Raw genomic sequence first — 69871 nt, forward strand, 5'->3', positions numbered from 1 at the left:
TAAATTTCCCTAAATAACACGTCACCATGACTATAGCAATTAAGAACTCTTTGAGGCCTTATCCAGTGGTCCCAATGAATACAAGTGATGCTGTGGAATTGCAGCAGCGATGGCTGGCACCAGCCCTTGGCACAGCCCATGTCCTGCATTAACCGAGCACAGCAACAAGTCCCCGGCCACGGCACAGACAAGGGCCGGCCAGGGAAGGGACACGGAGGGGCAGCTCGTATCACCAGTGCCTATTCGTGACTCTTTGGTGCTTTATTTGTGCTGAAGAGCCTTAAAGTAATTATGGGGAGTGAAAGCATTCACCTGGATGCCAGCCTGTCTCTTGGCATGGGCACGTCACTTGGGCAGTTAACTTCCACGCTGGAATGAGTTACAAAAGGAAATTCTCAATGTCATTGCCCGGTAACATCTGCCCATCCCAGGCTCCTGTCGCCCCCCCGAGTGACCAGCCACGGGAAGGGGCACCCCTGGGCCGGCTCCAGCCTCCCCAGGTAGCAAGGAGCACTCCCGCACCAAGGGCGAGGCCGGCAGCGGGGCACCCCGCGCCGCTGAAGGAGATGGCGAGTTCCCATGGGCTGCGAGGGATGGGCAGCGGCATCCACGCTGCCCGGCCAAGCTCAGTTGTCGCCGGCGGGCAGAAACCTCCCAACCGCTCCTCTCCCCTTTAGGCGCCGGGGCCCCGCGTCGCCTCAGCGGGGCTTCCCGCCGCCACGTCTCGCGTGGTTCACCGGGAACTCGCCTCGCCCCTTTCCTTCTTTCTTTCTTTCCTTCCTTTCTTTCTATTTTTTTTTAACCGTTTTCCCCTCTTCCGGGCCGGGCGGCGCTGACTGCCGGGCCCGCAGCCCAGTGAGCGCGGCGGGGCGGGGCGAGCCCCGGCCAGGCACCCCGCCTTCCCGCAGCCGCCTCAGTCTCAGCGCCAGCCGCAGCCCGCATACATACACACACACACACACAGCCACCCGTCCGGGCTCCGCATCCTGCCGCCGCAGCCGCTTCGTCTCCCAGCATGGTCATCAAGGTTTATATTGCCTCCTCCTCCGGCTCCACGGCGGTAAGGGGCACCCCGGGAAAGTTGCACCGGGCGGGGGACCGGGTGTGGGCTCCCCTCGGTCCCCGCAGGGCAGCTTGAGGAGGGGCTGGGGCAGGCGGGCTTCGCCCCGCTCGGCTGGCGCTCTGTGTGTGTGCCTCTGTGTGCCTGTGTCTGTGTGTGTGTGCCTGTGTGCTTCTGTGTGTGCCTCTGTGTGTGCCTGTGTGTGTGTGTGCAGCCGTCGGGAAGAGAATGCCATTTCCTTCGTGGATCCAAGGCTTCTGAGGGGCTCCCACACGGCGGCCGGGCCCCAGGGGTTGCATTCGTACCCCTCGCCAGGAATCAACGCCAACCATGTTTGGGGTTCCTGGTGGGGTTTATTTTTATTGTTGTTTTCTGTCTCCTTCTTGAAGCTTATTTCTGAATGGTGTCACCCGTCGTGTCACTATTTGGTTTTGATGCCTTTATTCCCTTTACATGGACTCATGCATGGTGGCAGGCATGTGTGGCTGCTGTCTGAGTAGCTGTAGGTTCTTGCCGTGTGGGAATACCGGGTTTCACTTCTTACGGCGCCGGTAGGCAGCGGTTGGTCAGGAGACCGCATTTTTCACAAGGAAAATAAACTAGCAAACAAAAATAGTGGGGGTTCGTGCCTAAGTTCAGCTGTAGCGTGGAGCGGTAATGCACAAGGTTGTCTCATGTCTGCTTGAGCTGTGTCAGAGATGCTCCGAGTCCAAAATCCAGAGGATTTTGTTGCACTCAGTATGAATGGGTACAGAGCTACCAAATGCCAGCTGTTGCAGTTAATGGTCAATGACTTTTACTGTGAGCAGATAAAAAGACGGAGCTGTTGCTCTGTGATGACTTTTCATGCCAGTGCTATGCTGTGTACGTCAGGTGTAGGTTCCCAGACTTTCAGGTGATGGTGATGTACGGAAATTCTCCTTTTCTGGTTCAGTTCAGTTCAGTCCAGTCTTCAGCAGATAAAATGCTATGTTGGTAAGCTTTGCTGTTGATGGTTGTGATGCTGGAGCCCGTTGTTTAGCTGTGATGGCAGAGGCTGAGCCCCACAGTGACAGAGTGCAGATGGCACAGGAGTGTGTGCCTCGGGTGTCCCTGCTGTTGCTCTCTTCCCGAGTCATTTTTATTAATCGTGTCATCGACGTGCTGATGGTGAAAAGCAGGTGATTATCTGATGCTCATCTGGGGAGTGTCTTGAAATCACGAATAGCTCATTCATGGGGAGGGGGGTCCAAGGGATTTCTGCTGGGTTTATACCAAACGATCATCTGGAGGGAAAGAAACAGTCATTAGCAAATTGAAAAAGTAATTCTTTCTGTCTAATACAGCTGTTAATAGGTTTCAAGTTGGCTGATTCAGTTGCTATAGATTTTTATCAGTGACCTCTTAATGGCAGTTATTGATTCCTGTCTGTGTGGTGATGCTAAGCTCTGGGGGGTGCAACCACTGGTTTCAATCCTGACTATGTTCCCCTGTTTTTAAATTAGGCTTTTAATTATTAGCTTGGTGGTTTCTGTGATGTTGTCTGGACCTTGTGTGGATTGTGTATGTTGCAAAGCTCTATTCTGACTGACTGCTGCCTTTTAGGCTCCTTTGTGAATCTTTGATGGTGGAATTTGAATATAGCGTTGGCGTAGCCTGTTTTTGTGGAATTTGAGTGTAACATGCACATAATTGCTAGTTTTATGACGTCTGTGTGTACATATATAGAGATATGTCTAAAGCTGGTGCAGCTCCAGAAATCTTGCGGTACCGATCAGGACTTGCATGTTCTCAGTTTGCTGAGTACACCGAGGGTGTTTCTGTTGGCAGGGCTCAGCGGAGTACCTCACAGGGTGGCTGTTTTCTTTCTCTTATAAGAATTTTAATGAATATTTAAACCAAAAGTCAGGCAAGAGAGGCAGCTATCCATGCTCTATAGAAGTGGGTCATTTTCATGGGTCTTAAGCCATTGGTGAGACAGGCTTTGCTTGGAGGACTAGAGGAGCCTTTCTGGATGCTCAATTTGAAATAACCCACTCCAGGAATGGAAAATCCACATCAGAGGAGGTTGCTACAGAGAGATGGAACAGAGTCAAAGCTGTTCCCAGCGAAGTAACTGAACTGGCTAACGTCAGCTCTGTAAGGGCCCTCACTCCTGCTAAGTTGCCTTTATACCGCCAGTGACACTTGGCACTGTGTTATTTTGGTTTTTAAAAGATTAATTTGCTTGAGTAGAAGCAAATCAGAAAGAAGTATAAGGTAACACAACCGCCCCATTTCTGTAAGTTGGTGAAGCTTTTGTGAGACGCCAGAAACATTGCCTCCTACTGAAGGGAAAAGGGGTTACGATTGCTTCACACTTCACAGCCAGGGGCTGTTAAGTCTTGGAGGGTGCCCAAATTTTGTGGTCTTTTATTGGCCAAGTCATACTTTATTATGTAGTGTAATTTGCCACATCATAGTGTATAAAATGTTTCCCCAAGGCACTGTTCTCCATAAAGTTTATATTCAGTGGTGTGTATCTGGGAGGAAAAAGTAGCTTAAGAAGCTCATATCTAAGCAGAGGCATCTTGCAAGTGTATTTAAAGGGATTTCTGGTGAAGTTCACTTAATTCCCATGTAAATGCATCATTCAGAGCCTGGGCATGGCTTTTACAGTGACAAGTGTGACTGCTGAGCTGCCTCTTGACGGGCTCAGTGTTATCTTTGGTGTGTTTCACTGACTGCAAAGTCCTGTGTTTGTACTCGGTCATGCAGTTTGCTTTATGCTCTGTATGGTAGAGGTAAAGGTGACTTTGTGTTTGGGTGGTTCATTCCCACAGGTCTAGAAGCAGAGATAGCTGAATATCCTGGAAGTTTATAATTAAGGAATTATATTGCAGCCTTGGTCTGGCCTCCTGTTTGAATTTCACCCCAGAAATCATCATGTGATAGTTACAGCACCAGTTTCGTGCTGTATTTGAAAGTTTTGTATGGAAAGTTGCCCTCTTTAATCTTTCTCAGCATGAATGTTGTACTGGCAAGTCATGGGCCGAGGCAGGGATTCATGGTGTGCATTGTAATTATGAACATGAGCTGTAGACACCAAACCTGAAAATATGCATTTGTAGCTTCTGTCCAGAAGAGTCTCTGCATGATGTACAGTTGTAGTGAACAGTGTTAGTATGCGACAGTGTTGGAGCCTAGGAACGTGAAATGGCAGACCAAATGTCGCGTTCAGAAGCACCCAAGCATTGACTGGAGCAGGGACTGCACAGGCTGTGCGAGTGATTTGGCTGTAGGCTTCTACGCAAATCCTTCAAGAGACGAAAGGAGGAGAGGCCAAATAGTAATTAGACTCTCGCTCCTGGAAGAAAAAAGGGTACAAGGAAGGAATAAGCTGAGTTGCACAAGTCCAGTCTGTGATTTTCTCCATTAGCGTTTAGGTATTTGTTGCTCTTTGGGTAAGAGGTCGCTCCAGCTTCCCTGCAGCATCAGAAGCTCTTGTTTGTGTCTTCCTGAAGGCATCTGGGTTCCCAGTTTTATTGATCTGTGGAAAGAAGCCAGCTGTTAAAATTCTTCTCGCTTTTACGAGTGTGCATTTGTTGCCAGCAACTGCACTGGTCTCGACTATGGACTTGGAGTGAATTATGTTAGTTCGTCCAGCGTCCCTTTGCAAGCTCTGGGAGTAAGGATGAAACCTGGATGCTATGGCTAAGGAAGTGAAGTGCCAGCACCAGAGATGGTGGACCAAGCTCTCCTGTGTGCCCCCACCAGTGCTGTGGGCTGTGGAAACTCCTGCATCCAACCCTGGTGTCCAGATGATCCTCGGAGCCAGGCACTTCACCTCTGTGGCCTACAGCCCGTGCTTCCGTCTCTCCTCCTCACTTGTTTGGAAGGCCCCGTGGGTGGTTTTCCTTCCTCACCTCCTACAGCAACTGCAGACATGGGAAAAATAAGAGATGAGTTCCAGAATCAGTGTCAGAGTCCCCATGTTACACATCAGGCTCACTGCTGTTTAGGGGTGGTGTTAGAGAGGAAAGGAAATTTTAGTTTATTTTCTCATTCAGAGTTGGGGTTGTGAAGTGTTTCATGTTTTTCTTGTATTGTTTCTTTGCTTGAGAAAGGATCTGGGTCTTCTCCTCCCCACCCACCAGGAAATAAAGAGGAAAGTAGCTTGTGGTCTGGAGAATGAACATTTGCTCATAATTACTCATTTCTTTTCCCCCACATAAACCTGTGAGGCACAGGAGCGCGTTCTGGTGCTGCTGGGGATATATAGCCAGTGGCAAATGCTTTCTAGAACTTTACAGGTTGCACCTGAGGGAGAACAGTTTTGGGGAAGAGCAGCTGGAAACAAGCAGAATTGTGCATAAACACCAGCTCTTGTCTTTGTTCAGCAGCTCAGGGCTTTGGGAGGGCTTGTGAAGCCACTTCATCCTTCCAAAGCAATCACAGTGATGGTTGGACATGGAAAGGCGGATATCGTACAAATAAAAATAAGTTATATTTTTATATAACAGCCTGCTGTCTGTTTTGGTGGTTTTTGAGTTTTTTGGAGTTTCACTGTGTGACCCCCCCCGGTGATGGGGGCTCTGTGCTGAGCCTTGCTGAGGGCACAGGCTGGGTGGTCCTTCGCATCTGGTGGCTTATGGGTGTGTTTAATGAGTGTGTCTTGTGCTGCAGTCGTGTCCAAGGCTGCACATGTGTTGTCAAAGCCCGGATGCGTGTGGTCACATTTGTCATCCCGGAAGCCTCGAGCAGTGGAGCTGCTAAAGAGCTTCCTCTGGTCCAAACGGCGATGAGTATCGGTGCAGTTCATAGGAGAAGAAAACACTGACGCAGATCTTTTATAGATAGCATTGTCATATGATGCAAGTTTAGGTAAAACCAGGTATTTTGAGGAAAATAAGTTGCATATGTAGTTTTAAAAGCAATCTCACAATTGTTTATATATTTTTGTGATACTTAGCTCTTGCAGTTTATATACTGTGGGTGAAACCTGCCTTGTTTTCAAGGCGCGGTATTGATTTTTAAATCCATCTCTTGTGTAAACATAATATGCATCAAGTACTTTTTTGGCTACCCAGTTAAGGAAACTTAATGTCCCTCCATGAAGTGGTATGAATTGTTCTGAATTAGAGCTCTTGTGGTTGGAGACAAAATACATAACGAACCGAGCGAGGCAGTTAGCTAGGATACGTTCCATCCGCCTTGTGGGTTGGGGTTTTTCCTTTAAGTCATTATTCCAAGCTCTAGGTAAGTTAAATATTTTTCTTAAAATATTGCATTTAAATTTTTGGTAGAGCCAGAGATGAAATTGACCACAGTTGTTGTAATAGTTTTAATATATAAAAATAGAAAGCATTCTGCTGTGCTTAAATAAAAAGTTTTCTGACAGCATGAGAAATCATACTCCACAGTTAAGACTAGGAAAAGTTTTTTGCTGAGAATTTCTGTAGATTGTATATGCCGGTATGACAGTGTTTACTTTGAGATGGTCCATCAGGATTATGTCTTTCTCTTGCGCTGCTTGAGGAGAAAAGGCTGACATGGAGAAGAAGCTGTCAGCTTGCACTGGCTTTGCTTGAACCCTGAACTGCAGCACTTCCTGAGATATGATCCATCCAGTGTTATGTCAGAGCACTTGTGGTTTCTTAATAAATATTTGTAAAGTTGAGCAGGGAACTTTTCTTGTCCTGAGGCATTAAAGTTACCTTGGAAAAATTCCTGTGGAAGTCAGTGAATTGGTATGTGTGTAACAAGCAAAGGATGCAAACCCCAAGAGTCACTGCAAGGTTATTCTTATTTGAGGAACTGGAGAGAAAAGAGAAAAACGGACACATTGATAAATTTCAGCTGTTCAGGCTTGAAACAGAACTAGAATATTCTCCTGTATGATAAAAAGACGAGCTAAGGAGGTGTCATTGTCACAGCTGGAGATAGATGAGCTCTGCTTTCATGCTCCCCAGCCCTGAATTGTTGCTCTGGAAACACTGATCTTATTCCCTGGGACTAGCTAGTGATCTGGAAACCTGAACCAAATCCACAACTTGTATCAGTATTATGCTATTCAAACATGAAAATACAGTGTTAACAGCATTTGTTTAATCCCAGCCATATTCAGAGGAGTTCAATATAAAGTACTTTTGTTGGTCAGGTATTTGATCAAGCCTGGAAGAGTTTTAATTGATTAAAATTAAAATTAAACATTAGCTTTTCTACTACTATTTGTCCCAGAACAAAGCGTCCATCCAGGAGCGTGTCCTTTGAAGAACAGCATCTCCAACTGACTATTAAGGCCCTTTCTCTGAAATTTGGAAGACAGTAAAGTGAGACACAAGAAAATCCAGAGGGTTAACATCAGGCTGTAGACTGAGTGAATGCTGTCTGGGTACAGCTGAAGTAGTCTTTGCACCTTGGCTTACAGCTCCTTCCTGTTGGACTTGATTTCCCCTGTGAGAAGTGGATGTGGTGGTTTGATTTCTTTAATTAGCTACCAAAAGTTTAGTTTTATTGGGGCTCTCTTTCCATGCGTGCACTGTTACCTGTTGGGAGACCTAGTGTTTCAATTGCTGTGGTATTGTAGTGAAGAAAGGAGCCAAAGGCAGCAGTGGTTTAAAAAGGGATCTTGGGGAAATCTGGAAACTATGAATTTTCTTCCTGTGCTGTGCAAATTGATGTTATTCTTTGTTAGACTTCTTCCTAGTGGATTTGTGGACAGATACAGAGCAGTGGAAGAATCAATACACTGTGAAAAAAAAGCTGTGCCTCACAGCTGATTTACCTGGGGCAGCCACAGTGCACAGGAACAAAGGTGATCCCTTAATACTGAAACCCTGGACTCCTAGAAAGTTCTGGATAAGCTTTGGCCAAGTTAAACATCTATTTATTTATAAAGAAACTAAGCTACTGTGGATAAGATGAGGGGATTTTTTTCTTTCTTTTTGGCCTATACAATTGATTACACATCAGTTGTAAAACCAGATACGAATCGAGACTTTGGAATATATAGGCAGCTTTTGCAATATGCAGAAGTTACGAGGACATCCTACAGAGATCTGTACTGTGACAAGGCTGTTGGTGAAGTTGCACAGTGTGAGAGCAGCTCTAGCTGTCCCAGGTGGGAAACTAGGAAGAAACAATCATCCTCCTGTGCAGGAGTGAGCTGATACTGTTAAGCAGAGAGGTCTTGGAGCCATACTAGGTAATTCCACAGAAATATCTTATTGGTAGCCATAGAAGACAAACAAAATGTCAGGAATCTTTTAGGATGGGAGAGGGCAAGGGGAAAGAAAAAACCCTACTGCTGTATAAATTTGTGGTGCATCTATATCTTAATAAACTGGGATTGCTGAGTTTAAATGGTGAAGGCATATTAAATAGGGTGAGGTGATCACTGTAGGAGGAAAAACCAAACGAGGTAGAACTTTGCAACTAAGAAAGAAAGAGCTAAAAGGTATGAGAAGTGGTGAAATCCTGTCAGGCATAAGGGAAAACAGATAGGAAGTGATTATTCATCGCTTTTCCTAATGCAATGATGGGGGGGGAGCAAGTGAGGCTAGCAGGTGGCAGGTTCAGAATAAATGAAGTATTTCTTTGACAACCTGTAGTTTAATGGGGAAACTCACTACCAGAGAACATAATGTATGCCAAAAATTGCATGGTTTAGGAAGTAGTGAGACAAATTAAGGGGGAAAGTCTATTAAGGGCTATTAAACATAATTACACCTCTGACTCAGAGCTGCAGATTACTGGAGTCTGGGAATGTATAATGTGGTGTGGCCCTGCACGCTCAGTCTGTTGATGTTCTCTTCCCTGGGATCTGTGGCCAGTGGAGACAGACACTGGGGTAGGCAAGTGTTGGATCAGACCCAGTAAAGCTGTGCTTGTGTTCTTGGGTGAAACTGGCTCTGCTCCCAAAATGATCTTAAGAGTTTTCATTTAAAAATTTCAGAATGTGTTGTGCAGCAAAAATGTTCGATGGAGAATGTGTCTGTGTGTTTGGCATGTGCTGGTTTGTTTTTAATGTGTGGTTATTGCAAACTCCTGCAGTTGTAAGAAGGCTCTGGACTTTAGATGAAACGAGGATTTTCCTCTGAAGCGCAAAGATTTTGTAGCTGGGTTATATTCAGACATACCAATGTGACTGGAATCTTACCTCTCGCTGCAAACTGTGATGCTGGGAGAGACTGAAGATATGAGAGGAACTTTTAATTGTATTTGTCCCCTGTATCTTAGAAACGGGGGCGGGAGGAGCACAAGTTACAATAATAATTTTCCTCTTGGTTTCCTTCTGAACAACTGCAGTTCAGTTCAGGAGCCAAGGACAAGGCTGTAAGAGATGTTTGTATGAAGCTCTTTGTTATGCTTGTAGTCTCAAAACTTCCTGCTGAGAGATAAACGCTGAAATATCAAGGTTTGGACATTGAGTAAGACTTTGCATAGGGAAGATGTGCCATTAGATCTCCTGCTTTACATATAACGAAACATGCTGTGGAATGGAGGTGGTGATTGGGATGTTTGGATCTGGGGCAGTCAGCATGAAGCAAGCTCTGCCAGGTGACATGCAGCCTCTCCCTCTGAGGTTTGAGTTGAATGCTGTGCTTGGGTGTGACTGGGAAGGGTTTCCATTAACCAAGGATGCAGTGTGACTCTTTTCCTGGGCTCTTGGCTGGACAGGGAGACGTGAATGAGAGCTTGAAGGAATGAACATCGCTGTTCTTCACGTGCCTCATTGCCGGTCACGATCTGAGCATCTCTTACATGCGAAACATAAGCATTGGGTGATGTGGATAGCACATGATTCCAAAACCAACATGGTTTTGTAGCGTGAACTACAGAGGCTGACATGCATCGTGTTTAGACCTAGCTAATAAGGTGGGTGTATCAGAAACCTCTCCTGCCTTTGGGATAGGTCAAAATAAACTGGCAAAGCCCCATGTAAGCAGCCTTTGGGGAAAATAATAGTACTTTTCACATTTTTATGAGGATAGCAGGTTTAAACAGCACATCTGTATTCACCTCGTGGGATCAGCCTTTGGCTGTACTAGTATCACTGGGAGTTTTGCCATGGACTACAGCAGGACAAGATTTTACTCCTTAGGAAATACTTAATGCTGCTTCTCCAAGACTATTCCTGTGCACATGCTGCAAATGTACTCAGCCAGAGCAGCAGCTGCAGAGCAGCTGGCAGAACTGGAGAAGAGCAGGATAACCCTGTGAATGAATTGAAAACATATCTCAAAGCATCGTCACTGGACATGGAAAGAAATGAAGTTCAAGTGAAGTTGCTTTATGGATAATAGATATAGGCAGGAAATACAATATATATGAGTAGAAATAAAGATAAAAAAAGGGGCAGGTCTGCAAACTTACTTGGTAGTGACCTGATAATCCTGATTAAGAACTGGAAATTCCTTTCCACCCTGTAATGCAGATAAGCATGTCTCATGGTTCTGATGGCTAAGTCCATGAAAGCTTTGTGCTTGAGCAGTCTTTCTCTAAATTTCTGTTTCCTTTCATCTCTCATGAAAATGTACCAGGGGATGGCCGTGAGAGGCTCCGTTTCATCCACAGTGAACTGAAGTTTGAGTTGTGCATGCTGTGGAAAGATCAGCTTAAAAAAAGCCATGCCAGAAAATGCTCCTTCCAGGAATTCACACCTGTATAAACTGAGGAGCAGCTGGACAGACGCTATGTCTTCTGTATAATGATTTGGGACCAAAATTAGCAGCTTGGACGGTGTTAGGATAGCTATCACCTCACACTGCCAGCCTTCAAGTATTAGGCTGAGACTGAAAAACATCAGGGGAATGAAGCTATTTTGGCTGCTTGCCCAGGCCTGTAGAACTCCATCCTACAGCAAATAAACAGCTGGGGGGCTTAATATTTTTAAAACTAAAATGCAGTGTGTATTTGTCTTAGTCCCTGGTTGTGGTAAGCAGATGCTAGCTTACCAAGAAGGAAGGGAGGCAGAAGGAAGCCTGTGGTTTAAAAAAGAAAGACAAAAAGCAGATGCCATGGTGACAAGAGTGATATAAAAACCTTGAGAAGCCAGTGGGGGTTTGCAAAGTGGCCTCTAGGTCAGGCTCTGTCAGCGGCCATGCCTGCCACCAAGGCATGGGCAGCATCTGCATTAGTGCTCCTGGTCTGGGGTGGAAGGTGACACTTCCCTTTGAGTGCAGTGATGTTCCCTTGGCGATAGGAAGGACCTTACCATGTTGGAAAATACTCGTTTTAAATTCCTGTAAAGTGTGACTCCAGGATGTGTCCTGAGGAATCCTCTTTGAGATAAACCCCCAGGCACTGGCCTTCCTGGCTGCTGCAAGCAGCAGTTGAACAACTCCTGTACTGCTTCAGCTGCTGAAAGTGTTAGAAACTTCAGTGTGGCTGATTCTTGTGGGCTTCCTGTTTATCTTCCTTTTTCTCTCCCCCCTTTGAAGACACAGTTTCTGGAGTTACAGTATTTTGTCCAGGTCTGCACTAAAATAAAGAGGGGACCTGGGGTTCCCAGGATGATATGCACTTGAAATGATACCCAAGAAAATTATCCAGTCAGAAAGCTTGGTCTATTATGTATTGTGTGCTAAATCTTTCATCTCTGGAATGCTTTGGTGTGGCTGTACTGACCTGCTATTGTATCTCAGTTCAGCCTGACCTTTTGGAAAGAGGAGGAAAACTTGTATTTAATCCATAGCTTTTCTCTTAATCCCCTCTTCCTTTGCATTATGATATTTAGTTATTTTACATCAGGAAATAAAAGCTTTTCTTCTCTCGAACAATTTATTTGGTTTAGTTTTAGAATAGCGGTCATCAAAAAGACTGTAGCTAAATAATGTCTGTGGTGTACGAGTTCTTCAAAGAAAGTAATATAGATCAGAATCTCCTGTATGTAGCACAAGATCCCTGAAGTCATACCATATTTCTTCTTAAAGTAGTTCTTTATTTAAAGACAATAAATGCCTGGCAATATAAAGGCAGTGAAACAGCTATTAATGCTGTAAACTTTTAGTCTTGTCAGTTAATTTAGTCTCTCTGTCTCCTAAAACCATAAGAGGAAACAAACCCTTTATTGCAGACCACAGGAGCCTTGTGCAACACTTGTCTTTTAACTCCTTTCTTAGTCAGCGTTCTTCTCTCATTAGAAGAACAAAACAAAACATGTTTTTTCTTTCCACTCTCTCTGCCATGCAGGGCTCTTCATCCACAGATTCTGACACAGAATTTCATTAGTAGCTGTTTCAATAAACACCCCAAATGTAGACCCCTGAATTCTGTAGTGCTCCCTCAGTAAACACCAGCCAAGCGCTGTGCTGCATGTGGAGGATGAAGTTTCAGGGTGGAACAAGGTAGGAACTGTGCTGTTCTAATTGGTGTAACGTGACAGCCAGCAGTTCTCACAGGGGGTAGCTGCTGCTAGCATTGCATGGATGGGCTAGCACAACCTGTCCAGGAGCCCTCTGTAAAAATGAAGATGAAAGAGGAATAATTCTGTTGGCTTTCAGAGAGAGACTGAAAAAAACTGGCTGAAAAAAACATACTCAGAACCTGACGATGGTGGTGAGGTCCAGGCTTTCAGGAATCAAGCCCTTTTTAAAGCTTCTGGAGCAAGTAGTCAGGTTTCCAGAGGCACCCTCAGTGCCTTTCCCCCATTTTTCTCAGCCACATTGAGAACTTTTGAATATCTAGGAAAATGTCATCATGTTCAGAGATTTTTCTGCAACTCATGTGATGCTGAGCCTAGTTGTCTTGTTGGAGACTAGTCTTCTGTGTGTTAAATCGCATTCTAGTCAGTGTGTAAAGCCTGTATGTGAGGCTGGGCTGTAGTGTATTTGATACTGTTTGTAGAAACACCGAGAAGTGATCCTTAGCACAAATAACAGAGTAAATAAGCAGTGATTTGAAAAAATAATTATTCCTGATGGGTAACAGCTTAGGAGAGGAAGTTCTGGGAGGCGAAGGGTGCATTCAGAATTGTTCAAGGAGTCTGTGACAGAGGTAGCTTAGACTTAAGAACTTTTTTTGTTCTTCCACATAGCAAAATCTTTTGTTTCCCAGAACTATTTTTTGTGCCTGAGATAAGAGAGTGCAGCTGAGGCTGTAGAGACACAGGCAATTCACTGACCAGTCATGCCAGGAGAAGAGGCTGTTGCTGGAGGCCACTCTCTGTTCAGGTCCTCTCTGAGTTGCCCATTGAGCATCCCAGGTCTGAAGGAGGGGGTGAGCACAAACAACTTTACCTTCTGTCGTAGCCAACCCAGCTGGCACTGCCTGGAAGAGGGGACTTGAAGTGGTGACAAAGACCCCGTGTGCTGGCTAGTGCGTGGGGAGAGGTTGGCTGCGGGTTGCTCCCAGGTCCAGCCATGGTGGGGATGGACTGGTCCAAGCACTCGGTACTGGCACTAACCCAAATGGCTTCATTGATGTTGAAGCAGAAACGTTACACAGGGTCTCTTAAAGCTTGCAGTTCTCTGCTGCTCTGTTCTAGTTGTGCCAGACAGCTAACTCTGAACATCAGTAGTGGTTAATGAGGGAAAGTTCAGAAGCTATGACAACAGGTTTGTTGTTAGATTTCTGTTTTCCTGCTAACTATAAGGCTTGCTCAGATTAGTGGAGTTTCTGGAGATGCTCTGCCCGATACACCATTCGTTTCAGTCCCCGGGGCAGTTTTTGTTAAGCTGGCACTGTGTTTTGCACTTCTTCCTCCCAGCTGATCTTGGAAGCCTGGTGATTGCTGCAGGATAATGCAGTGTGTGTTCGGTTCCTTTGTCTGCTTTTGCTGCCGCTCTCACGTTTGTGATGTTCAGGAGTTATATTAGTTTTATACTGGTTTACACTGGTGCAAACCCTTTTGTTTTTAATTAACCCTCCGCAGAGTTTGGATACAGTGACTGAGTGCACGTTAGACGTCTAGGGAAAGAGAGCCTGCCAAGCTCCAAGTCTGCTGCAGGAAACAACTGTGCATAATAAATGAAGAGTTCATATTCTGCTGCTGCTTATGCTTTGTTAACAGATAACCAAGATAATGGAGCCTGTATTCCTGCACTAGGAAGCTGCCTCTCTGTTGCTTTTGGACCAGACAGGCGGTTTTCAGGCTTATGAAAGTCAAATGCCACAAAACTGACTTAGAAAATCGCCACGGGTCAATTTATTTTGTGTTGTAATGGTGGTGTTTTCCTTTTGATTATGACAGTTCCGGGTGCTGCCAGGGTTTGTGAATGGTTTCGGTGCACGTAAAGCTATTGCTTTGCGTTACGTCAACATTTCTTTACATTCTTTTCTAAAGCAAGGTAATGGGAGGCTTAGGTCTGGAAGCTTGATTTTGCAAGATACCTTTATTTTGGCTAACTTCAGTAGTCTAGGCACAAAAGGAACTACAAAAAACCCTTGATAATGTGAATATTTGCACTTGCAAGTCCTTCCTGTTGCTGAATGAAATAAACACCCAAGACAGGAACGGCCAGAAGCCATAGTTTAATACGTGCTGTCAGTTGGAATACTGGCTGCTGGGGGAGGTGTCCTGCACCTGTGCCTTTCCTTGTGATGCCACAAGTATCCACATGTTGGCACAGTGAGCTGTGTTGAGGATCCCCAAAACAATACTGCTGTGCAACTGGAAGAGTTGGTCCAGCTCTGACCTCCATGCAGCCGTGCCAAGGCAAGACCTGCTCAGACATAGGCATTTGGAATTCAAGGCAAAGGTTTCTCTCCATAACCCTGGTTTAGACAGGTTGAATGTATGTGGTCCCAGTGATGGCTTTGCTTCCCAGAGGGTCATTCCTGGATAACCATCCCTGGACCCAGCGATGGAGGGGAGCAGCCTGGACATAGTGAGCCTCTGTGCAAGAGCCTCTGGATGCTGGAGAGGCCTGGGCTCAAGCTGCTGCCAGCCCGGTCTCAGAGACACCAGGCTGCTTCCAGTGCAAGGTTCATCCTTGATCAAACAGCCCTGGTGGGGCTGTTTGCAGAAACCACGTGAAGGGAGGGGAGGATTGTGCTGCAGTCACTCCTCCTGGGGCCCCAGGGACCTGGAGCCCAGTGTGAGCAGGGAGTTCAGCAGCAGTCACGCACCCACCTTGCTTTAAATCAAGCACAGATTCTTCCTTTTGAGAGAAGACAGATGTAAGTCTGACACCTCTCCAGATCTGAAACACTTTGCCCAGTGTTCAGCAGTTGGAAGCTTTGTTTGCGTTCACTGTTTCTCTCTGTTCAGGCTGTTAAGTTGTCTACAAAAAACAGGCATGTAGAGAGGTTTGGTGCCTCTTCTAGTAACAGTTCTGGTGCTGTGAGCCCATTCTTGCAACTTCTTGGATTTTAACTGAATTTTCATGTACTGGAACTAAATCTGAAGTTTATTAAATGGTACTTTTATACATTGTCTTCAGGTGTTGCCAATGGTAAGATGTTCTGTGTTAGAAACCTGGTTAACACCACAATAGTCCTTGACAAGCAGGTGTAAAAGGGTGAATGGATTCACTCCACATGACCCCAGTGCTTGGATATTATTTGTTTAGGGCAGAATTTGACTTAAGCTGTGACAATATGCTGATGTTTAAGGTGCCTTCATAGAAGGTAAACTTAAAACACATTACAAAACAATCAAGGCTTCATTAGGCAGTGCTGCTACTGCTGTTTGCCAGAAGCTGGGAAGATATAAATAAGGAAATGTTACTTGTCCTCATACTTGACTAATGGGTAAAGGAGTCTGCTTTTGGCCACTGCTGGAGGAAAGTAGCTAAACAGAGATTGGATGCAGTGCAGCAAGTCACTTCTGACCTATTTATGGCCTTTTAGTATCTTTCTCATTAGAATTTGACTGTAATAGAGCTTTGGTAGAATTGGCTGTACTGCTTGTCTGACACAGAACTAGTGACATTCAGAAATCTTGCTGCAACATTAAACTCGAGTCCTGTGTACATTTAAATGAAAGAATCAATAACGTTTGAGTCTGAATTTTTTTAACTGGTTCATGCCATGTAACACTAACAATGGTGGACTCCTTAGGGATTACTTCTTTCAGCTGCTTGTGTGGTTATGCCCGCAACATGATTAAGGGGTTGCATAACATACTCCAGCCTTGAATTTTGCTAACAGATGTCTAATTTTGCAGGTAGGAAGTGACAAACAGCCCAAATCACCATGTAGGGTAACTGTAAAGAGTTTTTGGAATCCTGTTTCTGAGCAGTTGCTTTCCATGACCATTGATTCCTGACACATGCTGTTCTCAGTGCTGTACTTACACCTCCAGCTGAAGTACTTGCCTGGATCTCCCCTGGGTGGGGGTAATCCCATGTGCATCCGGGGTGGTGGAAACCAAGGACTAGTGGCATTTACACTATTACTTTTCCTAAGTGTGTATCGTTTCACAAGGTGCAGAAGTCCTTGTCTTGAGCATATGCAGCGGTGCTGTCCCACCATTCATATACATACGTGTACAGTGCACGTACATAGTGTGAAGGCAGCATCCAGCTGGGTGCTGAGTGCTGGAAGAGGAGGAAGGAGTGGGCAGCTCGACTGCCTTTCAGAGGTGGTGAGCCTGCGTGGGTTACTTCAACTTTCAGTGCTGTTTCACAGCCTAAGTGAATGTGTGAGAGCCTGTATTTAGTATTTTCCTGTGCTTCTCAGCAGAATTAGGCTGAAGTTAGTTTTCTAAATGAGTATCTTCCAATTGATGACAGTATTACTTTATTCTTTCCTTTGGAGCCGTAGAGAAAAGGTTTCTTATTTTTGCTTAACCAATTCCTTGAAGTTCTGTAGCAAGACACAGCAATTGGGAACCTGCTCTGCAGGCTGCTTTACTGGGCTGTACCAAATGGAGGAGCCAGGCGTGTGACACTGGCCAAACTTCCCAAAGCCAGCTGAGGGGACTAAAAGCCAAACTCCCACTGGGGATTTAATTCTCTTCTCAGTCTGTATCAAAGAGTAAATGGAAAGTGAGTGGGAGCTGGGTCCGAGGGGTCATTGGCTCTGCTGGGAATCCTGATCCCTAGACTTTAGTACAAGGAAGGGGGTATTAATTTTTGTGTTTGGTTCTTTTGGCAGGAAATAACTTACTGAATGTGCTGGGATCTTTAGAGTTCGGATTTGCTGGTGTGGGACTTAACAAAGTTTTAAGCCTTGGGTTATTGAATGAGTGCACTTACAAAGGCATTCTAATCCATGAGAGAAGCTTTTCTTTTTGTTCTCATGAATCAGCTTTTCCATTTATGTAACTTTCTATATTTTCTGGAGAAAGTTATGGTCTTGTTTTGGGAAGTAGAGACTTTGTCCTTTGTTCTAGCTGTATTCTTGGCTGGTGTTGCAAAACCTGATCTGTGATGTGGTACCTTACGCCTGGATAATGCCCTACTGCAGACAGACCACATGATTCCAGGCTTGATGCAACCACAAGGTTAGGTTATAAAAGCCTTTCAGAAGGCTGGTTTTTCCCCTCAACCTCGCTCTGGAGCGGTGCTTTTTTTCACCCCAGGACTTTTTCCTGCTTTTAAAAAGTGTCTTCCAGAGCCCCATGTGAGCAACAGGAATTTGGCCACTGCTTTCCCTGCGAGCTGGAGCCCGGTGCCTCCTGCCCTGGCTCTCAGGCTGTGCGGGACACTCATGCAACCAGGGTCAATGATGGTGAGAACCATGGCCAAATAAACAGCTTTTCAGCTGTTGGGGGCAAACCACATGAAGACAAGGCTCCTGTAGCAGCTATGCAGGATACATGGTGATATGCCATGGGCTCTCCCAAAGGGCCCTGGAGGGAGAGAGTAAGTACATATGGAGCCCATCTGGATGCTGCTTGATTTCTGCAAAACAAAAAGCAGGCAGTATAAGTACAGCCTGAGCTATTCCAACCTCCTGTGTTCGATTTAGGTCACATAAGTTCATGGTGGTTTTGCTGTGCTTGTCCTCAGTTTCATTCCTTACAGACCAGAAACCACGCAGTGAGTGACAGAATGATGATATAACTACATGTAATGCTTGGCAGTACAAAGAAGTGGTTCTCTAATGATAATTGCCCAGACCTAAAAATACATAGATATGTAAGATACAGGGAGAAGTAAGAGTGAGACATGAATTGCTGGGAGAAACCTGAGAGGTGGCCTGCAAAGCTCTGACCAAGCAGGTCATTGTTGTAGGTGCCGACAAGTTTCCCACTTTTTGACCATCATTTATAGAAGATGGTGGCCACCAGCACCACCAGAACGGAGACCTCTGAATTTTATACTAGTGAGTGTGCGTGGGGAATCTGGCTTGTTCATATGAATAACCCAGTATTGGAAAAAAATCAGAGGAAGCTGATGGAGACTAGGACCAAGCCTGCTTGGGAGGCATTTTGTCTCTGAAGGGAGCCTGTTGTAGTGTCTTGAGGGTGGAGAATAAGCCTGGGGGGCCTTCAGGAATCTGTGACATTTCCCTGCATAGCTGAGCTGCTACACTGTGTAACTCCTACATATTATACTGCACTGGGAGGCAAAATTGCAGCGTTTTGCAGCAAATTTGGAAGTATTAGCTTCCGCATTAGCAAGGCGCAGGGGAAAGGCAGCATAATTTCAGAAATGAGATGAAAAATGTAAAAACAGTTTAAAAAAAACCCATCTTTTTATTGATTCCCCGAAGTGGCTGTGAGTTGCTGTCTTGTTTGCCAGCCACGGCAGCAGAGGTGGTCAAGTCTTGAAGTCACAGCGCGCAGCTCAGCCTGCGGGACGCCCTGCAGCAAGTTAATTTGGCTTGGCAGCAGCACAGCATTCCTTGTGCTGCCCCGCTCCCTCCAAAGACAACCACTTTCTGGGTATTTTCCGTCGGCTGCAGCGGGGAGTTTGCTGCACTTTTCTCCCGCTGTGCTTTTCCCTTTCTCTGTTTAAATTTGAGCCGATCTGTCTTTCAAAAGGTACTGAACCGTTTGAAGAACTGATGGTTCTGGCTACAAATGGTAGCATCGTCTGGGGATTTGAACTTCTTCACCTTTCTGTACAGATAGCCCCTGTGGTTTTAGAGTTTCCTCCCTCAGATGAAGCAGCTTGTCTAATATCTTCAGTGGCTTAAAACACAACCACTTTAAAGATGTAGTTGTTTTTTTTCCTTATCTAGGAGCCAGAAGGCTGGAATTGGAAAAGGTAAAAACCTTTAAAGCTGGTTTTGTCCTTAAACCGAGAAGGTCTAGATGAGGGATTGCTTCTCTCTTGTCCTTAATTCTTGCTCCTGGTTGTGAGGTTGGGAGCTGCAGCTCATGCCATGTGTTCAGCAGGAGCTGGGTGCTGTAAGCAATGATACAACCATGGCTGCAACTTTAAGGAAATGTCTTTAAAGTTCTTGAAAATCCTTACAATGATGTATGAGCCATTTAATCACATCTTTTGGGGGATAAAAACGAAACTGTGGTTTTTTTTTCCCTGCATGGAGGTCACAGGATGCACAAAAATGGCAGAGAAAACCCCATGCCAGTGCTGGAACAGCAGAGCTGCAGCTGCATTATTGGCATGGGGAAATTTCTTAAAGTGTGATCAAAACAGCAGCAGTCGGACTATAAACTTGGTTTGGGTTCCAGTGGTCCATAAATAGCTTTCCAAAACATGTCTATTGTCCAAAAAGGAATTTATTTATAAACTGAAAAAAATAACAAGACTTAAAACAACCCAAACCCCTCTTGGCCAGTGTAAACTAGATTGTTCTTTTGTATGTACATGCCTGTGTACAAAAAGGGTAGAAACTTCTTTGAATTTCATTGCAATAAAACGTTTAACACAACTGTTTCCTTGCAGCAGGGTAGTGCTGGTGGGCTGCCTGTTGAGCAGCCAGTTTCCAGCCCTGGCCAGACCTGGGGATGGAGTATTGCCACTCACTGGACCAGGGTCCTGCAGCATCACCCCTGCCTCCTTTCTGCTTGTTATCTTTTAGTTGGTGGGCTTTGTTTAGGTTTTTTTTTTATATACCATTGAGCGAGGATTTGGAGGAGAAAAAACCCCACTGATTCTAAAATGTTGCAGCATTTTCTGGAAAGTCTTCTGCCCACTTTTGCCTTGCAGCTCCATTTCTGACAGAGAACAATTTGTTGGAAAATGTCACCTGTCTCTACTCCTCGTGGCCCTGATGCGGTTTCGCTTGTGTTACTGACGTGTGCTGATGCGAGTCACATCTTGGAACAGTAAATTTCACTTCTGGTGTGTGTTCAAGTGAGGGACAATACTTGTTCATAATCCTAAACTACTCATTTTCATCCTGTTACTCTGTGCACATGCTCTCTTGAGAGCTTAGTGTTTCATAACTGGCTTGTAACTGGAAAGAAAGAGAATCTTTTTACACAAAGATACCTTAAAAATCAGAAAGTCTGCTGGAATCGTCAGCTTCTGATGTTACTTATGAGGATTTTGTATGCAGAAGATTACAGCTTGGTGGTGAGACTTCACGTACCCATTGCTAACTTGCTATGAAGCTATTTCTGTCTGGAACAGACTTTAAAGGCCAAACTGAAGTGAAAATAGATTTGTTTGGTTTAATGTTTCCTTTCAACATTATCTTAGGAACGTCAGCAAAAAATCTAATATTTCCACTCGCTTGAGTAATTTTAGCTGGTTTTCCCCCAGGAATGGCCTGAGAAGCGTGAGTTGGTGTGTTCAGGCTGAGAAACCCGGTGTGTGTTCCTGGGGCTGGAGGTGAAGCCATCTGGGAACAAAACTTGAGGGCATTTGTGTTTCCCCAGGCAGTGCAGCCGTGAGCTCCAGCTCATGCAGCCCTTTCTTTCAGCAGTACTGGTGTCTGCTGCTCCGCACCCCAGCCCCTCTCCTTTTGTCCCTTTGTCTCCATCCTGCCTCCACTGCAGGATCTTCCCCTCCATCTCCATCCATCCATTCTGCTTATTTCCATCCACTCCTGCATGCAGCCACTTCCTTCCTTGTGGTTGTCTACCCATCCCTGTCCTTGTGTCCTCTGTTGTTCCTATCCACGAGGGCTCACACTGCAGTACCCTGCCTCAGCAACGTTGCTCTCTGCTCTCCAGCTCACACACTGGCTGTGTGCACATTCCTGGCTTTCCACTGGCACTCTCTGCCCTGCAGAATGTGTCAGGAGCACTTGGTATAAACAAAGCTTTTTGTGTTTGCAAACTGCAGTTAGCTGAAGCCTATCAACCAAAATAGCTTTAGACATGACAGTTGTTTGCACAGGACGAGGTGCAGTATCTGGAAAGGCACTGGCTGGTGTCCATGCCTGGTTAGGCAACTGGGAGAGGTTTTTTTAGGAAGCGAGTGCTGCGTGTTGACAGGCGCATCCTGAAGAATTGGCTCCTCACTCCTTCCCAAACATGGGCAGCAGGAACCATCTCCCAGGCTCTTGTCCTGAGGAGAGCATATGCCCTTTTGAGTGAGACAAAGTACCCTGAAGCAGCAGCAGGCGTCTTTTGCTTTATTTTAGGCACTTCCCCCCCTGTGGTATTCCCCTTCCTGAGATTAACAGAAGTTATCTAAACAAGATCCCATAAAATAATGCGATCTGGCAGCTTGGAGTCTGTTTTGTCTGGTGGTTGGTGCCATGTTTCTCTGGAACATTTAATGCTCTTGCATAAGTGCTTGTCACTGTGGTTGGAAGACTTGTCTGAGGAGCTGGGAAAAGACATCACCTCTTAATCTTCCAACCTAGGGGGGTTTTCTTAGGCCAGAAAACTAGGGTTTCAAACTGGTACTACTCATGCATCAACACCAGCTCCTCACTTTTCTTCGCAGTGCTTTTAGAGAATCACCTCCTTTGACCACAGACAGACTGAGCTGCACAGAAACCAGACGCCCTTGCTTGCCTTTCATATGGTGCCTTTTCCAGCAGAAAAGAAACGCATTTCCAGCTTTGCTAGTTCTTCATAAACAAGCAGAGAGTGTTCATGGTTGTGATACCTGGAACTTAAAATACAACCCAGAGACTGTCCTTGCTCTGTGAAACTTGGAGAATGAGTGAGAATAAAGCAAAATGGGCAATGTGGTGGTGTATAGAGAGGTGTTTGGCATACATGTGTCTCAGAGGAAAACTCTATTTAAGTTCATTGTATGAAATAATGGCAAGTAGGGTAGCCAGAGGTATTTTCTTCATGCTGAAGAAACTTGATCTTAATGGCTGAGATAGTCCAGCCTGGTCAGATTTGGGGCTGCAAGGAAGGACTGGATATGCAGTCTGCCTTTGAAGGGGTTGAACCGAGAGGCTGAGCTGAGATGCTGTAAGGAATGTGAGGATGTGTGTATGGCTCGGAGGCAATTGAATAGTAAAAATGATTTCAAGAATGAAGAGACTTCTCAAGAGATGGAAAGTGTAATAACTGTCAAACAGCTCGTGTTTGACATGGCAGAATGTACAGTTTAATAGTAGATTGGGTAAAAACTTGGTTTTCTTTTTTTTATTAGAAATGTGGGACAGCTCAAAGTATGTACTTGCTAAGCAGCAGATTTGGGACACGTACCTGAGGCTGATGAAAACTCACTGGATCTGTAATTTAGAAATGGTTAATGAAAATGTCACTAGTTCAGGGGGGGAAAGATCCGTTTATTACCAGGTCTGATGCAGCCGTGCTGGGAGAGGAGGGGTGGCCATGAAGGGTGAGTGGCAGTTGTGAGGAGAGAGCAGCAGCAATGGACTAAATGGATGCTTAAAGACAGCCAAGGCATAGGTGGGCTGTGCTCTCCCAAACTTCATCCTTCCAGGGCTGCACTTGTCCTGCACCAGCACCCTGCAGCCTCCCCACGGCTCCTGGTCCAGCTCTGCGGCCATGTGAGCTGCGGCTCCAGCCCTGGCTCCGTATTTGGCTCTCAGCTGCTGCACCCTGACCCTGGCACTGCTCAGGGAGGTTTCCCTTTGCCGTATATGGAGAGGCTGCTCGGGAACGCTGCTGCAGACCTGAATTAGCAGCAGTACAACATCTGTACAAAGCTCTGCTGCTGCTGCCCTGAGCTGGTTGGGTTAAAGCAGGGCCTTGGGCTGGGTTTGCAGCAAAAGGAATAATTTGAGGAGACCAAATTTCCCATTAAATCCCATTTCTTTATTGCTTGCCAGGATGCACATGGTTATAATTTCCTTTATGGCGGTACAGTCATGCAAAAGAAGAATAGAGCATAAGCAGACCCTCTCTGCATCAGGAAGTCAGTAATTCATATATGGCAGTAAATAAAAACCACTCTCCTGTAAAAACCCAGCACAGTCTTTGCCAACACGGATACTGCTTTTCACATGGGTGCTGTGTGAGTATGCAGAGGATGGGCTGCATCAGGTGTGGGATCTTGTCCAGCCTGTGTGGTCAACACCCCCAGGCTTCTCCTTCATATGAGCAAGGACAGGGCTTGTGGGATCGCAGCTCTCCAGAGACCATACCTGCCACTACTGAAACCCAGAACACAGCAGGAGAGGGTTGTTTGATTTTCTTTTTGTGCAAAGAAACATAAGCCAAAATTACTTTGGGATCTTACTGCTAGTGAGAACTCGATGAGATCTCTAACACGGAGTCCTTGCAGCAAGGTGGGACTCTGGTTTCTCTGAGGGTGGGTTCAGCGTGTGCTTCCAGGGCACGAAGGAAGCAGATTGTACCTCAGATGGCCCTCCAGCACACTTCACTGCACCTGAAAAAGCAACATTCTTAATTGTATTGACTTAATTGTAAAGCATGGCCAACACAGCCTCTGTGAGGGGACTGCTCCCACCTTTGCTGTGCATTAGAGACTTTAGACCTCAGCGTGTTCAGTTATACGGGGGCCCAAGTCAAGGCTCAGATATAACTCTTTAGAAAACTTCTATTCTAAGAGTTTTCTTGTAATTTCCATTTTCAGCCTGTTTTGCACCCCCTTGTTTCTGCATTGAACCGTGGAACTGCATAATTAGCAACAAAAATGGTTTGACTGATTTTGTTTGCTTTCTCTCCCCTCTTCTCTTTTGTGACAGATTAAAAAGCAGCAACAAGATGTGTTAGGTTTCTTGGAAGCTAACAAAATTGAGTTTGAGGAAAAGGATATTGCTGCCAATGAGGAGAATCGGAAATGGATGCGTGAGAACGTCCCTGAAGACAGCCGGCCAGCAAGTGGGAACCCCCTGCCCCCCCGGCTCTTCAATGACAGCCGGTACCTCGGGGTAAGGAATGGCTCCAGGTCCCAGCATCTGCTTCCTCCCAGTCCTCTTGCTCGCTGTTGTCACCAGCAGGGAAGGACTTGACCAGCCCTGTGTTCAGGCATGCACAGTGCGAGGGGCATGTTAGACATTCATCCCTCCTCTTGGGCTTGTAATCGTAACTGATTCCAGGTCCACCATAGAGGAGAGATTAAAGCTTGGACCTCCTGATTCTTAGGTTATTTATGCTACTTACTGGAAAGAGCCTACCACCACCTTGCAGTGTATATATATGCCCCCCCCCCCCCTTCTGTTTTTTTTCTCTCCTCTTGTGGCTCTGAAAATATACAGGGTTTTTTAATTCTCATGTTCACCATAATGGTGAACTAGCACTTCACAGATCTGGCACTGTTGCACCAACCTTACGTTCTGTACCAAGTTCAGAGGTCTGTTCTGACTGTGTGGGGTTTGCCCATGTGTGTGGATCCCAGGTAGCTCTATAATCTGTTCATCTTCCAAGATAAGTGCTCCTATGAAGTGATGTCTGCCATGCTCTTAGATCAGTTTTGTGATCCTCTGATCCACTTTTGTGTACTGCTTTCAAAATGAAGGCTTCTGCAGCCTGCTTACTCCAGTAACTTCAATGGATTAAACTCATGTTGTAAATACAATTTCTACTTCTAATTATTTTAGTGCTTGATCAAAAGTAAGTTGCCCTGCAGCACTTCTACTCAGCAGGCCATGCCTGAATGGTTATTAGATTAACTGTTAGTTTTGTTTTTTAAACTTAATATCTTCTGAAAAGAGCTCCCAGTATGAGACCTGGTGCTGTGTGTTGGATTTCTAAGTCATTTTGCAGTCTGGTTCTGACCTGCAAAGTCTCTAAGCCAGAACCTGCTGATTCTGGACCTTTGTGAGGCAATTTTGTGGCTACTGAAAAATTACTCTTAAAGGTCCAGGAAATTTTTTCCTGCTTGTAATAAAAGCAGAACTTGAAACTATCCACAGTGAGCTAATGCACTACTCGGCTCTCAAAATGTTACTGACTGTGCTTGTGACACAGAAAAAAGTTGGTTTGGAGCAGCAAATGTAATGATAAATAGTTGTCTGCAGCAGGAAACTGAGAAGGGGCTAGTCACAGAGAGCTGAACATCTCTGTTCTGCTACCTCTTTAAAAACAAACAAACAGAAAGAAGCAGCAAATATTTCTGTACCAGTAGGAATTCCCATTGGAACAGTATCACCTTTCTCCCTTGGTGTACCAGAGCTTTAGGGATGCAAGCAGATCACTGTGTGGTTGTCCTTTATCAGTGCAGTGTTGCCAGATTTCTGCTGCACTGCTGCAGCTGTGCAGCAGAATGGGGTTTACCATGCAGGGATGTGGGACAGGAATTAAAAAGCTGTATGCACCTAAATCTGGATGCCTGCTTGTCAGAGGTGCTTCCCCAGCTACAACCTATGACAGTTGTGAATACAGTAGCTTGGGGAAAAGGGGGTTAGATGCTTTAGACCAGTTCTTGCTATGGGTTTATTTCATCCCTCAAATTTTGGTTGCTGTCATCTTGAACTTTTTGAATTTCAGAGAGTTAATGTAGCTTGATTCAAATTACTATAGTTTAGCTTTCAGGAAGGCCAAAGTTAATTCTGTGCCCACACACTTGAACCTCTTTGTCTTTATCTGATCCATCTCAAGCATGAACTTCCCTGTATATTTCATCTGATGCAGCATAGCTGGCAGAGGAATGAGCAAATTGTCTTTTATTGGCCTGTGCACAGCAGAAAGGCTGTAACTGTTGGTGCTGTGCAGGCTGGCATGAACCCTGCTCCTTAGTCACAGGCATTCCTTTCCTGGAAGATGCTACAAAGCAGACAGCTGGACTATGCACTAGCAAGATAAACAACCCCTTTGTTATCAAGCAGCCCCAGTACTGCCAACAGAAGGGCTTCAGGGGGGATTTAACTTAATTGTACACATTTTTATCAAATTAGCACCTGAATGTTGCATGTAAAAATCGAACAATAACTCAGTGCACCTCGTCTTCTAGGCAGCTTGAATCCTCTGTGTCCTGTAGTTTTTCTGTTTCAGCTGCAGCCGCCTCTTTTAGAGCTGCCCCTGCTCTGAACATGCTGCTATTTGCAAATGGCATTTGCTGTTTCTTAGGCTTTTGCCTACCACACAGACAGGCATGCAAAGCAGCATGCCCCTAATGGCAGCTCTTTTCCTGACTTCAGCCCTGACTGAGCCTGCTCTGAGCTACTGCCTTGCCTGTTTTCTCAGGCTGGACTCCTGCATCAGAACACTCCCCCACAAAGCTGGAGGAAGCTGTTGCTGTTGCTTCAGTTAAAAAGGGAGAAAAGGAAAGTCATAGGACAGATATGTGCTGAGTTTGGAAATCAGGGTGAGGAAAGTATGTGGTAACTGGGACGACAGTGGACTTGCACAAACCTCATGGGTTCATTTAGTCGGCGTTTGGCAACTGCTGTTGCTGAGTCACACTGTGGGCTTTTTGGTTCCTTCTTCCAAACGTAGCAGACAGCTAAGCTGCATTGTTTCTACCAACACTGCCTTCTGCCTCAAATATAAAAAAGGGCAGAGAAGGGAGCATTGGTATTTCTCTTATTATTTCATTGGTTTTACCTTAATTTTCCTGGGAAGTGGCTGTTATGTATTTAGAGCAACTACAGGGCCCTATGAGAACAATGAACAGTGCTACCTGATTTCCTTCATTAGCGTAGAGTAATCATTAATGAGAAACATGATGGGAAAAGGTGTACTCTCAGTTTACAGGTTTAAATTTAACTTTTAACAGGTTTAAGAGTTAATGTCCATAGTTGCACACTTGCCGTTCCTCCTCAGTAATTAGCAATGATGACATCTGGGCGCATGAGTGTTACTGATGACAAGGTACAGACTCAGCCTGCTCCTGCAGGAGGGACATCCAGGCCAGACCAGTGACAATAACTGCCTTGCTATGGAAGCTCTCCCTCTGGGAAAGGCAGAAGCACCTCACAGCAGCATCTTCTTGCTCCAGACAGTGATATTCTCTTTTCAGGCGGTACAATGGGTAGGGGATTAGTGCGAACAACAATTACCTGAGGGTCCACTGAATTTTGCATTCGGCCACAGGAAGCAGCTTGCTTGGTGCGTGTTTGATAACACAAATTGAGCTGTGGCTATTTCTGACAACTCATGTTTTGCCTTTTGTTTCCCCCTGCTTCGTGGACTCCTTTGGTGAAGGACTATGAAGCTTTCTTCGAGGCACGAGAGAACAACGCGGTATATGCGTTTTTAGGCTTGACTGCACCACCTGGTTCAAAGGTAGGTGTGCACGTTTCTCACAGGAAACCCCAATCTGTATTCTACATCTTGTTCTTCTCTGCTCATAGTCGGGTATTTTATGTGCTCTGTGGTTGCCCCAGTCAACCTACCCATGGATCTGATAACTTTCAGGCTCCAGCATCACAGCACACACTGTTATGTGCTGGTTTATTTGGAGGATCTGGTGTTCCCTGGAGGCAACTTCCCTCCTTCTATGAGAAGAACTCAGTGTTCAGTACAAATGCTTTTTTGGTGTCCTCACTGCAGAGCCACCCTGTTCTTATTTAAGTTAATGGAAGAGCTTTCATTGCTTTGGAAAGAAGAGCTGGGTCAAGTTCTTCACTAGAAGTAATTGTTTCTGACCACTGGATTTTTGTTTTTCCTCAGTTTTTCACTGAAAAACGCACAAGAAATCAAGATTTAAAAAAATTGTCACAAACCCAAAGAATCCTTTTAATTCAGTGAAAAAATTAATTCATGTGAAGTTTTGGTAAGAATTTTTGTACTAGAAACTACCTTGAAACCAGAGTCATTGTATTTGAAATAATGTGGTCTTGCTTCAGAGTAATTTTTTCCTCCAGCTTGTTATCCAAAGCCTTGTTTTTCTTCGCCAATTACAAACTGGGTTGCTGCTTTGTGGATGCAATGAGCTGGAATTCTCCATTTGATTTTGATAGGATAGGACAAGCCTGCTTTATACGTTTCACTTGACAACAGCAGGATCCTCCAGGTCACTTCCAGCTTTCTTGTTCCAACGGATAAACACGCCGTTTCCTTTCAGCTTTATTCATGTAAGAGTTGAAGGTCATGCTGTGCACATCACTAAGAGACCTAATTTTAAAGGCGGATGGTGATCTGTCAGTGATGAGCATTACAAGTTGTGGATCAGACTGAAGCAGTTTCGGGAGCCAGACTGATTTCTAGCAGTAGAAATGGTGTAGTGAGGAAGAACTCTGCCTTGTGCAGAATTGCAGAGAGCAAAACCCCAGCATCATGCGTTGCCGACGTTGGAAGGCCAGCTGCACACAGTGCCATAGTCATATCAATCTTCCTTAAGTTTCTGGGAACATCTGTACAGTATCGCACAAGAGAGTGTGCAGCATGGAGCCAAGGAGTAAGAAAGCAGCTCTGAGATCACAGCAAGAAAGCTTGTGTTTCCTTTCATGTGAAGTGCAGTGGTACTGGGGAGCAGGTGCTGCCATAATGAATCAGGTCATCTGTGTCTGTAATGTGTATGAACATTGCTGCTTCCTTAACCTGCCAGCCTGCAGAACCAGTCAGCATGGCTATTAGTTGCTCTGATTCCGTCCTCACCTAAGGAAAAGGTGAGTTTTCAGAAGGAGAATCACAATGCAGCTGTACTATGCTGAATTGCTTGCTGCAGCCTGGGGAGGTGCGTTTGAGCTGATGAAGATAACCTTTGCATAAGTGACCTTGTACCCAGTGCATTCTGCTGCTGGTCTGACTTTTGGTATCTGTCCCACAATTACATGATGTAAAATCAAGCTGATTGCCTGATGCTGAAATTGGCATTTATAGCACAGCTGCATGCAGCTTGGATGTAATATTTGTAGTTAATGACATTGCATCCGTGTCTGTTGCTACATAAAATGGAAAGTCTGGGTTCAACCTGTATGTGAGTGCAAGAGAGGACCTTGACAGTAAACCTCCATTAGATGTCATTAGGAGAGGTTTGGAAAGGTAGTTGACTGAGTACAAATGTCCAATATTAATGCTAAACAAGAAGAGCTCTGAAGTAAGCATGTAAAATGCATATGAAACTATTTACTGAGCCCTGGTGATTTGGTTTGTGCTTTGGGCACTGAGGGTACCATTAGACCTACAAACCCTGAGAAAGGTTTGCATTCTATTCATCTTAAATATCCCTACCTCAGACAATATGGGTGGGTCTTAAGTGGAGAGGATTTTGTGAGTTAAAGGCCTTGATTAATTATTTAAGGACTGAGAGCATGCTCAGTGAAGGGCCTTGAGGGAGAAGTAAGGAAAAGCATGAAAGAGGTGTAGTGTCAAATCTGAGAAGCGTGCAGGACCATACCTGAGGAAATAAGAGTTTGACCTTCAAGGCAGATAGGTTAGTATGTTCTCTGAGTTACTTGTACCCACTTTCCTGGGGATGAGGGGAATACCTGGAGTCCTTCCTGGTTTGCCACTGCCTGTTTTGAAGATAAGTACTTTGTCTTGCGTTTTCTGGAGAGAAAGGAAAAAACAGCGCTGGATGTCACTTCTGTAGTGCTCATGACTGGTGGAGTTGTCCCAAAGCCAAAGGAACCATCTCCTCTTTCTTACCCTTCAAAGAGCCGCTTGTCTTTTAGAGAATATCAAACATCGTTTTTTTTTCACCACGCTGTGTAGTTCTTTTTAACCTTTTCTCCATTCTTCACCTGCCTTTTCTGCCATGAACGGACTGGATGCCCTTGCACGAGCAGCGGTGACACCTGGCTCTGCTCTTTGGCCTGTGATATGTGGGCAGAGAGGAGCAGAGCGCAGCCCTGGAGCACAGCAGGCCTGAGCCAGCGGCCAAGCGAGGCTTTCCCACGCCCCTGAGTCAGGAGGCAAGGCTCTTGGGCAGACAGCCAGGAAACCCAGAGTGGTCCACCGTGTCTAAGATAAGGGAGATATGCGTGGTACTTCCTGCCCTGCAGGCTGGGGTCACCCACGTGTCCCCTCTCTTGCAAGTCTTACAGGCTTCTTGGAAATTCGTTTCTTAGTCTTTCCTCCTCTTGTTTTTTATGTATTTAGCATGCTGGCTCATGTTAGCAATGATTTTGTTGTGTCTGTTATCTTCAGTATTTCTTTTTAGTCACAAAAGCAAACAACTGCTTTACATAAAAGTTCAGCAGATGTCAAACTTTTTCCTTTAAAATAAGCCACACTGTCCAGCCTAAAGTGCCGTAGTGAGACCACCAGGATTCTTTATCTTCCTTGCTGCTAACAGGTGATTAAATAAATCTTTGATCAAAAGTACACTTGTAGAAAACACCTTCAGAAAAAAAAAGAAAAAGTTAATTTTGCCTTTCTTCTGTTGTCATTCTCTTCTCCTTTGTGACCCCCTTACAAAGGCTGAAAGACAACTGAATAATGCAGGTTAATTTTCTTCTGTGTCCCTGCTGGCTTCTGTCCCCCTGCAGTGCAGCAGGGAGCTGAGATTACTCAGCACTGTCGGTGCCAGGACGGACCTGCTGCCAGCCCAGAACAGGGCTCACGTGTGGGTCTTGTGCTTGAGCAGCTCTGGGCTGTGTCCAGCTGAGGACTCGCAGCTTGATCCAGTCACCCTTCCGGGAGGCAGTGGCTAAATGCTGGCTCAGTCCGGTTTGGTTCAGAAAGGGTACAGCATCTATCCTGAGACCTCTTCCCCCCCTTTTTTTGTTTTAAACTTTTATGGTCAAAGCCAGCTGCGGGCACAGGTTGGAGTATTCCTGCAGGTCTTACTTGGGATGGCTCAGAACTGGAGTTGAAGCCAGCACCGTATGGGACTTGTTTTGTAATGTCATTAGAGGTGATGGGGACTCTTATCTTAAACTGGGTTCAGTGCTGCTCACTTCTTAATCATGTACCACTGCAGACTTTGTTGTGTCATACACTCACACAGGTAAGTGTAAGTTACCACCTTCCATGACGTACTAATATGTGTAATTCTCTTCTGCTATTTCAGGAAGCTGAAGCACTGGCAAAGCAGCAAGCATGAATTTCAACTGCCTTAAACGTTCTGTAAAGGGAATTTCCACAGCTTTTTATAAAATAGTACAATTGTCTCTGCTTCAGGAAATGTAGGTGTGATTTCTAACATTTGATTGGTGCTTGCAGCATTCACCTAATACAAATTTGAACACAAGATGACAATGTGAACATAAAGTTAGAGAGCGTGGAGTGTGTTACTGCCAAGTTGGAAGCATAGGAATGAAGCAATTGGACATGAATGATTTTCACCTAATTCAAACTGTCTTGGCAAGTCGTCCATTTTGTGTAAACGTAAAGAAACTATTTTAGTACTAATAATACAAATGGGGTTATACCTAGAGATCCAAGTATTTAAAACATGGAAAACAGCATCTAAAACCTTGTCAGATAGTAACTTTAGTGCCTGAGTTGCCTCAAAAATGTTACTGAATTACACAGTAATTTTTCAGTGTCTTTTCTGGTTTCAGATGAAATTGTAGGTGGTGGTGTGTAGTATAGCCATTGTAGTCACTTTTGAAAGTTGTGTTTGTTCTTTTGTAGAGTGAGTATTTAAGATTTGTATTGTAACACACTGTACAGATGGTAAAAACAAACAAAAAAGCCATGTTTTTCTCATGTAAGTGATCCACGTGGGCCCTTTTCACAAAAAGGGATTTGGGCAACGGATGGCCTTTCCGTTGGCAAGTTCATCACACAGCTGCCTAAGCACGACTCGATTACACATCTGTGTGCAAGGTCCAGTGCACCTCAGTGACGACTGCTCTAATCCCCAGGCACTCCTGCAAATAAGCCAAAACAGCCAGAAATGGCATTTCCTTACCTGTGTAAGGGTGAAAGCCTTTAATGTATTTCTCTACAAAAATGCCAGTTCACACTGCTTATAGCATTAGGCATCGTATTGCATGTTCAAGTAGTCATTAGACCCATATAGTATTTTTTCAAAGGAGGAAATAAATGTTTGAATAGCAAGAATATTGTAATTAAGCGAGACTTCTTTTTTTTTTAAGGTTTTAAAAACTTTTTTCCCATTGTTATTGCCATATCATAAAGCTATTGCAGCAACTGCAGATCCATTAAAGTGTCTTGTATTGGTGCAATATTAACCTGTCTGTTCTCCCAGTGTTCCTGAGAGAGACTCTTTTTCTTGGCCATACTCTGCAAAAATACAGATAATTACAAGTGCCCTGAAGGGTGAGAAACAGGTTTTGAAAGTGTGTGGGTAACTTAAGATGCATTTTGCACCACATACTTACTCCCCAAAAGCATCAAAACACAGGAAGAAAGATAATTAGTCTTTGGCGTAGTTGGAGGCTAATTCTAATGGCTCCACGCATACAATTTTGATTTTCTTTGTTCCGTGAAGACAGAGAAACAAAAGGGTACAGATCAGCAAAAGGGTGCATTGCCATGTGGTTATTTTACACTGATGCTTTAAAATCTGGGCAGTGCTTTTTAAATACTTTCTGAAACTGATTGGAGCTCTTGGTTTCAAAGTCTGAAATTTAGGAATAGGGAAAAAAGTCAAAACTCAACGCTTACAAAGATGTTCTAAAGTGGAGTAATTGGATAGTTCCCTCACCAACCTTTCTTTGGGACTTTTGTTCTCTTCACTACCACTAATGATCTTGTCAATGTCTGTTAGAATGCAGCTTGTTGCTGTTGGCTGGAGAGCAGCTCTGCTGCCAGACAGCTCATGGTGAAACTACTGCCGGATCCAGTGTAAAAGTGAGTTAAAGTTAGTTAAAATGACATTTAATTCATGTTTTATCTCTTCTGAATTGGAGCCTGGGAGGTCAGTTTCAAGCTTGTGCTTACATAAGCAAGCAGAGTATCAAAAAGCACAGGGATAGATTAATGTTGCCTTCACATGCCTTTGTGCTTTTTCATCAGCGGCTTCATCAGTAATTTTGTTAAATCATATTTCAGTAATTCCTGAAATGCTGTGAAATTTATTTGTAAGACTGTTTGAGGATGGAAGTTAGGTTATGTTTTAAACCCAGTGTCTGATTTTTGTTGCTCAGTATGATTTCACTTGTCTGAACCTAGGTGATTTTTCTTTCTTAATATTGGCCCCATCTTTATGTCTCAGCTAGTGTTTAAGTAAACTCTAAACGAGTTTTGGGGAAAGTATGGAAGCCTTGTGAAGAAAGTGGGATTTGACACGCGAGTCGCTGTGCTCATGCCTGTTTGCTGTGTTTCCTGTGTAAGGAAAGTAATGGTGTAAGTTTTGTAAATTGCAGTCATTATTTTGTGGAGTATGTAATTGGAAATCTCTGCCAAATTCAGCAACCCAAAACATGCTGAAATGAAGTTGGTCTCTGCTTCTGATGGGCAAGAAAATCTCCAGGTTTAAGAAAGCAAAGTCACTTCCCTCGCCTGGTCCCCCAGCCTTGCCATATGGTAGTGTTCAGACTGTGTCAGCATTCCTAAGAAAGCTCTGTTGAGACAGACTGAATTATTTCTTTGTCCAGGGAACAAGGCACCAGCACAAACAGAAAAATACTGAAAATAACTCCTTGTTGTGTGTAAAACCTGCGTTCATTCTGATGCAGATATCCTGCATGAATTTTGGAGTGCTGGGAGTCTGCTGCCTGTTTGCTGGTTTTCTGTACTGTACCTGTGTTGGGTTAACAATGGGCACAAGAACGGAATTTGTTCATTTATCTGTTGTTTTTCTATGTAGAAGGCAGGCATTGAGGATTTACCGTGTATATTAACCATTCCTGTATCATTCCAATAAAATCGGTTTAGAATGCTTTCTCACACGACTGACTGGTTCGCATGGTTTGTTCACGGTTTGAAGTGGTCCCTTCAGTTGGATGAAGTGGAGCTTCCAAATGAAAAGGCTGCAAGCTCTGTACAGCAAAGTGCGTGTTACACATGCCCTGGTCCTGTTACGTCTGTTGGGTTGGAGCTCTTACCTATTGCAACTAGTGGGTTTTAATTACTTAGAATACCTCTACCCAAAATAGTCACTGGAGGCATTTGAGTTTTGGGGGAGCACTGAATACACTTCCTCATTAACCTGCTTCCCCCCTCATTCCCCAAGGCTGTGATAAATGGGAAGCGGATGGAGCAAATTGGGTTCATCCCATGCCTGCAGAGCCTGGCTGTGCCAGACAGTCCCTGTTGCTTTTTTGGCAATGTGTGATTAATTAGCTTTTAGGGAACTATGTTACTAAATATTTGTGTTGCCAGAGGGCAGTGTAGGATAAATTTTTAAACTAAAACTATTCCTTTTTTACCTTCTGTTCGTGCCTGGTGGATCCAGCAGGTTCATTAATTTAAGCTTTACGTGCTGAAGTTTTGCACCACCTGAAAGATGTTCTGTAGAGCCTCAGAAGATGCATTCTCAAGCCCTCAGACTGCCCTCGGGGTTGCCCAAATCTCAGTCTTCAATCCACATCCTCCAAAGGAAGCCAGTAACTTACTTCTTTCAAGAGTGGCTTGTAAGGCTGCTTGCGTGCCATTTATATGATCAGCTTCTGTTCTGTCTGAACAACTAAAGCACAACTGAGAACCACCAGTTATGATGTCTGTTAATGGTGTTCATTGCTAGTCCCTTGCATTGACTTCCTCTACTTCAGCATCTTAAAAAATGGTCCATTGTGTAAGATAGGAAAAGGGGCTTTGGGTGCTATTTCTGAATTAACAGTGAATCCCGTTTACCTTTCCTGTATATGCTCTTCACTTGTATAACCCAGAAAAAAATCTCCATGTTTCTTGTTTGTTCATACCAAGTCAAAACCCCGTGCTGCTATTCATTAATGTAATAACAGTTTTCAAAAATCTGTTTAGAAAACACACTGCATGTGTGCATATAATGTTTACTTAACTTGCTGTTTCAGGTTGCAGTGGTGTGCGCTGTAGTAATAAACTTTTCTACCAATTCATGTGGGACTTCATTCTTTTTTTCATGCAATATTCTCAATCTGCATCTCAAGGCAAATTCTGTAAAGTCTGATTGTATCATTGAGATGGTGTTGCACAGATTTCAAATACCAGAAATGCCTTGAGGGGTGCGCAGTGGAGGTAGGTGCCTGCTGGTCCCTGAATGAAAGGTCTTCAGAGAGTGTGTTCAGTTTAACTGCACAGTGACAAAGCACAGAATGGGTTAACCTGAGGTACAGCAGCAGTTGAGGAGGGGCTCTGGAGCAGCTCAGGTAGGGGTGAGAGTGTGTGCATGTATATACACACATACATACATATATATATATATGCACACACACAAACACACAGTATACAAAGATCTGCTCTGTGTCTTGATTTTCTGGCTTTTGGGTGGGAAGGTTTTTTCTAGATACGAGGAAAAGGCAGGGGCCAGTCCTGTGCACTCAGGCCCACAATTTGATGCATGCAAGGAATAAGGCTTTCCAAGAACAATGTAATTAATGTTCTGTTTTTTTTCCAAAGGACTAATTTAAATCCATTAACATAAGAGACTCAGACTGATCAGTAACCTGTGTTAAGGTCTTTTATCAGAGCTGATCTGTGTTTTCCCCATGATGGTATGAGAACTTTAATAGCCAATTTAAAAAGGCACTGAGACAAATCCATCACCTTCTAACCAGCCAGTCAGGTTTCCTGACTGCGTTTTCCTCTTTCACCAAGTCTTGGTTTTTCAGGGCTTTGCTGTGCTGTGGGAATGTGTGTATGACACTGCCTAGCAGGAGGCGGTCTGTGTTCACATTTCCCCAGCTGACTGAAGGAGTAAGGGGAAAATCAAGGTGTTTCCTTATTGCTCACATCCAGGTAGTCCATTCCAGATCCCAGTTCTGGTGTTGCATTTTTGCCACATTCCTTCCCCCCCCTCTTTTCTCACAGAGACTGGGACAGCCTCTGCACTTGTTCTGGAAATGGATTACACCCATGAATACATCAGGTAGCACTAACCATGCAGAATAATCCCTCTACAAATAAGTCATTAAGAGGTAATTATCTTTTAATGAGTTTCCCTGGGGAAGTGTTCTACAGATTTTTTGTATGATGTGATCTTGGTAGAATGTTTTAGATTGAACAGTTCATTATTTTGTTTTCAGTGGTTATTACTAATAATTTTGAACTGGGTTGGTAAACTTTCAGAACAACTGGAAAATGCAGGCGGCTTCTAGAAGTCAGCTTTAGGTGGTGAAGTAGAAAATTGCTGTCTCACTACAGGAGGTGAGCACCTTGAGCATGGAGTACTCCGAGTATGTAAAATACATGTGTTTAAGATGTTGCATTCATGAAGGAGCAAAATTGATTCTACATAGAGTAACTTCTCTCACAGGTTTGCCTGTTGAAGACTTGGGCACGAACTTGGGACTTTTCATTCCGAGTTGCTCGGTACATTTCAACATCCTTTTAAGGGAAACGAGCGACATCACTGATGTAACATCAGCTGCGATGTAATTCCCCCGGGGCTCCGTTCCTCTCTCAGCCCTTTCCCAGCGCACAGAAGCAATTCGCTGTTTGTGCCAGCAGCCCTTGCTCAGACGGACGGGTCGCGGCGTTACCGGTGAGCCCCGGTGGCCGCCGCCTCCTCACGGATCTGCAGAAGCCCGGCGGCTGGTCCAGGCAGGACGGGATGGGGCAGGACCCCCCGCACCCCGGGTACCGGCCACCGCCTCGGGGTGTTGCTGTGGCAACCAACCGCGCCCTCCCATTGGACTTCCCTGATGTCAGTCAGGGATGTCCGTGAGCGCCGCGGGGCTCGGTACCTGCCCTGCGTGCTGCGGCCGCATCGCTCCCATCGGGGGCCATCGCGCCAGCCGGCGGCCCCCTGAAGTGTGCTTCTGGAGGGAGGAATCGTGCTTCTTGGTGTCTAAAACCTGCATCCCAGCCCCGTGAGCGCCTTTCCGCTGCAAAAACGCCCCTCTGGGATCGAAACCAGGCTCGCTGTGCCGCTGTCATTAAACCTGGCAGAAGAGGCATCCCCGGAGAGCTCGAACTCGGGTTGGGGTAAATAAGGAGTTGCTGTGGGAGAAGGTATTGGAAAACTCGAAGAAGCTGGGGTTTTAAAATGAAATAGTGATGGTTTAAATGGAAAATAATAGACTTGCAGCAGCTAGGCTTGGAATAAAACAGTTAACGTAGTGAACTTCTATTTCACATTTATGTGTATCAAATACAGTGGCTGGATTGAGTGACTTTGCATGCTACTTCTTCCCCATCAGAAGAAGGTCACAAGACTATAAATCTGGCTATTTGTTTCAAAAGGGGAAATGTAAATATCACCGCCTCTGTAAGTCAGGTGGGTGACAGCACGAAGCTGAACTGCTCTAGATGGAAGTGCTGGGTGGAATTCAGGTTTGGTTTTGAACAGCCGGGTGAAGTAAGACATGGTGATCCTTCAGAGGACTTAGTTGGTGTTAAGTGATGTACTGTGGCAGTTAGCAACTCATCAGCATTGCACCACAGCCAGAAACGACTCCGTTCGCTTTTTTAACATCCTCTTTTAGCTCTGCTGTCACTTGGTATTCAAAAACCGTGCCCTTTTCCAGTGGGATCACTTCTGTTTTAAAAGGGAAAGAAAAGGGAACTAAATCATGTGTACTGTTTTTTTCCACACAGACAGCAGTGAAGAAAGGGTATGTAAGAGTCTGTTCTTGTGCAGCTGCTGTAGTAGGAGAGTTCTGGGCTATGTGACCATCCGCCTCCCTTACTTGACGAGGTTTGGTAAGTCTGGGCTTTTTGTGCCCTTTTTCCTCACTCTTTGTTCCAGAATGCAGGCACCATTTGCTTCACTTAAAGAGGGCAATTTTGCTAAGATACCCCTATTTTAGCTCTGCATTAACACTGTGACCATCTACTGAACACTATGACCATTTTCAAAGCAATGCAGCAATATTTTTTAGCGCTTAAAGATCTGGGTACCTATATCCCATTTTTCAGAGGTAGATAAAGCATATGTAAATGATCCCGTAGGTAAAATAAATGATTATGCTAATGTAACCAGGAGAAGGCATGGTGTATTGCCTCACTTGCTGGCATATTGCAATTGCAGTGTTGCCTTCAGCTTCAGGAGCAGTGCCTTTCCAGCTGAAACAGAACCCTGGAAAAGAAAAAGCAAATGGCTGTAATGTGCCAACAGGTGGGAAATAAAAAATATCCCATCTTTCAAGTAATTGGAGTTGTAGAAGAGCTTTCTGGAAGGAGTATTGGGATTAAAAAAAGTGACCCAGTGTTTCAAGTTTGATGGCTGATTGATAGAAGCAAATGAGTGAAGTGAGGAGGGTCTTTCTGGTTATATATCATATATACTCAATCTGCAGTGATTTCATTGCTGTGGAGGGCTAAACAGTGACTTGCATGGCATCCCTACTGATGGAACTTGCCAGCCCAGTGAAAAGTATTGAGCCTTAATTGTCCATGATGCAAGTAGAATTTTGGGTGTATTCTCAACAGCATGCCAGTGTGTCACGTTCTGTGGGAGATTTAGTATGTACTCTGCAGTAAAGCTGCCTCATCCCTTGCCTCTGCCCCCTATTTCAAACCATTAGCACACTAGAGGCACGTAAAGGTACTTGAATTACTCAGAGATTTAAAAAGGCATTTGAAGAACAGACAGATTTTCTTGTGTTCATCTTTCCCATGCCTTCATAAGAGGAGTGCTGGGGATCTTTTCCTTAGTGAGTTTAGGTCAGACTTGGCACTAAGTGGAAAGATTCCCGCTGATTTTAACAGTAGGTGAATTGAAAAGGAATGGTAAAGACTTGCTAAACACAGTAGATTATTTTGAGGCATATTGGCCAGCTTTTAATTGTTCATTTATCTTGATTGATAAAAGCCTACAGATACACAAGCATACTACTTATCGCTATTGGGGAAGACAAATTAATATCTATCTTTCCAAATCATCATTAAGAGGAACTTTAAAAACATTCCTATATGTGAACTACATGTTAGTTTTGCTGTATTTGAACTATCATCATCTTTTAAAGGTCCTTGGCACCTCACAGGAGGGCTCAGACCAATTCAGAATCAACCTCTAAGTCTGAATTTGATCTTGATTTCCTTCCTGTGTCACTCCTTCAGCTCTTGGAACTTGTTGTCTTTCAGTGGAAAACCTTGATTTGCAACTGATGGTAGTGATATAGACAAGTAAAATAATTTTGTTGATTTTATAGCCTATAACTGTGATCTATCTCAGCTAGCCACAATACAGAGAGGTTACTAGGAGCAGAGGTCGCATTAGAGATGAAGGACCCAGTTAATGCCCTTCCTATACCTACTGAATGACACTTGTTGACATGGTATAGAGGTTGGAATTGTAGAAAAGCATGCAGTTTGCTAAAAGTAAGTATTTTGGAGAGAGAACAAAAGAATCACAGTCTTTATGAAAAGCACATTGTGACTTTTTTGTTATTGCTCCTCTTTATCCAGAGAAGGTTGAGGTACTCTGCTTGTCACTCACAGGACTACATGGAACTCTGCTGATCAGGCTGTTACTCACACTTGTCATCATGTTGGCAGAAGGCATCTTAACTAGATTCATGTATAAAGAAAGCTGTCATCAAGATAAGCCTCACAAATCTCATGCACCCAGAAAGGATAAAGAGGGAATCTGGAGACAGAAACTTGTAGACAACCCAAAAATCAGAGGCTTTGCTGATGGACATGAGAAGCAGGGTGAGATCCCTGCTAGAAGCAGCAAAATGGAGCACAGGAGCAGTCCTCAGTGGAGATCTATAGAAAAGGAACCTGCAAAGGAACGCAAAGTGCTTGTTAAAGGAACCGTGTCACCGGCTTTGCATATCCCCAGGAGAGAACAGGATACTGATCAGGTGGATTTGTACAGGTCCTGGTTGTGCAACAGCATTTACCAAAACTACCCTGACCTGCACATTGGGGGAGACCGCGTGGGGGACCACGCGTGTGATTCAGGTTGTGTTTTGGACCATGCGTGGGATGAACTTCCCGATGGCCCTGTTTTACTGTCTGCAGATATCCCTCTAGGTCAGTCCCCTCCACGTGAGCATCCCGAAAAACCAAGTGTGAAGTCCCTGCCTGGAGATGAAGCTGGGGAAAGGAGTATTGTGCTCTGTAAGGAGCCCCTTTCAAACTCCGTGCTCAACAGGTACATGGAAACAAAAGTGGCAGAGCTCTATAAAGAGGTTTTTGAAGAAAACCTGACCAGATGTGGTTCTGTAACAAACCTCCTCACCTGCAGCTGGGTAAGGAATAACCTGACTCAGCTAAGCTTTCAGCTATCACAGGAGCAGAACATCGAAACATCGAAAGCCAGAGAAGTGCTCTTGCACTCTTTAGCTTTGTTTAGTTTGTGCAACACTACCAATAGGAATAGCTCTGAATTCAGTACTCCAAACTTACTAATCTCAAACCCAGCATGCATGAGGAAGAGCTGCAGGACACAGTTTACATCGTGACTGATCGACTTAGCTGGAGCGGTGAATATGGTTTGGATGTGAATATTTCACTCCAAGGACTAGGTTGGGAAATAAAACATTTACACACTACAGACTTTTTCAGATGAATATGTTAAGGCTTGAATCATACTTTGTTAACAGAGGAAGTAAAGGTCATTGTTTCCTTTTTTCCTAATATAGAATTTGAAATTAATTTCTCTCTAAAATACTACTCAACCATATTTTTATACTGTATATGTCCTCCTAAGACTTTGTATGAATAGTCATGTACCATTGGATTTACTCCTGAAAGAAAGAAAAATCAGTTGGAACATGGCTGATAAAACTTTCCTCTAAGAGACCGATCCACCCAACCAGATAGTGAAAGAGTCAGGTTGTCTTTACTAGACTGGACCATGTGGTTGAAGCCCAAGTTTGAACTACTGGGGTTCAAATTTTGCTCCTGCAAAGCTTGATCACAGTGCAAAATGTTTCCTTGGTTTGAAAACCTTGTGGGCAGGTGGAGGCGTGCAGGACTCGGGGATTATTTTGTGCATACCATACATAGGAAATATATTGACAGGATACATGAATGAAGACACTAATGTTATTGCAAATGTACGTTTGTACTGCGTAGGTGGAGAATGTTACAATGAAAATCTGGGTGATTGTTGATCAAGATTGTAAAAATGTTTAATTTTTTTTAAAAAATGTTTTTCTTTTAAATAAATCCTTACCTCTCTGATGAAACCCGTGCAGCTTTCTGTCAGTATACTGTTGGTTATGGATTATCTGTGGTTTTAGTAAATGGACTCTGCTTTTATTTCCTTGGAAATGAAGCACCTCCACCCTCAGCAAGGTAAGATGCCTGCAACAGATGGGCAAAACCAATTCCTGCTGAGGCTGAGCATGTGGCAAATAAAAAGAGTTAAATGAAATCTGACTCATACGTGTCCAAGACTGAAGTGACCATCCTTGCTGAATCAGAAATTCCCATCGGCCTCGGTGGTGTAAGGAGTGCAAGTGACACTTAAGAAATGAGTAATACTTGTCTAAGAGGGCAGTAAGAAAGGATGCTTTGCTTTTACTGGGCATTGCCCTGATTCCTTCCCATCCTTCAAAACCAAGTCAGGAGTCCTTTGGAAGAGGCCGAAGGACTGCATTGGTAGAGATGCAGAGAACAAGTTAACTGAGGGTGAGAGGAAAAATATTCCAGGGGACATCAGTAGCCAAAGGGTTTGCAATTAACCACAGAAAAAAGTGCTCTGTGGCATTTGTGCTGCCTTGCCCTTGCCTTTGATTTCCCCTGGGGTATATTTATAGCTCAAACTGAAGTCCTGAAAGAAGTTAATTGCACGGAGTTCTTCCTCAGGAAACGTGGAAGTTGGAGTTATGGCTGAGGGTCAGACTTTGGTCAGTTTTCTGTCCTTTCCAGCCCTGAGAAGCACAAGGGGTAGACCTATTCTCTCCTTCTCACCCCTGAGTCCTGGCCCTAGGTCTTGAAGCCAACTGTGGTTTCAACACTGATGTTCACAGATGCTGCTGAGCACTGTTGGCTGCCGCAGTGGGAGCAGCTCTGATGTCCCTGCTTCTCCCATCACCTGGAGAGAAATGGCGCAGTGGAGGAACGTGGAAATGAATATTCTGTGTGCCGCTGTGGATCTGTGTCAGTCCCATCCTGTTTCAGGGTGGGTTTCAGAGCCCAGTTTTTAATTAGTTTCATCAAATATGTGGACAATTTTGTCTGGAAGGAAAAGAGCACACAATACCACAAGCAGCATCATAATAAAGGCTACAGATACAGGCTGTCCTGATAACTTTAGCTTGTATTACAACCCAATGGAAGTGAGAAGCATGTTACAGAGTTCATGACAGCAGCTATACCAACATCAGCCGTATTATGGATGTGGATGAAGCAAGGATGTGTCTAGCACCTGCAAAGATAATATATGACTTTATTGCTGGCCTGCTTTCTGGTTTTGTTTTTCTACTAGAAAAATGTAAGATGACTTAGTTTTTAGAGTTTTAATGAACAGTTTGGAGGAAGGAAAGGGAAAATTAATTTTTCATAGCGATGTAGCTGCATAGCACAATAATACACGTTTTAGCAGTGCAAATGAGGATGTAGATAAATGTTAATATAAAGCACCACAGACCTTATTTTGTTATTGCTGCTGTGCAGTTTTGCCCATGGAAAAGTATCATGTATGTTGCTGCAGAATACATTTTAGGAGCAAAATCTGGTATTTCTGGAAAGCCAAGACAAATACATTTATTACACAGTTACTGGTTTAATGTCAATTTTATTTAGACTGATACGTTTCAATCCATGGCATGCTTTGGATTTATTTATATCTGAGAGGTACTGAGTCCCTTTGTGAATTTGAGTAGAACTCCATCAGCTGCACTGGAACTGCACCCATTGTCACCCGCAGGAAAAATGGCTCAGTGAACTCAAATTACATAGGGAAAACCACTTCCAAGGCATGCTCTGCTGGAGGACACCACGTGTATTCTGTTAGAGATGAACGCAGTGCTGTGTTTTACAGAAGGCCAAATGCTGCCTGGTGGCTCTTTTCATCCACAGGCCAGAAATCAAAGGAGAAATGCTGCCAGGGAATTCTTGCTTTCAGATCCAGTTCCCATCTCCTATCCTCATGGAGAACCATTTACCAGGTAACGGGACGAGGATGCTGGAGGCAGCTGGACTCTTCAGTTAAACCTACCCAATTAAACAATACCTGTAGTTAGGACAGCCTGCTCTGTCATGGGCAATAAGCCTCTGTAGAAGGTGATTCAATCTACCTGGGTAACAGGGCCAGATCAACGTTAGCAATTTTTCTGCTATCTATTAAATAGTGAAATGGTGATATCTAGTGGTGGGTTCCTTTAGTACCTCTTAGTTCAGGATTTCCAGAGCTTTACAACCATTTTGCAAATAAATCTCAAAGTCTGGCTCTCTTTGGAGGGAGGATTATTTCCCACAAAAAGGATGCTCAAGCATGCAGAACAACAGCTTCTATTAGCTGATGTTGTTATATTCTGCAGATTAAAACCTACAAAGATGGCAATCCATCTTTCTCCGCAATAGTTTACATATAAAAATGCAATATTGATATTTTTTCCCTGGTTTGCTCTTGTTTTATGTACAGGTTTCCAAAGTTTAGCTGTATGATTTTAATTAACCCAATCTTCTTTTTCACTTAATTCCTGTCTGCATCTGCTCTGAGTTAATTTATTTGTGATGACCCCATCAATCTATTGGGAATATAAATCACCTGCGTGGGTGCCCAGCTGTTAGCAAACCCTGCTATTCCTATGTGCTAGGTCCTGACTGCCTGGGGGCTTCTGAAGTGGAAATGAAAGTGTTTAGCATTGACCTGTGAATCCCAAGAGGCCAAAGACCTTCCTTCTTTTGTCCTGTTCCTTGCAGTGATTGCAGGTAATTCCCCTTAGCTTGGGGGCAGTGGTCTGGGGAAGGGAGAAAGGCTGGAGGAGTATCTGATGCAGTGGAGCATGCTGGAGGGGGAATCCTGCATCAGTCAGCAGCAGGATTGTCTCCAGATGGGTTACTGAAACTTGCACAAAATGTGCTGGGGGTGTTCTTTGGACTGTGTCTATTGGAGCTTTATTTCTCTTGGGATGCTTGTCTGGGGCTCTTTTTTCCAGGGGGAAAATTTGGCGCAATTGTTAAAATCGCGTTAAATCGCCGTTTCTTGGAAACCATCTGGCACCTTGCCACTTTCCCTATGGCGTTATTCACTGGTGTTTAACTGCTGAAGGAGCTGAGTAAGGGGCTGAGGAATTTCACCTGGTGAACGCTAACTGCAAGAGACCAGAAGAGCCGTGTCTTTGAAATCAACCAGAAGAAGCACTTAAGGCTCGCAGGGGTTTTCCATGTCTTGTTAGCACTGCTTCTCCTTGAGGGTAAGTGGAAACAGCATCTTTCCTAAATATAGCTCCAGTTATGTAAAACTGAAATACGCTGCTCTGAACTCTAAACTTCCCATGGAGCCAGGCTGAGAGAGCTGGGCTGGGGCAGCCTGGACAAGAGAAGGCTCCTGAAGAGGAGACCTGAGAGCAGCTCCAGTGCCTGAAGGGGGTGCAGGAAACCTGGAGAGGGGCTTGGGACAAGGGATGTAGGGACAGGACAAGGGGAATGGCTTTAACCTGCCAGAGGGGAGACTGAGATGAGCTCTTAGGCAGAAGCTCTTCCCTGTGAGGGTGCTGAGGCGCTGGCACAGGGTGCCCAGAGAAGCTGTGGCTGCCCCATCCCTGGTAGTGTTCAAGGCCAGGTTGGACACAGGGGCTTGGAGCAAGCTGCTCTAGTGGAAGGGGTCCCTGCCCGTGGCAGGGGTTGGAACTGGATGGGCTTTAAGGTCCCTTCCAACCCAAACCAGTCTGGGATCCATTCTATTTGCTCGGTCTGTCAGCAGTGCCGGCAAGGTAGAGGAGGCTGCCTTATGTGTTTATTTTGGTAGTGTCATTGCAGTTGAATTAACCCAAAGAGGGGTGCTAGCTGTAATTTCCCCCTGCTGTTTACATGGGATGGGAAATCTTGGCTTTGCTCTGGGCATGGAGTTCTTCACTTTACATTAAGCAATGTGGTATGGCTCCAATTCACTTCTCATGCTTCTGTGTTAGGCTTTTCTGCAAATTCTCAGGTCATTCTGTACCCAGCTGTAGGAAGCTCCGTAGAGGTTTCCCAAGTTCCAAGGCACAATGCTTAGAGTTCCTTGTGACAGACATACATTCAAGGAATATTGCTGGCCTTTAAGCTCTGATTTACTGTATAGGGGTCCTGGATGCTTTAAAAAAATTTCTTGGTTTGTGCAATAAGATAATTTCTTAGTGTGCTGTGTTGCTATTTTTCGTTATCATTCCCCATCTGTGGTGACTACACACTTCTGCTTTCCATTGCCACATGTATGAGGCACACTGAGCATTTATTTACTTGCTCTTCCATTGCTCAACCATACAAAATTGGTATTTCAAGAATTAATTACTAATCTGAAATGTAACAAACATTAACAAAGAGGAGTGAGAGAAACCCCAGGCTCGTACCTGCTCTCACTCTTTGTGTACATAGAATGTATTAGTGCTTTGCTCCAAATGGATAACATTTGTGAACTTAATGGACCAGGGAACATATCTACAAACTGATTTCCAAAACATCTTCACTTGAAGTTTTAAATTAACAAATTCTGTTCATTCTTATTCCTCTTTCCTTTTAGCTGAATTACAAGAATCCTCTCATGGAATAGGAAGGGAAGACATCAGTGTTGCATATGCAAAAGTCATGCAAGTTATAATGTAAAGTAGTATGTGCTGGAGGTGCTTGTGTGCTTAGAAAGGAAGGTGGCACAGCTCGGTTTCCCTTCACTAACCATGCACTGCTCGAGCCCAGCTATGGAGTATAAAGTACAGGTCACTGATCACAGGCAATGCCGTTGCACTGAAATGGCTTTTGGATAGATTTATTGAATACTTTTACGTAACGAATACATCTTGGGAAGTAGCCACCTGCTTATGCTTATTCCACAAAAAGAAACCAGAGCCTGCGTTCAGCAGGTAAAGGACTTCAGAAAAACTAGACATCACCTAACAGTTCATGTCCAGCCTGCTTTGGAGTACGGTGTGGTATGTAGGTGTATGCGTGTCCAAAGAGCAGAGGGCTGCTCCATAAGCCACTACACAGGGACTGATCTTCACACCGGGCTGAAGTCCGTGTATGAATGTATCTGGGGTATCATCAGTAAATGTACAGTGTTGAGGAGGTGTAACATGTTCACACCTTTGAGGTGAGGGGTTATAGTGCTTGTGTGCATTGTGTCTACTACAACTTGATTACAAGTTATTACAAGGCACATGGAAAACAAGGAGGTGACTGGAGACAGCCAACTTGGCTTCACAAAAGGCAAATTGTGCTTGATGAATCGGGTGGCTTTCTGTGACAGGGTTACAGTGTTGGTGGCTGACATCATTTTCCTAGATGACTTTTAAGGTCTCTTCCAGTCCAAGCCATTCTGTGACTTCATTTACAGTCACAAGCTCAGTGCAGGTGGCACTGCCATTTGCCTGCTGTGATCACTTGCACTGATTCACAGGGTTTGTTTTCCTTGTGGGTTCTTGCTTTGTTTTGGGATTACAGCACTATTGTGACCACGCACCATGACAGCACTGGTGGTCAGCATTGGTTTGTCCATGATTGCATATTTTCCCAGGGGGTAGCTAGCAGTTTGGTTGGGGAACAGGAAGAGTTGAGTAAACTGGAAGAAAATGGTGAATAAGAAGAAATTCTTCCATCCTTCCCCACAGCTGAGGCTCTGTGTGTGTAAGGCAAAGCACTCCTTCACCCTTCCCATCAGCCAGACCGTAGCTGAAGAAAGGATGGGGAATTGCAAAAACATGGCCCATGACCCATGGCCATGATCTATGCTCATCTACCAGGACAGGTTCCTGCAGGGGTTTGTTCCTCTGCCATGAATACCTCCCAGTCTTGTTTATGCATAAATGCTCCAGGCCAGAGCAGGAAAAGCCTTCAGCAGTGCTCTCATGAGGAGGGTTTGGAAGTCCAATGGGCTTGGGCTCGCATTTAATGAGAAACAACTTCCACCTCATGGTTGACTCTTGTGGGTGAGCTCAGCTTCTGGGTCTCTTAGTCTGACTTGCTGTATAGCATCATGATCTAGAGATTTCCTGCATGGCTTTGAGGACTCTAGTTTGCATCAAAAGGAGCGTGACCAGCAGGTCGAAGGAGGTGATCCTGCCCCTCTGCTCTGCTCTCGTGAGACCTCACTTGGAGCATTGTGTGCAGTTCTGGTGTCCTCAACATAAAAAGGACATGGAACTGTTGGGACAAGTCCAGAGGAGGCCACGAGGATGATCAGGGGCTGGAGCAGCTCCTGTATGGAGACAGGCTGAGAAAGTTGGGGCTGTTCAGCCTGGAGAAGAGAAGGCTGCGTGGAGACCTCAGAGCAGCCTTCCAGTATCTGAAGGGGGCCTACAGGGATGCTGGGGAGGGACTCTTCATTAGGGACTGTAGTGACAGGACAAGGGGTAACGGGTTCAAACTTAAACAGGGGAAGTTTAGATTGGATATAAGGAGGAAATTCTTTCCTGTGAGGGTGGTGAGGCACTGGAATGGGTTGCCCAGGGAGGTTGTGAATGCTCCATCCCTGGCAGTGTTCAAGGCCAGGTTGGACGAAGCCTTGGGTGAGATGCTCCATGGCAGGGGGGTTGGAACTACATGATCTTAAGGTCCTTTCCAACACTAACTATTCTATGATCTCCTAAAAATTAAGGAGTATTAAAAGTATTATTTAATAGAAGAAATCGTGTATCACCACCTGAATATGAATCTGATTTGTGGTTGTGTCAGTTGTGGATGTGTCTCTGGAAACCAAAGTTTGGAGTTTAAATCAGGCAAGTATTTCTTTAGATTAGCAAAAGGAGAAGAAGTGGGTACTTTAAGGCCACAATTACAGGCTTCTCCAATTAGAATGGTGAAGAAAAATATTAAAGCCCATTTAGTTTACAAGTGATTTAAGCGGTTGTGCAAAGTGCTCAAACTGTTATTGACAAAAGCAGCATCCAAAGAGAAGTCAGTGCCAGAATGATTAAAATGGTACTCAGCCTGGCATTGCCCTGTAGGAATTCTTTAAGACCTGTGTTAATTAGGTGTTGCTAATTGTAAAGCTGTGATGGCTGCTGCGTTGTGGCTGCTGTTTGCAGTGAGAGCAGTATGGAAACTGTGCGGAGGTTGTATGGAGAAAGCAGGTACAAGGCAAGAAGATTCTGGATCTTGTGGCTACTGATAGCAGAGGGCTGTTTGTCAGACTCTCTCCGTTTAGCAAATAAAATCGTCAGTGATAAATCTGTGTTTTTCAAGTTGGCAAAATGTTAAGCAATGAACCATAAAATGTGCATCTAGTGTTCTATACATCCTCTGCAGCTTCCTGATGGTGAGAGAGCGTGGGCAAAGAGAATGTCTTATTCTTTTGATTTATTCTTCTTCACTCGTTTCTTGGTAATGTTGCATTTTGTTCAAATTCTCATTAAAACCAGATTTTTGAATGAAGTCAGTGCTGTTAAATTAAATATCCCTTCTTGCCTGAGCTCTGTGGGGTGCTCATGAGTTAAGCAGCACATCAGTTCATCCAGCTCACTGCAATGCTAAGTTGGTTTCTCAATATATTCATAGCCTGTGAAAGGCTGAGGAAAAACATATGCTATAACTTTGAATTTTAAGGGGCTTTCCATTCCAGCTGTCCGGAGCAGCTGCGAGTGTGATCCTTTCCAGCAAGGGAAGTGTGATGAGGGGCTTGGTCTCAATTTCAGTTCCCATTAAATCTTGCTGAACTGCCTGTCAGCGTTATGTGTCTTCTGTGTTTGCTCACAGGCCTGTGTACGGATGGAGGTATGTGCTCTTCTGTCCTGGACCTTCAGAGAGACCAGTATTTCATGTGCAGTCTTCACTGGGCATGTTAAAATGCAATGGAAAATGCAGGTAGTGAGGAGGAGAAGCTGAAAAATAAGGTGATTGTTTGAGTTATGAGCTTGGCAGACTTTTTAAGACAGTTATACTGTGTGATCCCTTGTGCTGGATATGTCTGGGAGGCCCCAGTCCACCATATGATTTTCACGTTATCAACCATAAACTGTGAAACTCTGAGTGCTTGTAGCTGAGTAAATATTTAAATGATTTTCTGATTTGAGGCCCAAATAATACGGAAAGTCTTTGTGGTACAGCAGCTAAAAGGTGCGCAAGTTATTTTTCTTTCCCCCTATATAAGGCATAAGCTTATTCACATTTCTCATTTATAATTTTCAGTAGCTGATATATGAATTTCAGGAGGTGATGGAAACTGTGGTTTAGTTTACAAATATTTCTTTTTTTGTTAAATGATACATGCATTCACAGTGATAAAGAAGAGTTGAAGTATACTTAGGAGTAATTACACATCAGGAAGGTAGGGAAAGGTTTCACTTCCATCCTTCTTCTCTCAAAGTAAGTAAAGAGAAATAATGTGTTGCCATCAATTAAGGAGTATAAAGAATTAAAACAGTTATTTTAACATAACATTTTCATTGCATGAGCCTGAATTCTGGTCGCTGTTACTATATCACACAATACTCTGTTCTTCTCGTAGTCCTCTTCATTCCAGCAGGGGCAAGGTACTTGTCAATACAATTATGGGCATCAGAATTTAGCTTGGAAACCTAAAATCGGGGAAAGCACATTACATTAGAAAGAAAATGAAAGCATGTCAATGGGTGTGTGATCAAATGGTACTCGCATTAAAAAGTTGTTCAATAATATCAATATCCATTAAAAGAGGAACAGCATATATTCTGTTATCATAGAACTTTGGAAAAACATTCTGCCTTTGGCTTTCGGTTTATTTATAACTAATATGCAATGAACAAGTATGCAAGTAAGAATTTAAGTGTAGTAACAAGTGTATTTATATAGAACTTCAGGGTAAACCGACGCACCCAGAAAGATGAGTTTTGGAATCCTAAAAGCAAACTTGAAGGTTCTCACTGTCGAGAAATACAATGACCACAATATTTGCAAAGGGTCTTTAATTATCCTTGTGCAGGTCTAGGAATGGCAAGCCCGTAATTAGAGTGAGAAGAGATGGAGCTTTTAAGAGAGACACTTGAAGGCCTGCAGGATGAAAGCCGGTGTGCAGCGAGGGGCTGCACTGATTGTCTGCGCGGACCCTTGTTGAAGAAAGGAGCAGAGACAAGAGAAAGCAGGACACGGATTCATTAGAAACTCTGCACAGGGTACTGGCTCAGGCTCTTTCCCCCTCTGTTAACATTTACTATCTTAAGGTGTGTTTAGCTCTGTTTGGGCAGAGAGCTTTGGTGAGCAGTTAAGGTAAATAAGTACACGAGTGTCTTTTTGCTTCACCTGTTAACTGCTTAGCCCTTAAGTTCACTTATAAAATCAGGACCTTTACTTGAAAACAGTGAGGCATGTTTTAATGTTCTTTTCTCTTTTGACCTTCCTCAGATACCATCCCAACTCTGTTGGGTTTTTTTCTGGTTCCATTATCAAATAGATATTGATTCTACCCACAGACTCGTTTTCCAGATAGCTCTCTTCAGCTTACTGCAGGTCTTTTTTTTCCTTCCAAGATGCAAACATTTCATTTTTAGCTTAAGGTAAATATAAGCGATTATTAACTTCTGTTTTTAAAATGGAGCATTTGGGATGGAGGAGAAGGGGAGCTTGGCAAAACTCCTTGTCCATGCCACCAAATGGAACAAGTCTTTAAACTCTCAAATTTAGCACCAAATATTTCAGCAGAAAGAGGAAATATGATGGCTTGGAACGTGAGCCTGGGCTCAGAACTGCTTCCATGGCTCTTAGCTCTGGCTAAGTAATTTCTTAATCACTTCTTAATTGCTGTTAAAAGCACGATATTCTCTCTCCTTTGGAGTAACAAGGGATCCTGTCTTCTCATGTCTTCCTCTCTTCCCTGTTCCAGACCGTGTGGAATTGAACCATGGAACAGAGATGGAGGAAAACCTTGTGGAATTTCTCTCCTCCAAGTGTCTGTCCTGCAATTTTGATTACTTTTAAAATATACAAAGGGAGAAGTGGCAGCGAGCTTAAACTAGCTTGGTTTGCTAGAAGACTGCTCTAATGAGAGGAGCGTTGCTTTGCGTTAAAGTCAGCAAGTGTGGTAAAGGCACACTTCAAATTCAAATTATCCATGCTAAAGGATACACTCCGTGAGTGTATCGCTGCATCTCTCCTGTCTCCCAAAGTTTATCCTCCTCTGGCTTTACAGCTAAGATCAGAAACGGGGAGCTCACACGGTACTGAAAGCCCAGGATCTGAGTCTGCATGGTCTTGGGCTCTCACTTACAGCGGAGAAGGGGGTCACCAGCTTGTTATTGCCAGCTCAATTTTGGTGTCATTTAAGCAGCTGAAGAGAAACAAATAGGCCATCGATCAGTCTAGCAACAGCCTGGGGCCCCTGTACTTTAATTATGTGTGTTCTTTGGACCAAATTTATCCCTGTTGAAACAGCATCAGCTTAATGAAACTCCACAATGGAGGAATTTGGCCCAGTATGTTTATACTCTACATATGTTTAAACGTCTACATTAGATGTTTATATATCTAATACTGTTGCAAATAACATTTTATTTTTGGCTCTTCTGCTTTTGTAAGCAAGCTCATCGAGCTTCTGGTGCCATTCCAAGTAGGCAGGAGAGGTAAAGAGAACTCTTCCTGTGTTATAAGAAGAAGCTTTCAGCAGTTGTTGAAATACACAGGTGACCTCTGCCCAGCACAACACTGCAGCTCTGTATTTAGCCTAAGATGGGATGCTTTGCTGGATTTACAGTGGAAGCTGTGGTTACCAGTAATGCTGCTGTGTGTTCCCTCTGTGGGCACTGGAGATATCCACTGAAGTCTACTATAAGATGGGTCCATTTCTGGATGAGGCTGATGTGAGACCTGTTCCATCAAAGCCCAGCTGCCAACTTCACCCTCCAAAAAGGGTTGCTGGGAGACTGGAAGTCAAAATATGTCAAGAGTTAGGAGTAAAGACAACTTATCCCTTTCTCAAGCATGCAAAGGTGTGCTATTGGTCGGGGGGTGCACGAGGCATTTCTTCAAGGAACCTTCTGCAGGAGGAGCCTATTTGGGTGCACCTTTGTGGTGCCAAAGGGTGCAATTCTCCAGCACGGTCTCCCAGCTGGAAACTAATGGGAGGAGAGTCAGTGTGGGGCGGAGCGGCTGCTCCTCTCTTTGCAGCAACCCATGCAGTGAGGGCGAGCTGAGCTCCAGTCTCCAGCAGTGCTCCCAACCCCTCACTGCAGCAGTGGGAGCTGCTGAGCAGGAGCAGGCAGTGCCCAAAATTCCTGTGGCTGGCAGCTTCCAGGGAAAATGGAGCATCAGAGGCCAGGGAGCAAAGCTGCAGCTGCTCTCCTAGCCTGGTCCTTGCTCTTCTCTGTCCTCCAAGCCACCAGGGTCAGAGCTCTGCAGGGATCCCCACCAATGCCACAGTTAGAGGATGTCATCTCGGAGAACATCAGCTGGGCTGCAGAGGAAGCTCAGGGCAACGAATCCTCAGAGCACGCGTTCTTCTCTCCGGATTATCAGCATGTCCAAGTCCCCTTTGAAATCACCCTCTGGATCATGCTTGCATCCTTGGCCAAAATAGGTAAGGCATCTTGAGGGGATGAGGAAGGACAAGGGTCTCTGTGGAGATGGCGTGGGCAGGAGTGGCCACTGCTTCACCAATCTTGGAGCCTGAGATAACATGCCAAGTCCTAAAGATGCACAGATTGTGTGCCGGACATGCTGCACACATAGAAAATAAATACTCGGTTGCATTTGTGGTTGGAAATGATGTTTTTCCATCTGGAAGTTCACACCTGTGCATGCTGTTGCTGTTAGTAGGAAGAATATCAGGCTTTCTATGAAAGAATTTTATTTAACTGCAGTATGTACCAATGTATGCATTCATCTCAGTTCGCTTGCGAGCGAAGCTATGTGCAGGTTGTCCACTGACACCTTCATCTTCAAATGAAAATGCCTTGTTCTTAAAAACCTTAAGTACTTGTGGTTGTCTGCATTTCTCTCTAGCAGTGGGTGTTGCACAAGGCTGACTCAACTGGCGTGTTTTAAATGTTGCCTTTAGCTTTAAGTGTTAATGATTAAGTAATATTAAAAGTGGCACCATTTATAATTGGGAATGCTTTTTGTGAGTTTTTTTTTTTATTTTTAGTGTATAGAATCTGTATTGTTTAAAATTAGCAGTTGCTGTTTATGTAGGTGCTGAAGATGGGCCTCTTGACTAGATTGCATCATAAGTAATTCCAAAAATGTTTTTATTTATGCAGGTGATTTCGTTTTTCTTTTTGTGTATTACCTGAAAATATGTCTTTAAGCTTATGCCATGATGGAATGCAGCCTGAACCAACAGTAATTTTAGAAAGTTTGGTATTTTCAGTGATCTTTTAGATCTTGTAGCAAATTTTTGATTGAGTGACTCCACCTTAACTGTGGGCATTGATTACTACTACCCTAAGGTGTAGCCTGCTGGAAGTGGGGGCATGTTTGGTGCTATTTAGCCAGTTTGGGCTGGTAAGATAATATGGTTTTCATCTATCCATCCCCTTCCAGGGTTTCATCTCTATAACAAGCTGCCTTCTGTTGTTCCCGAAAGCTGTTTATTGATATTTGTAGGACTCATCATGGGGGGGATCATCTACGGTTTAAATGACAAGTCACCACCTGTTATGGACAGCGACATCTTTTTCCTGTACCTCCTGCCACCCATCGTCCTTGATGCAGGTTACTTCATGCCCAGCCGTCCCTTTTTTGAGAACATTGGTACAATCCTCCTCTATGCAGTCGTGGGGACAATATGGAATGTGTTTGGGATCGGCTTCTCCCTGTATGGGATCTGCCAGGTGAAAGCCTTTCGCCTGCAGGATGTGTCATTGCTCCACAATCTCCTGTTCGGCAGCCTGATCGCTGCTGTGGATCCCGTGGCGGTGTTGGCTGTGTTTGAAGAGATACACGTCAATGAAAAGCTACACATTTTGGTCTTTGGTGAATCGCTCCTGAATGATGCCGTGACGGTGGTAAGGATTAGCCTTTATTTTGAGTATTTAATGTTCAGATGAAGGGTGGGCTGGTGCTGAGAGGTGGGATGTGAGATCTGCAGAGGGAAAAAGCATCAACGGTCTCTTCTAGCAGAGGGCTTCTGGCCCACTTCTCTAGGGTGAGGTCCTTGAAGCTCTCGGGTGAACATCTCTTCGACTGCATAGAGATGTAAATGCATATGACTGCCACAGCGCTCCCGTGGTAGGAACCCAGCTGCCAAAGATGCCGACTCCTCGCTGTCGGATACCCCAGCAGCATATTTTAGTGTCACTGCTACATATGGCCATGTCTGGTTAATATCTTGTTAACATCTGGTTTTCATGTTTTTCACCCAGGTACTCTACAAGCTATTTCGATCTTTCTGTGAAATGCCCACCATCAAAACTGCGGATGTTTTTGCTGGAGTTGGAAAGTTCTTCGTGGTTGGGCTTGGAGGAGTCCTAGTAGGTCTTATTTTTGGGATGACCGCTGCCTTTACCACGCGATTCACCAAGGATATCCGTGTCATCGAGCCGCTCTTTGTCTTCCTATACAGCTACCTTTCCTACCTCACTGCTGAAATGTTTCACCTCTCGGGGATTGTGGCGTAAGTACATCCCAGCATCTCATCTGTCCAGGAAAGATTTCTGGCTATATTTATTGAAAACTAACAGAAAAAGATTGAAGTTTGCTTAGTCGGAAATCTCTGTATAGCAGTGAACAGTGAGTATAAGAGCCTGTGGAAGAGTTGAGAGGTATAACCCCATTTCACACATTACACAATAACACATCGATGGTAATAGCTGCAAGTCACAAGCAATCCAGATGATTCCTGCTGGGCAAGCTTCCGATGGCTGACTGCTTTATGGAGGTTATTGAGGAATGTTTATTTGAGCTCCATGGTTTTTGTTTGGAAATCCTGGGCATTCAAGCAGTGAGATGTCTAGTAGATTTACCAGAGCCAGAAGAGGCTTTCTTGGCATATTTCATTTTTTCCATGTTTGGCCTAGCCAAAACCAACATTTGAAGAGCTGCAAGGAGTATTTAATCAACTCCTCAGCCAAGTTTGGTCTTGGATAATAACATTAATGGTCAAAGAAAGCTCACCTTGGAAAGCAGAAACAGATGAAAAACAGAGTGATTCAGTCATGGTTTCTGTGGGCTGGTAGCCACTGAATTTGGCTCTCCTACTCAGACTAAGCCAGCTGGCACTGAGGGTCACAACCAACTATTTAATATTTCCCAAAAGACAGACTGCATGGACAGCTACAGTGTAAACAACTGTAAATCTGATAATAATGAAGATAAACCATTCCTATATCTTGCAGATTTTGTTTCCTCGAATGGTTAATAGGAGCAATATCCTAGCATTACTGAAAACAATTCTAGCTCTGGGAATAAGTAAAAGAAAGCCTATTTATAGCAGTGTAAGACAGAACAGTGAAATAAACATGCTGCATAATCATCATGGAGCAGAAAACATTCAATCCTAATGGTGTCTCCTTCTATCAATCGCAATCTACTATACCCATTATGGAACCCATTTTCTATTCTTTTGAATAATGCATTGTCTCTAAAGCAAAACAATTGCAAAGGCAGCTGATTCCTGCACTGCTGGTCTTATAATTGCCAAATTATAAATGCCTCTTTTATATATCTTGATTTCAAACAATTCATTCATTTGTGACCAGGGAATACTGCATTGTAAAAAGCAGATCTTGGCAGTTTGTTCTTTGAAAAAACAGTTTGATTGCCAAAAAAAATCGACTCTACATAGTCAAAAATATACAAAATAAATAAAATCTGTGAATGCAGCTCAATCTGCTAAACAGCTCTGCATGTGTGTTTTACCTTCATTTGGTCTTCTTTTGGTTTTATCTTTTCCTCTTGCCTTAGCATCAGTGTCCATCTTTGAAGCTGTGACAAGACAGGTCAAGTTTATTCCTTCTCTGTGAATCTGGTTTGAACCCCTATCCGTTCATGAATAAGTGCTCCCAAACCACAGCTCTGGAAGTCACTTGCCCAGAAATGCTTGTTGGATTTCTTACTTCTTAGCTGGAACTGTTTTACCCACTATTTATTGAGGCAGGAACAGAAGAGTTTATTATTTTCTTTTTAGCCTGTGCTTCAATCTCTGGTACGTCTTCTGGCTCAGTGCTTTGTGCAAAGTGGGTCACTCTGAAAAGGATAAATCAAAAAAGACCTGTTTAAGGAAATTTTAAGGCATTGGTACATTTTACTCAGGACATGAAAGAGGTGCACTTATGCAAGGTTAGACAAAAAAAGTCTCACAATGCCGGATAAGATGGAATCTCTTTCCCCAGCAAGAGTATCTTGTCTATCCTAAGTCTGACCTTTCATATCCTGCTCCTTTGCTGCAAGTCCTCTCCCTGAAGTTCAGCTTTAATTTCAGACAAACTCAAATGTTTTTTTCCTTCAAAACAGGTATGGGTTTATTTCATGGCAATGAGGAAACACAAATAAGAATTATTTTAAAGAGAAAGGAATAGAAATGTGTGGGTTTATTGTTGTTTGGGTTTTGTTTGTTTGGGTTGGTTTTGTTTGTAAGTTTGGGTTGTTTTGTTTGAATCTAAAGCCCAGTAATCGATAACTTGCAGTTGGTGGAAGTGCATTTTCATTTGAAACAGTATTTTCTTTTCCTTTTTTTCCAACCACATATCTGATAAGTATCTTCCCATAATGGTGTTGCTAATTTTCCTAGTGCTTTAGAAATGAATGTAGACCAGAAACGAATAAAATGGTTTTCCATTCCTTTGTCTAGGTCCAAGAATAGATGCTGAGTTGTGGCAGCGAAGATGTGGTAGAGATTCACTGATGAGCTAAGAAAAGAGCCATTATTCTGCTTCTGTTAGCAGCAGTACAGGTCAGGAGCAGCAATGCAGTGACCTAACACTGTCTTCCTGAAATAGCTATGGAAGACAGGACTGGGGACTTTGGTTTTGTACAAGTTATAAGCCCACAACCAGAGCACAGTCAGCTCTGCCTGTCTGAAAGCTCCTATGTTAGGTGGGGCATGGGGGGCAACCCTGTTTTCATCAAAGCCCAGATAAAGCAAAGAATCTTTTGGGGGAATTCTGGAGTTAAATCATAGAATGGTTTGTTTTGGAAGGGACCTTCAAAGCTCATCTAGTCCAGCCCCTGCAATGAGCAGGGACATCTTCAACTAAATCAGGTTGTTTAAAATCACGTCCAGCCTGCCCTTGAATGTCTCTGGGGGCAGTGTGTCTGCCACCTCTCTGGGCAACCCGTGCCAGTATTTTACCACCCTGAGTGTAAAGAATTTTCTCCTCACATCCAGCCTGAATGTCCCTCTTTTAGCTTGAAACCATCCCCCCTCTTCCTCTTGCAACAGGCTCTGCTAAAAAGTCTTTCCCTGCTAAAAATCTTTCTTATAGGCCCCTGTTTTAATGTGATGGTTTCACTGCAAAGCAATAACTGCATGGCTGTTTTCTCAATAGCTCTTAGCTGAGAAGATACGTTCTGGATAATGTGCTGCGGAGGTTACTACCTATCTTAACACCTATTTGCACCTATGCAGGTCACTTAACTGTCCTGGTCACAGCTAGTGCTTAAAGTCAGTCTGCCAGACCCAGGGGCACTTCTGCAAGCCAAGGACCTACCTCTTTGTGCACTTGTCTGTGTGATATAAGAAAGGGAATTGCCATGATGTCCCTTTGAAAGCAATTTTAAAATTAATAAAACTTCGTGTAGATGACCTTAAAATTATCAATGGAAGTCAGATCTTGGAAACCTATAAGTCATTTTGCTATTTCTGGTACAATATTTAGAGCAAAGTGTTTCTGTCCAGGTTGAAATATAAAAAATGGAGCTTCGACTCTTTGGGCACTCAACTGTTTTGATCTTCTAAGATTGCTGGCCTCAAAATGTACTGATTTGCAAAGCTGATGAATTAGGCTATCCTCATGTACCCTGTAACTTGAAGAACCAATTATCCATGGAAAATTGCAAGGCAATTGCAAGATTAGAGTTTGGCAAAGTTAAAATGCTGAAAGCAGTGTATTATGATGGGAAGGGTTGGGTGTTGTTAATTGTAGGTATTGCTGTGTGGCTGTGATAAATGCAATACATAGTGAGTCAATTACCTGTTAAAAACCAGATTCAGACAGTCTTGGCAACATTTATGGTTTCTATTGTCCTGGTGTTCCTCCTGATTTCATTGGACTGATGTAGGAGGTGAATCACTACACTGAGATGTCTGCAAACATGTAAAACTCGATGGAGCCTTTCTTTTCTTTATACATGACAATGTGTTAGTTTTATGTGCTTAGGTATAAACATTTATTGTTTCATTCTCCCAGCATCATTGCTTGTGCCATGGGCATGAAACGTTACGTGGAGGCCAACATCTCTCTGAAGTCTCATACCACAGTCAAATACTTCATGAAGATGTGGAGCAGTGTTAGCGATACCCTCATCTTCATCTTCCTTGGAGTTTCCACCATTGGAGAAAATCATGAGTGGAACTGGCCGTACATTTGCTTCACTGTCATTTTCTGTCTTGTTTGGAGAGCACTAGGTATGCTGAAATTATAGGGGGTTTTTGTTTGGTTGCTTTGTTTTAATATATATTATTATTTAGGTGAGTGGAAAATGTAATTCCATTAAATGAGAGCATGCTTGTGCCCCCATCATCCTTTCCTGCTCACTCTGTATGTGTGGTTGTCCCAGGTGTGAATGCAAAGACTGAAGTAGGAGACCCCAGCCAACGCTTTCCTCCTCTATTGTTTGCTCAGTAGCAACTCTTGCATTTTACTACGATTTCCTACTCTGTGCACTCACCATAGACAACACTGGTGCTAAGCAGAAATTCTCATGACATCTGTTTTGTAAATACCTCTGCCTTAGATCCTCTTTTGATTGCTATGATCTCTTCTCCTGTTTCAGTGCTTATTAGACCCTTCGTTTCCTCACAGTAGAAGGGAGACTGTAAGTACGTAGGCTTGGGATCAGAGAGCCATGTAAAATCATGAGGCCTCTGACAGCATATTCTGAACTGCAGAGATTTAAAGGATTTGATTTGTAACAAGTTTGTGTACAGCAGCATCCTTAAGTGGGAAACTGGAGGAACCTTCTAACAGCTGTCACTGGAGATGCTATTCTGCTTTACAGAAGAGCATCTACCCTGCTTACTGCTGGGTAGATGAAAATTGGGACCTGAAATGTGAGAATGCTCCTACTCAAGAACCTCAGATAAGGAGAGAGAATGACAGAACTGCACAGAACTGGAGAATTGCTGAGGTTGGCAGGGACCTCTCAAGATCATTGGGTTCAACCCTTACTTAAACAGGGTCAGCTAGGCAGGACTGTGTCCAAAGAGCTTCTGATTATCTTCTTAGAGGAGACTCTGCGTGTTCCCTGGTAAACTTATTGCAGTGTTTGACCAATCTCACAGTGACCAAGATTTGGTGATAACAAGAGGACGAGAGCTGTGTATTAAAAATTTTCCTGATAATTGTGCCTAAAGATTATTTTCTTGATCACTTGTGATGAAAACCTGAGTCCTGGTCCCAGAATACTCTGGAATCCTATTTTCCTGCATTGCAAATGACCAGAAAAACAAATACACTGCTCTGTGTCCCCAGTTGCATCTTTGCACTGAATTGGTGCTTCAGAGAGACCGTTTCTCTGCTGTTTCTTACACTGTGCAGTTACTGTCACCAAAGTGAGTGCAGTGCCTACCTTCCCATTTATGGAAGTTTTTCTATATTAACTATATCTGCAAGTATAACAGCACACATTTTGGCAAAGAATTTGACAGCTAAAACCCATTCAACAGGATTTATGCTTACAAACCACTGAGTCAGAGTGAACTCAAATTTGATAGACACTTCAAGAAATTGCTTAAATAGGATTGGCCATGATTAGCAAGACATAGCAGAATGGGTTTCATTAACTGTTAATACATGCCAAGGTTTGTTGTAATAACTGCACCATAAATGCACTTGGAAACATGCTTATTAGTTGTGTGGACGTTCAAATGTTTTACTATGGTAAAATGGTTTTCTCTAAATTATTTGCTCTCGTTCTTAGTTTGACTTTTCTCAGTTCAAAAAATTCTTCACTGCAAGACATAAGGAACATAATAACATCACAAGATCCCCTGGCTCTCTAAACACAGCTCCTCTGATTGCATTCTCAAATTATACAGCATGTTATTAGGGAAGAGCTCAGTGCTGCAGTTAGGGAAGAAAACCCTTTTTCCATGCAAAATCTCCCTTGATTTAAATAAGAACACACAAACCAGGTCTGAAAAATCATCTTGCACATCTCATTCCAAGCAGGGTGTCCCTTTTCTGCAGCACCTTGCTGGGGAGCCATAGGTGTACCGGGAGGGCATGAGCTGGGTAGGGTGCTGCAGAGGCTGGGCACTCCTGTCTTGGAGGTGGTGGCTGAGGTGAGATCCTGACGTGCTCAGACCCATCTGGCAGCTATGGACATGCTTGAGGCGCTGATCCAGAAATGGGAGGCACTCATAGTTTGCTTGCAGGAATCGGGGACTTTGAGATCAATACTGGGGCTAGTGCCTGAGCTGTGATCTTGTCCCCTATTGGACCCTCCTTGTGCTGTTAAACAAGAAATGATTCTGCTGAAGCCTGAGACCTGGAATTACTTCAATGTAGGAGAGATCAGCTAAAATGCAAAACGCATTAATCGCATTACAGCACTGATATTCTACCATTATCCAAGCACTGGGGAGGTTTCCTTCTGCGCTTTCTCAAGGTCTATCTCCAGAAGAAAATATATTCTGCTCAAAATGATGAACTGTATGTCAGGTCTTGGGGAAAACTGGCCTTGAGTTAGTTTAGGGAATGCTAATGATAATTTATGAGGAACGATTAAATTAAAACAAAGGCCATGATATCAGCTGAATTAAATTTTGTTCCTTTAAATCATCAGCACTGCCTGAGCTTTACAGTAGCCGCAGATGTGAGCTGAGGTATGCTTTATTTCATTTGCTTTATTTAAAGTTCAAAAGAGCCTTGAAACTGATGTACTTCACATCTGCTGGTCTGGATCCGAGCTCCATGGAGATCTGGAGGTGGGGAAGGTGTTGCAAGGTTGAGTTTGCTATTCCTGAAACATCCCCAGCTTTTTGTTTTCTTCAAACCGGTCTGATGTGCAGTCAGATATTTTGAGTTGTATGTGTGTGGGAAGATGTTTGATATGTACATTACAGGTGCGTTATTTTGGAGGTTTATTTCTTCTCCAAACACCCTTTAGAAAAGCAGCAGTGCTGTGGATCCAGCTAATTCCTAGTTAAAGTCAGTGTCAGTCTGTGTCATCAGTTCTAAAAATGGCCATTAATCTTCAGGAAATAAGATGTTTATCATATCTGTTGGTATTAGATCGTGGCTTACTGATTTAAGGTCCGACTTTCTGTACCTTTCTGTATCTGTTTATGTATTTGCAAATGACTATAAATTTCATCAGTTATCGTGTCACCTTATGTCGTCTTAAGTTCATACAACATAAATCTTTGAGTGGAAGGTTTGTGAAGAAGCAACATTTCCACCGGCAGAGTAGAGCTGCTTATCCAAGCTGCTGCTTGGAAGCTTTTGGAAATTGGAGGGTAATCTGTGGCTAAACTGTTGATGATCATTTGCCTTGAGAACAATCTGAGCAATTTACTCATTTGTTTGCACTAATCAGAGTAAATCAATTAATATTTCAATTCAGTTTTTGGAATCTGGTTCTGTGTCATTTTACGAGTGAAGTTTTGGCTGGCACATGACTATAAAAACTTTCATTAACCACCATCAAAATAAATGTGCTAATAGATCCTATGTTGCCAATAGTTCTTGTTTGTATTTATCAGTATTTGGCTGATGCTTAACACCAAGTCACCAGGTAAGCAGTATATTCTGGGATCCGTGGTCATTGGAGCAGGATGAGAACCCTAAAACTCCCCTGCACAGTTCAGAGTCCTTCTGAAGGAAGCTCTGGTTTCCCAGCTGGGCTGTAATAAGCACAAGGTTGAGTTAAAAAGCAAGAGAATTTGCTACAAGATGAACTACCTAAAACTACATTTTATAGTACAATTCATAGTTGTACAAACTCCCAAAACTGTGGCCAGTCAATGGTGGTGTAATACCCCAAATCAGAAATGCATCAGGGATTAGTTTGTAAGTGGACAACTCAAACACAGGCCTGTTGGACCAGGCTGGAAGAAAAACCCTTCTCCAGTGGCATACTTGGAGCATCCCTTGTTCCCTGGCCAGTTCCTCATGCCTTTTAGCAGTTCAGAGGTGTTTTACAGTATAATGCATTGAGTTGTATCTAATTGCTCTTTTTGTTTGATGTGCTCCCATCTTCTTTCCTGCTTTTCAGGGGTTCTTGTGCTGACTTTCTTTGTGAACAGATTTCATGTGAACACCATCACCACCAAAGACCAATTCATTATAGCATACGGGGGTCTCCGAGGAGCCATTTGTTTCTCTTTGGTTTTCTTGCTGCCTGACTTTCACAGAAAGAAGCTCTTCATTGCGGCAACAACTGTTGTCATCCTCTTCACCGTGTTTGTACAGGTAAAAACAATCTTGCTGTCATTAGCAGATGTAGACAATAAGCATGATTTTCTCTTTTCCAATAGCCAGTACCAAACTATTAGGTGGATACAAGGATTTTCCAGTCATTAAATCTTTCCCTCTATGGAGTGGTTAGGCATATGAAAACTTCAAGTTTTTACTGAAAGAAGCAGAAGGTTTGAGAGGTTGACTAGCAGTTGTTGCCTTGCAACACGTGCTGTGCATTTTCCATGATAACTTGTCCCATCTTTTATCCGGTCCATCCGTAGTGGGATAGCAGCTTTGAAAATTGTGAAGAATGATGCTGGCATAGGTTTCCTCTCTAAAGCAGTGCTTTTATGTGTTTTATGTGAGAGCAAAGCCAACACAAATCAACCTCTACAACTAATTTGCTGTTTGAGCAAGGTAAGAACCACTTGTTATTGGAGGCCTTGTCATGAAATGAAATGCTACCTGAGCCATGCGTGAAATGAAGATCAGTTTTCCTGATGCCAGAGGTGAGAAGATGGAAGATGTTGGAGATGTTCCAAATCCCCTGAACGAGGGCAGCAAGAACTGGAAGAAGTTTATAGTTTGGTCGTCTCAGCTTTGATAGTTCACAAGTGGGACAAATTTAAAGGGGCCTAATTTGGGGGGAGTGACTTTTTAATGGTTTCTGAAAATGAGTTTTATCGGGGCACCCAACAGCGGAAGCAACAACAGTCATTAGTTTATTTTGTATTTTGTGTCTCTGTCTGAGATGTTTTCATATTCATGCAGCAAAGCAGCTGCAGTTATTTTGTGATGATGCAGCAAGAAGGGGATTGCTTTAACTCTTCCATTGGAACAAAAACCCAGCTTTGGGTGTGTTACTTGTTATAAAAGCAACGAAAATCAGAAGCGAATAGAAAAGTCAGCACTTTTGATTAATTTGCCTCTAATCTTTCTTCTATAACTGATCCCTGAGCCCTGTTGCTACCTGCTTTCTCTTTCTGCCCTGGTGATTCTTGGCTTGTTTCCTACCCACCACCAAAGCTTCTGTGAGCGAGTTCAACCTGCCCAGATCATGCAGCAGCTGCTAGGGTTGGAGAGGGAGATGGACCCTCAGAGCGCTGATTGCTCCAAGATAGTTGGTTTATTGTTTGAAGCATGGTACTTCTTCCCCCCCGTTTTAAAGACTGATTTCTGTGAGTGTCTTTTGAGTACGTTTTGCAAAGCCCAGTCGTACAGAGGCCGTAGGAGCATCTGCAGCCTAGGCTGCTCTTTGGCACCATGAGCAGTGCCACATCTGACCTCAGCCCACAGCTGCATCCTGGGCGAGGATGGACAGTCCGCAGCTGGGGCAGAACTTGGTGCTGGTATTGCTCTGCTTACTGATCATATGCTGTTATTTTTGACGGATTCTGCTTTAGCACCTTTCCAGGTCTGTGATGGAGAGAGCTTTTCTCTCCCTCGGGCACAGGCTGGGGTTGTAAGGAGTTGTTGAGCTCGGGAGGAGCAGGCAGGCAGCATTGCTCTGACATCTAGTGGTAAAAGCATCCTTGCAGCCTTCTGTGTGATGATTTTGGAGGTGTCTCCCTGCTCTTTGCCCAGCAGCAAGTCTGTAAGGGCAAGGCTCCTTTCGGGCTTTCTTTGAAATACACATTTTAGTTCACCTTGCAAACAATGTCATGTTTGGAGGAGAATGTGGTGGGGAAATCTGAGTTGTCTGGTCCTGAAGTGAACAGCACTGATGTCTGCCTGGTGTGCACCATCCCAGAAAGTTAAGCATGGGTCTCCATAGGGTTGAGGCAAGCAGGATGAGGGTCTGGGAAAGATGCCATGCAGAAAAGCTCCCCAGGAGCTCCTGCTGAAGAGCATGAGGTCCATGCACAGCTGCTGACCTGGGACTGCCCTCTTCCTGCCCTTGGATGGAGGAAGCAGAGAAGCAGCCGGGGCTCTGGGAGCTGGTGGGTCACGGTGAGAGCTGCTGAGTGGCCCCATGGCTGAGTATCAGTCCACAAGAGCAAATTCCTTTCGCTTGGCCTCCCTGAGCCCCTTAGGTGTGGGTGTTGGGCACTTGGGCTATGTGGAGGATTGGTGTTGGCTCTCTGCTTCCCCACATCCACCTAATCCACATCAGGAGCTGAAAACACGGTCAACGTGTGACATGCTGATGGGCTGGGAGCTGAGACCCGCGGGGCAGCTGGACCGGGCACAGCTTTCAGACTGAAAGGAGGGAGCAGGGGCCAGGGGTGGGGGGAACGTACTAAGGTGGAGGTTGACGAGTTTTAAGATGCAAATGTGGGTCAGAAATTGAAAAGACACGGTCACTAGGCACGTCCGCTCATGCAGAGACGCTCTTGAGTCTCAGACAAAGGTTGTTCTAAGGCAGCAGCTCTATTCTGCCGAGGGCTCGGAAAATCCTTCCCAGGACTGGGAAAAGGGCTTTTGTGTAACCTCAAAGCTCAACTGGTGATGTCATCTCCATGCGAAAGGGTGAGAGTTAAACAGGGTCCCCTGTGGGTACGTGTCGGAGGGACGACCCCTTGACCTTCAACCATTCAGCAGGAGCATAGTGTCTATAAAGACAGACTTTGCTCAGGCTCAAGATACCTGCAGTATTGTGTAGCTGAGGCCACCACGGCAACAGGGAGGGGGGAAATAAGCTGAAACAGAAGGATATGAACTTTTCAACGCTGCATCTCAGCATATACATACACAAATAGGAACATGTATTAAGATGAACCGTTACAAACGATTCCTACAGCTACTGCTGCCAGCCACGTTGATGGACGCATTACTGAAGAATTAATATCCTTAATATCCCAGCACCTTTGATGGTGCTCTGTCACTTTGGGTGGAAAGGACAAGTGAAACACTGGCTACAAACCAGCTTCTGTAGACAGTGGACTTCTGTTGCTGTTATTTTGTACAATAAGTTTTCTTTATATTCTCAGTGATATCAGTACAGACTTGGCAGGGGGTGTCTGTGTTAAGATAGGACACAAACCAGGTGAGAAATTATCTGGCCTCTTTTAAGCTGGGGAAGGCCAGCAAAGCATCTTGTCGGAGCACAAACTGACTTTGTTTTCTTGGGAATCCTGATCACACTCTTTGAAAAGCCTCATGCTACATAAACCAGTGATCAACATGTTAACATTGGGCTTGTCCATACATGGGTCTATCAGTGCATTACACAACCCAAGAAATTAACCTATTTTGGCCTTTTTTGACTCAGTTGCGTAAGGCTGTTCCCACAATGAGCCTGGTTAATAATTTTGAGAAGTTTGACTGAGCAATTATCAGGTCCTCAGTGCTTCTGAGCAGGCCTGGATATGCACCATGTAGCCCAGAAAGTCCTTCAAGAAGCTGTGGCCTTGGAATGTTGCAAAAAGCCATTGTTCTTCCTTTTAGTGTGGTTTAAAAATGAAATAGCACGTTCTCCGTTTGAAGTTCACTCTCTCAGCCTATTGGCCTCTGACCTCTTGCATGAAATTGCTAGCAAATGTAATAATTAAGAGTGGTTTTTTTCCCTTTTTTGGCACATGTGTGAGTTTCTTTCATTTGATTTGGGTATTTTTGTTGTTTGTTGCCTGAACCGTCCCATTATCTATTGGATCACTGGTGGTAGAAAACATTGTATGAGCCACAATAGAGTTGTCAGCATCTGGTGATGCACTTTTAATGAATTATTGCAAGTGGGTGGAGGAGCATAGCAGGGGTCCTGTAGGTGTGCTGTGAAATAACACATGGTCTGAAATAGCACATGGGATTTCACTGATTGTGAAGGTCAGGAAGGGCCAAAGGAATTCAGGAGTTTAAGTTTGTGATTCCTGGTCACAAAACTCCAAAAGGCCACTTTAAAATGAAAACAAATGCAGGTGATTACCCACTGAAGGCAAGAGATCAATTACATAGTCTCTACTTAATTTTTATAATATCTGTTATTTCTGAATTTGTGAGTTTTATGTTATTTATTCTGAATAGAAATGCTTTTTTTATTGCTATTAGCTATTAAAATGACACATTAATTGTTTCTGCAATTAAAAATGTGTTCAGCTCTCCTCCGTGCCAGCATTTGTGACATTCAGAAGTCATAAACATCAACTACTCCATCATTTTTGCAGTAAACATGTCCTAGAAAACTCATTTCATACCAAAGCCAGACTAAGAAATGTAGCACAACAGCATTTTAGAAGTTCTCTCACGAGGCTTAAATGGCATTAAAACTCTTCCCTTGACCCTTCTCACCAGGTGGATACTTTGATTAGTAAACTTAGCCACCGGCAGGCCATCAAAGATCGTTGGGGTAATGATCTGTGACACATAATACTCAAAGTCAGCAGACGAATGCTGGTGGAGGCTCCGTGCTGTGAAGTCTCAAGGACTATCATCGTTTCAGGCATTCAAACTTTGAACGTTTCAAGCCTCTTTCCATCTGGTAGGCTACAAGGAATAGCAAGCCACGGGCTTGACCTTGAAATTATTGGTTGACTTTCTGTGGTCTTTGAGATGCCAGATGAGGAGAGAGCAGAGCGTTTCCCCTCTCTGCCTGCCCCCATCCAGAAGCCTTTGTGTGAGCTCCCATTGACAGGCTGCTACCACAGGCAAACAAAATGTTTGGCTTACAGCTGGGAGAACAATTTCCACTCTTGTTGAAGCTTTGCAGATTTTGCCTTGCTAATAAAGCAGAGCAGATGAGAAGCATCAGCTCAAACACCAGGTCTTGTTCTGGCAGCTGTGGCTCATACCTGTGCTGGTGATATTTTTTTCCCAGTGCAGGTACTACTAAGAACACTTGATGTGAAGAAAGGCTGATTTTTGTCTTTGTGGTTATGCTGCAGGGAATGACCATCCGTCCTCTTGTTGACTTGTTGGCTGTTAAGAGGAAAAGAGAGAGTGCTCCTACAGTGGGAGAGCAGATCCATATTCGGGTAAGTGTATCCATTAAAATGCAGCCAGAGCTTTCCAATATGTGTGGCTGGTAGCAATGTGGTCCTCCTGAAATATGTGTGCCTCTAGGGACTCTACAGATATGCAGTTTCAATCTTATGCAGGTCCCTTTCCAGGTTTAAAGTTTTATGCAGCTTCCTAAGCATGGTTTATTACTTGCACTGGAATAGCAGTCACCAATTTAGGCTGATGTTGCATTAGGTGCTGCACAAACATGACAGAGAAAGATGCTAACTTGCCTAAAAGCTTGTCGTCTAACCTAACTCAAACAGTTCTGTTTCTCTAAAGAGTGAAAGAAAGAAGAAGAAACTTGGTTGCTTTCAGGGTTGGGATCTTCCACGTGTTCATCAGCCACATTGCTGCCATCAGTTTGGGAATTTTTGCAAAAACAGAACAAGAAAATTAGAAAAAGGAGGATAAAGGCTGGAATTATATTGGATGAAACCATAGAAGTTCCCCCTCCCTGGAATTGTTCAAGGCCAGGTTGGATGTGGCTTTGAGCAACCTGCTCTACTGGAAGGTGTCCCTGCCCATGGCAGGGGGTTGGAATGAGATGATTTTTAAGATGGAATTCAGTTCACTCTTGCTCTCACCATCCAAACATTGGCCTTTCTAGTTATAGTGGATTTTTTCAGATGGGGTCAACTCCATGAGGAAGCAGGGTACTCTGCACGTTTAGCTGAGGCTTTGCATTTGCATCTCTGTCCAATGTAAAAGTCTGTTTCTGAACCTCATTGTTTATGCTCAGGCACATTTCCGTGGGTATGGCTCCTTCAGGCATATTTTTATCTTCTTTTTGGATAGCTAGAAATAAAGACATTAGGTCTGAGGACATTTATAAAAACTGTTTGGCATCCTCACAATTAGGTTGTATGGCAGGGCTTTGTCTGAGGTTAACAGAACAGTTCAATAGGCTGAAGAGTCTTTTCCCATCATGAACAGAGAATACTTTCTTCTTTTGTTAGTGTGTGAATAGTAAATCATCTCTGGAAATGTGTTTATTAGGAAATGGGAGCTGAAAACGACTGTGTACCAATTAAGTTAAGTAGGGAAGGCAACAATGCAGGCTGCTGGAAAGCAGGGATGCAGAAGCAGCTTTCTTCCTCAAATTTATTTCTCTGTCTGGAGAGTCGGGGCACTCTTGCTCGCAAGAGTGATGACCAGTGAGGGTGAAGTCGTTTGCTGGTCCTCCAACTACATGGCTGCTAATAGCTAATGGCATTAAACCTGTACCAAGCTGCAGGGCTGAGTCAACAGCTCTGATTTTTTTTTTGTCTCTGACCCCACAAAAGATGTCAGAGCTGGAGGAAGCTCCAGGGACATTGGTATGCCCAAGTGTGGAGGACCATTGACCTGCCGTAGAGCAGAGCCCTCTCCCAGTTGGAGCTGTCAGTAGGAGAGAAAGCAATTTGGGAAATTATAGAGATTTAACTTCTGGGTGGGAAAATCAACCTGTCTGGGATTTTTAATATAATTTCAAACAATAATAATCTTTTTGTATAAGGCACAATGTGGCCAATTATTTCATTTACTGGGAGGCGTCTGGGGGAAGGCAGTATTTATTATTCAAATCAAAACACGTTATCTACATCTGTATGCTGAAGATTCCAATCTCCTGAGACACATTGTCCTCAAAAACCTCAATATGAGCATTTTCTGCTTATCAAGGCCCAATATGCAGGACATGCAAGCCTTCAGCTCTCCTGTAGTATCATAAAGAGCAGATCCACCTCCCTCAGTGATTATTCCTCACTCTCACAGACCTGAAAGCAAGCAGCCAAACCACTTATTGTACTCCAGAGCAGAGGGATATGCGTGGATGACTGGATGGGGAATTAGTCTGACAACCCCTCTCCTTGTTTACCAGTGCACCGAGCTGAAAGCATCTCCCGTTTTGTCTGCTGGCTTTTGGTGTTTGCTGACTGAGTTCATCACATATGCGATACATGCAACCAGTGTATAGCAAAATCCTCTTTTCTGTTTAGTTCTTGGATCATTTGCTGGCTGGCATTGAAGATATATCTGGACACTGGGGACAGTATTACTGGAAAGACAAGTAAGGATTTGCCAAAATACAACTGTGTACATGTGTAGAAAAAATAAGGCTGGTTTCTATTCCCTAAGTTTCCACTGTGGGCAGCTGGATCTCATTCATCCTTGGGTCACAAGGGAGGTGAGAGAGGGACAGCTTTTCCTTGTCCAAGGTGAGACCAGGCTCTTGGGGTGCTTCCCCACTTGCAGGTCACATATTGTGCTTCACCCTAAAAAGACTCTGTTCTCCCCTGCTATTGTTTGTTCCTTTTTGTCCAAAGAAATGAAACAAAAGAG

The 69871-nt window shown here is 44.0% G+C and overlaps 3 protein-coding genes and 1 long non-coding RNA gene across 7 annotated transcripts in view; 3 read left to right on the forward strand and 1 right to left on the reverse strand.

Moving 5' to 3' along the window:
• The first annotated feature begins 973 nt into the window (after positions 1-973).
• On the forward strand, positions 974-33859 carry SH3BGRL (SH3 domain binding glutamate rich protein like). Its single transcript, XM_062640210.1, has 4 exons — positions 974-1060; positions 23915-24100; positions 27315-27395; positions 31069-33859. The coding sequence occupies exons 1-4, from the start codon at positions 1016-1018 to the stop codon at positions 31099-31101; spliced, it is 345 nt and encodes a 114-aa protein (XP_062496194.1). The 5' UTR covers positions 974-1015; the 3' UTR covers positions 31102-33859.
• On the reverse strand, positions 26625-29866 carry LOC134174878 (uncharacterized). The gene is made up of 3 exons (XR_009968821.1): positions 29703-29866; positions 29510-29603; positions 26625-28226 (listed from the first exon to the last, which is right to left on the reverse strand). It is a non-coding gene; the product is annotated as an uncharacterized LOC134174878 (long non-coding RNA).
• Positions 33860-36930: 3071 nt separating the features above from the next.
• Positions 36931-41191, forward strand: LOC134174752 (TLR adapter interacting with SLC15A4 on the lysosome-like). Of its 3 annotated transcripts, XM_062639985.1 has the most exons (3): positions 36931-37061; positions 37647-37751; positions 39492-41191. In XM_062639985.1, exon 3 carries the CDS (start codon positions 39539-39541, stop codon positions 40460-40462), a length of 924 nt encoding a protein of 307 aa, XP_062495969.1. In that variant the 5' UTR covers positions 36931-37061; positions 37647-37751; positions 39492-39538; the 3' UTR covers positions 40463-41191. The 3 variants fall into 3 exon arrangements, with proteins under 3 accessions (XP_062495969.1, XP_062495967.1, XP_062495968.1); XM_062639983.1 differs by lacking the exon at positions 36931-37061 and having other exon boundaries at positions 37242-37751; positions 39459-41191; XM_062639984.1 differs by lacking the exon at positions 36931-37061 and having other exon boundaries at positions 37243-37751.
• Positions 41192-51740: 10549 nt separating this feature from the next.
• LOC134174753 (sodium/hydrogen exchanger 2-like) overlaps positions 51741-69871 on the forward strand; it is a 28855-nt gene continuing 10724 nt past the window's right edge. Inside the window, exons 1-7 of one of the 2 annotated variants that reach the window (XM_062639986.1) lie at positions 51741-52632; positions 53598-54061; positions 54419-54669; positions 58403-58620; positions 62433-62629; positions 67435-67524; positions 69529-69599. In XM_062639986.1, coding sequence (XP_062495970.1) covers positions 52356-52632; positions 53598-54061; positions 54419-54669; positions 58403-58620; positions 62433-62629; positions 67435-67524; positions 69529-69599 — 1568 coding nt within the window. In that variant the 5' untranslated portion in view covers positions 51741-52355. The remainder of the gene's footprint in view (positions 52633-53597; positions 54062-54418; positions 54670-58402; positions 58621-62432; positions 62630-67434; positions 67525-69528; positions 69600-69871) is intronic. The other variant, XM_062639987.1, reaches the window with a different exon arrangement.

This window comes from Pezoporus occidentalis, unplaced genomic scaffold, assembly GCF_034315485.1.
Source record: "Pezoporus occidentalis ecotype Australia unplaced genomic scaffold, CSIRO_AGI_Poc_V1 ctg63, whole genome shotgun sequence".
In the NCBI taxonomy this organism is placed as follows: domain Eukaryota; kingdom Metazoa; phylum Chordata; class Aves; order Psittaciformes; family Psittacidae; genus Pezoporus; species Pezoporus occidentalis.

Coding starts and splice junctions, on each gene's coding strand:
- SH3BGRL (XM_062640210.1), top strand. CDS start 1,016: ATGGTCATCAAGGTTTATATTGCCTCCTCCTCCGGCTCCACGGCG. Junction 1,061..23,914: donor CCTCCTCCGGCTCCACGGCG/GTAAGGGGCACC, acceptor CTTTTGTGACAG/ATTAAAAAGCAGCAACAAGA. Junction 27,396..31,068: donor CTGCACCACCTGGTTCAAAG/GTAGGTGTGCAC, acceptor CTGCTATTTCAG/GAAGCTGAAGCACTGGCAAA.
- LOC134174752 (XM_062639983.1), top strand. CDS start 37,622: ATGTGTACTGTTTTTTTCCACACAGACAGCAGTGAAGAAAGGGTATGT. Junction 37,752..39,458: donor CCCTTACTTGACGAGGTTTG/GTAAGTCTGGGC, acceptor CTCTTTATCCAG/AGAAGGTTGAGGTACTCTGC.